At 46.4% G+C, this 70,991-nt stretch overlaps 6 protein-coding genes across 8 annotated transcripts in view; 3 read left to right on the forward strand and 3 right to left on the reverse strand.

Annotated features, from left to right (window-relative positions):
* The first annotated feature begins 15,081 nt into the window (after positions 1-15,081).
* On the forward strand, positions 15,082-21,779 carry LOC115533930 (visual system homeobox 2). Its single transcript, XM_030344446.1, has 5 exons — positions 15,082-15,552; positions 15,778-15,868; positions 16,460-16,583; positions 19,741-19,921; positions 20,976-21,779. Exons 1-5 carry the CDS (start codon positions 15,129-15,131, stop codon positions 21,332-21,334), a joined length of 1,179 nt encoding a protein of 392 aa, XP_030200306.1. The 5' UTR covers positions 15,082-15,128; the 3' UTR covers positions 21,335-21,779.
* Positions 21,780-25,439: 3,660 nt separating this feature from the next.
* Positions 25,440-36,623, reverse strand: abcd4 (ATP-binding cassette, sub-family D (ALD), member 4). The gene is made up of 19 exons (XM_030345080.1): positions 36,327-36,623; positions 35,966-36,084; positions 35,294-35,421; positions 34,316-34,455; positions 33,716-33,832; positions 33,104-33,229; positions 32,334-32,384; positions 31,961-32,055; positions 31,350-31,471; positions 30,107-30,198; positions 29,898-29,987; positions 29,245-29,450; positions 28,562-28,653; positions 28,297-28,333; positions 28,136-28,185; positions 27,977-28,029; positions 27,549-27,625; positions 27,027-27,142; positions 25,440-25,972 (listed from the first exon to the last, which is right to left on the reverse strand). The coding sequence occupies exons 1-19, from the start codon at positions 36,365-36,367 to the stop codon at positions 25,865-25,867; spliced, it is 1,860 nt and encodes a 619-aa protein (XP_030200940.1). The 5' UTR covers positions 36,368-36,623; the 3' UTR covers positions 25,440-25,864.
* A 110-nt stretch (positions 36,624-36,733) lies between these two features.
* sgpp1a (sphingosine-1-phosphate phosphatase 1a) lies at positions 36,734-40,723 on the reverse strand. Its single transcript, XM_030345081.1, has 3 exons — positions 39,553-40,723; positions 38,999-39,088; positions 36,734-38,526 (listed from the first exon to the last, which is right to left on the reverse strand). The coding sequence occupies exons 1-3, from the start codon at positions 40,237-40,239 to the stop codon at positions 37,975-37,977; spliced, it is 1,329 nt and encodes a 442-aa protein (XP_030200941.1). The 5' UTR covers positions 40,240-40,723; the 3' UTR covers positions 36,734-37,974.
* A 501-nt stretch (positions 40,724-41,224) lies between these two features.
* On the forward strand, positions 41,225-59,247 carry LOC115534005 (potassium voltage-gated channel subfamily H member 5-like). The gene is made up of 13 exons (XM_030344564.1): positions 41,225-41,464; positions 42,556-42,679; positions 43,152-43,258; positions 43,614-43,745; positions 44,980-45,092; positions 45,301-45,699; positions 46,268-46,348; positions 47,488-47,917; positions 52,030-52,229; positions 52,957-53,209; positions 55,078-55,274; positions 56,067-56,387; positions 56,524-59,247. The coding sequence occupies exons 1-13, from the start codon at positions 41,392-41,394 to the stop codon at positions 57,277-57,279; spliced, it is 3,186 nt and encodes a 1,061-aa protein (XP_030200424.1). The 5' UTR covers positions 41,225-41,391; the 3' UTR covers positions 57,280-59,247.
* A 1,773-nt stretch (positions 59,248-61,020) lies between these two features.
* l3hypdh (trans-L-3-hydroxyproline dehydratase) lies at positions 61,021-65,181 on the forward strand. Its single transcript, XM_030344563.1, has 5 exons — positions 61,021-61,626; positions 61,780-61,949; positions 62,405-62,527; positions 62,848-62,985; positions 63,673-65,181. Exons 1-5 carry the CDS (start codon positions 61,143-61,145, stop codon positions 63,796-63,798), a joined length of 1,041 nt encoding a protein of 346 aa, XP_030200423.1. The 5' UTR covers positions 61,021-61,142; the 3' UTR covers positions 63,799-65,181.
* The window catches only part of daam1b (dishevelled associated activator of morphogenesis 1b), a 57,195-nt gene continuing 50,210 nt past the window's right edge, over positions 64,007-70,991 (reverse strand). For all 3 annotated transcript variants that reach the window (XM_030344561.1, XM_030344560.1, XM_030344562.1), the window contains 7 exons: positions 70,959-70,991; positions 70,271-70,439; positions 68,718-68,825; positions 68,338-68,398; positions 67,877-68,008; positions 66,250-66,420; positions 64,007-65,645 (listed from right to left, as the gene is read on the reverse strand). The exon at positions 70,959-70,991 is cut by the window's right edge and continues 56 nt beyond it. In XM_030344561.1, the coding sequence (XP_030200421.1) occupies positions 65,433-65,645; positions 66,250-66,420; positions 67,877-68,008; positions 68,338-68,398; positions 68,718-68,825; positions 70,271-70,439; positions 70,959-70,991 (887 nt within the window). In that variant the 3' untranslated portion in view covers positions 64,007-65,432. The remainder of the gene's footprint in view (positions 65,646-66,249; positions 66,421-67,876; positions 68,009-68,337; positions 68,399-68,717; positions 68,826-70,270; positions 70,440-70,958) is intronic.

The following is a 70,991-nucleotide window of genomic DNA, read 5'->3' on the forward strand; positions in this document are numbered from 1 at the left end:
AGAACCCCTGAGCTCAAACGATCCGCCAGCCTCAGCCTCCCAGTAGCTTGGGTTACAGGCACACGCCACTGCGCCCGGCGAAAGAGAATAGCGCCAGTAGGAGATATGGCTCGTTCGCGTGTGACGTCATACAGGTGTGGTATGGGGAGAGGTTGGATCAATGCCTCTAGGTTTTCAGATCTCGAGTTAGGGTTAGGGGTTCCGATGGGATGCGGGTTTTCCCAAGAGTGTCACAATGCACAGACACTCTTGCGCACATTACCAAATGGGATAAGGATTTGAAAACAAGACACTATCCACCACGGATTATTGTGGTCATAACCAAAGAGACCACCATTCTCACAGCCTACATATTTTCGAAAAGAAGAATTTGAAACGTGCTAAAAAGACTGAGTCCCGCTGTATTATTCAGGATGAACTACAGCGTCTATTCACGGGCGCGAACCCACTACTGAGCGGCACGGGGGCTTTGACCTGCTCCGTTTCCGACCTGGGCCGATTCACCCCTCCTTAGACGGCCTGGTAGTCCCGGGCTCCCCCAGGAGCACCATATCGATACCGAACTTAGCGCGGACACCCGATCGACATAGCCCACTGCAGCCCAGAACCCCTGAGCTCAAACGATCCGCCAGCCTCAGCCTCCAGGTAGCTTGGGTTACAGGCGCACGCCACTGCGCCCGGGGAACGAGAGCAGCGCCAGTAGAAGAAATGGCTCGTTCGCGTGTGACGTCATGCAGGTGTGGTACCTTGAGAGGTTTGGATCAATGCCTCTAGGTTTTCAGATCTCGAGTTAGGGTTAGGGGTTCCGATGGGATGGGTTTTAGGGTTTCTTTTTTCGTTGTAAGGATTGAAATTAGGGTTTGGGTTTCCCCCTATTAACCCTTAAACAAACCCACGAACCGAAAAAAAACGCGTTGTGCTTGGTGTGATAGCGCCATCTAAAGGAGTATAGATTATATAACACCAGTGGTAGTAGACCTAATTCAGAAGACTCCCTCTCAATTTCATAACTTTCTATCAAAGGACCGTTTAATAAGAATGCTTTAATTGAATTGGACGAATTGTTTATCCTTTAAATTGGCTTAGTACTTTTAATGCTACAACCAATTGTCTTTTATCATCTTGTTTCCAGTCGGAGTCAATGGAGACCAGTTAGGCCTACCTTTCAAATAAAAATGCAAAAGTAATTTCCTAATAACTGCCGGATATGAAGCAACATGTGTGAATTCGTTGTTTAATATGACTATTTTTGGAACAGGCTTAAAGAAGCCTACTTGCAAACGGAAAGAGTGAATAAAACAGAACGTAGACTACTGCAATGTTTGAGGCCGCAATGAGGTAAAATGTTGGAAAGTAAATGCAAAAGCCAATGGCATTCGTCCTACAATGCACAATAGTATTTTCTCATAGTTAATGATCGTTTTTGTTTCAAGTGTCAGTTATACTAGTAGCCCTATAAACATGTTTCATTCCTTATTTTAGTCTCGACCATATAGCTACTATAATAAGTGTGGACCCGCTGTTTAACAAAACAAACAAAAAAACCTTAACATCAACGACCTTATGGGAGACACTCTTGTGCACGTTACCAAATGGGATACGGATTTTAAAATGAAAACAAGATATCCGCCATGGATTATTGTGATCATGGATGAACCAAGGAGACCACCATTCTCACGTAGCCAACATATTTTCGAAAAGAAGGATTTGAAATGTGCTAAGAAAGACTGAGTCCCGCTGTATTATTCAGGCTGAACTACAGCGTCTATTCACGGGCGCGAACCCACTACTGAGCGGCACGGGGGATTTGACCTGCTCCGTTTCCGACCTGGGCCGATTCACCCCTCCTTAGACGACCTGGTAGTCCCGGGCTCCCCCAGGAGCACCATATCGATACCGAACTTAGCGCGGACACCCGATCGACATAGCCCACTGCAGCCCAGAACCCCTGAGCTCAAACGATCCGCCAGCCTCAGCCTCCCAGTAGCTTGGGTTACAGGCGCACGCCACTGCGCCCGGCGAAGAAGAACAGCGCCAGTAGGAGAAATGGCTCGTTCGCGTGTGACGTCATACAGATGTGGTATGGGGAGAGGTTGGATCAATGCCTCTAGGTTTTCAGATCTCGAGTTAGGGTTAGGGGTTCCGATGGGATGGGTTTTAGGGTTTCTTTTTTCGTTGTAAGGATTGGAATTAGGGTTTGAGTTTCCCCCTATTAACCCTTAAACAAACCCACGAACCGAAAAAAAACGCGTTGTGCTTGGTGTGATAGCGCCATCTAAAGGAGTATAGATTATATAACACATGTGGCAGTAGACCTAATTCAGAAGACTCCCTCTCAATTTCATAGCTTTCTGTCAACGGACTGTTTAATAAGAATGCTTTAATTGAATTGGACGAATTGTTTATCCTTTAAATTGGCTTAGTACTTTTACTGCTACAACCAATTGTCTTTTATCATCTTGTTTCCAGTCGGAGTCAATGGAGACCAGTTAGGCCTACCTTTCAAATAAAAATGCAAAAGTAATTTCCTAATAACTGCCGGATATGAAGCAACATGTGTGAATTCGTTGTTTAATATGACCATTTTTGGAACAGGCTTAAAGAAGGCTACTTGCAAACGGAAAGAGTGAATAAAACAGAACGTAGACTACTGCAATGTTTGAGGCCGCAATGAGGTAAAATGTTGGAAAGTAAATGGAAAAGCCAATTGCATTCGTCCTACAATGCACAATAGTATTTTCTCATAGTTAATGATCGTTTTTGTTTCAAGTGTCAGTTATACTAGTAGCCCTATAAACATGTTTCATTCCTTATTTTAGTCTCGACCATATAGCTACTATAATAAGTGTGGACCCGCTGTTTAAAAAAACAAACAAAAAAACCTTAACATCAACGACCTTATGGGAGACACTCTTGTGCACGTTACCAAATGGGATCCGGATTTTAAAATGAAAACAATACACTATCCACCACGGATTATTGTGATCATGGATGAACCAAGGCGACCACCATTCTCACGTAGCCAACATATTTTCGAAAAGAAGGATTTGAAATGTGCTAAAAAAGACTGAGTCCCGCTGTATTATTCAGGCTGAACTACAGCGTCTATTCACGGGCGCGAACCCACTACTGAGCGGCACGGGGGCTTTGACCTGCTCCGTTTCCGACCTGGGCCGATTCACCCCTCCTTAGACGACCTGGTAGTCCCGGGCTCCCCCAGGAGCACCATATCGATACCGAACTTAGCGCGGACACCCGATCGACATAGCCCACTGCAGCCCAGAACCCCTGAGCTCAAACGATCCGCCAGCCTCAGCCTCCCAGTAGCTTGGGTTACAGGCGCACGCCACTGCGCCCGGCAAAGGAGAACAGCGCCAGTAGGAAAAATGGCTCGTTCGCGTGTGACGTCATACAGGTGTGGTATGGGGAGAGGTTGGATCAATGCCTCTAGGTTTTAAGATCTCGAGTTAGGGTTAGGGGTTCCGATGGGATGGGTTTTAGGGTTTCTTTTTTTATTTGAAAGATTGGAATTAGGGTCTGGGTTTCCCCCTATTAACCCTAAAACAAACCCTGGAACCGAGAAAGAACGTGTTGTTCTTGGTGTGATTGCGCCATCTAAAGGAGTTTAGATGGTATAACACCAGTGGCAGTAGACCCAATTCAGAACACTCCCTCTCAATTACGTAGCTTCCTGTTAACGGGCCGTTTAATAAGAATGTTTTTATTGAATTGGACGAATTGTTTATCCCTTAAATGAGCGAAGTACTTTTACTGCTACAACCAATTGTCTTTTATTATCTTGTTTCCAGTCAGAGTGGAGTCAATGGAGACCAGACAGTTACCTATTAAATGAAAATGCAAAGGCAATTTCCTAATAACTGCCGGATATGAAGCAACATGTGTCAATTCGGTGTTTAGTATTAGTGATTTTGGAACAGGCTTAAAGAAGTCTATTGCAAACGGAAAAAGTGAATAAAGCACATAAGGCCGCAATGCGGTTAGATGTTTGAAAGCAATGGAAAAGCCAACGGCATTCGTCCTACAATGCACAATAGTATTTTAGCGACAGTTATACTAGTAGCAGCCCTATAAACTTGTTTAATTCCTTATTTCAGTCTCGACCATATCCTACTACATTTAATCAGTGTGGACCCGCTGTTTAAAAAAACAAACAAAAAACATTAACACCAACGACCTTATGGGAGACACTCTTTCGTGCGTTACCAAATGGGATAAGGATTAGAAAACAAGACACTATCCACCACGGTTTATTGTGGTCATAACCAAAGAGACCACCATTTTCACAGCCTACATATTTTCGAAAAGAAGAATTTGAAACGTGCTAAAAAGACTGAGTCCCGCTGTATTATTCAGGCTGAACTACAGCGTCTATTCACGGGCGCGAACCCACTACTGAGCGGCACGGGGGCTTTGACCTGCTCCGTTTCCGACCTGGGCCGATTCACCCCTCCTTAGACGACCTGGTAGTCCCGGGCTCCCCCAGGAGCACCATATCGATACCGAACTTAGCGCGGACACCCGATCGACATAGCCCACTGCAGCTCAGAACTCCTGAGCTCAAACGATCCGCCAGCCTCAGCCTCCCAGTAGCATGGATTACAGGCGCACGCCACTGCGCCCGGCGAGAGAAGACAGGGCCAGTAGGAGATATGTCTTTGAGAAAACATGACGTAATTCAATCCAGTTACCGTTTGTGATGCCATCTAGGGGAGATAGGTGGAAGTTACGAGCCTTTAAAATCTTTCACGACAATGCAATCTGTTGTAATTTCTGTTTCTAACACATGGTGTCTCTCTCGGACAGGATACATGGTGAACTAACTGGATAAATTACATATTTTCTATTAAAACGTTTGAAGTTCCTGTAATTTCACGTAGATATATTTGTATATGTTTCTGATTGCAACTGATTGTAGCCCTTATATCATGAATAATACTACATAGGTATAATATACATTACTTTCAGGCGTAACATAAATAACTGGTCAAATATAAAAGGATTCCTATCAGCGTTTGATACGTTGTATTTTTTCGGTTCCAGTGTTTGTTTTAGGGTTATGAGTAGGAAACTCCAAACCCTAATTCCTCCAAACTCCAAACCCTAAACCATAATAAAAATGGAAAACCAAACCTAAGAACCAATCCCATTCGAACCCCTTACACTAACCCTAACCTTTACCGTAACCCTAGCCCTAATACCAAACCGTAGAACCAAAAACCAAACCCCAAACCTGAAACAATAGGAAACCCTAACGCTACTGTCAAACCCTAAACCTGACCTAATATCCTAACCCTAATATCAAACCCTAAACCTGACCTATTACCAAACCATAATACCAAACCCTAAAACTGACCTATAACCTAACCCTAATACCAAACCCTAAACCTGACCTTATAGGGAACCTTAACTCTAATACCAAACCCCAGAACCATAAACAAAACCATAACCCTAATACCAAACCCTAAACCTGACCTAGCAAGAAACCTTAACCCTGATACCAAACCCTAACCCTAATACCAAACCCTAGAACCACAAAACAAACCCAAAACCTGACCTAATGGTAAGCCATAACCCTAATACCAAACCCTAGAGCCACAAACCAAAACCAAAACCTGACCTAATGGTAAACCATAACCCTAATACCAAACCCTAAACCTGACCTAGCAAGAAACCTTAACCCTGATACCAAACCCTAACCCTAATACCAAACCCTAGAACCACAAAACAAACCCAAAACCTGACCTAATGGTAAACCATAACCCTAATACCAAACCCTAGAACCACAAAACACACCCTAAACCTGACCTAATTGTAAACCATAACCCTAATACCAAACCCTAGAACCACAAAACACACCCTAAACCTGACCTAATTGTAAACCATAACCCTAATACCAAACCCTAGAACCAAAAACCAAACCCTCCATCTGATCAAAGCTAATCCATATACCAAACCCTAAGCCTGACCTAGTAAGATTCAATTAACCCTTTTACTAACCCTTTACCTTAACCTTAATACCTAACCTTTGCCCTGACCTTACCTAAAGGCATCGTTATAGGCTACGGCAAGTTGTAGTTTGAACATCACACACGATTGAAACATTTGATATTCGTCTTGGAAATTTGACATTCGGTTTGCTGTGTTTGTAATATAAAATGGATAACAAGTTGCCATAGAGAGTTGAGGGATCACTGTTGTACTTCACAGCTTTTCTTAAGCTGAGTTCCTTCAGTCAATCAAGTCAAATGGATCTGTTAAGCAGCAGTTAAAGGAGCAGCAATCGTGAGCTGCATGTGTCTGACATGCAGCTCACTTACACACACAAATGCACCAACACACACACACAAACACGCACACGCACACACAGACGCACACACTAACAAGTGGGAGTGAGACACACACACACGCACACATACACACACGCAGGCAAACAAGTGCGAGTGAGGGCAAGTACACACGAACAAACACACACACACACACACACATTAACACACATGCACACAACATACAAGTGCGAGTGAGTGCAAACACACACACACACACACACACACACACACACACACACACACACACACACACACACAAACCTCCTTATCTTATGGCTCCCCTTGGGGATTGGCGTGTGGCGGGCCCTGGGGCCTCAGCTGTTGTCTCGTGATGCGAGCCACAAACCCGGGGGGGGGGGGGGGGTCAAAACGGTAGAGTCCCCCAAGGGAGGGGAGATGAGTGGAGTAATGAGTCGGGGACAACGCCAGCATAGCTGAAGTAGCGTCGCTCCCAGGGGCCCTCAGAGACACGTGGCTCACCTGTAGGGCCCCTATCTGTGGTTGGAAGCTGTTACACTGAGAAGCCCCCCCCATGGAAACACATATCTATTTAAGATTGTCGAAGAGTAAAGCTTAGAGAGGTCAGTTGAACCAAACGCAGTCGCTTGGTCAAATGAGAACTGATGAACTGCTGTCAGCAAATCGATTTTCATTCATTTGTTTTATGTGACGGTAAACTGTTTCACTGTCTCTGAGGTGAAGCCAAAAGCACATTCCGTGCAGGACAATCAAGTCCTATTCTGTTCTCTATCCGTCCGACGTTTTAACCGTTAAAGTTAATCACAATTGTATAATTTGCGGTATCCTGTGTTCTGTTTCTGTATCTGGTGGTTCTGGGGGGGCGTAGTGAACATGGATTTGGCAACACCATGGAAAGCATTTATCTTGGGTGGAGCTATCGCGTCACACAACATCCCCCCCCACCCCGCCCCCCGGGATTAATTATATTTTATAAATCTGAAACAAATGAATCAAAGTATTTCACACACCCTTTAACCTTAATGCCTAACACACGTAAAATATTTTCATCAGTTTTTAACGGTGTTTGTAGTCCTAAGGAAAACACAAATTAAACCAAAGAAGTCTTGGCGAGGGAAACAAAAACCACGCCATGCTTAAACAAACAACAGTAGTACCTCACTATACGCCGAAAACAAAAAAGTGAAATCATTCTCGGTGACAATAAGTGAACGTGTAATAACCGTGGGGATTTTGTGTGCATGACCGCACGCGTCTCTGCCTCTGGGTGCGTCGGCGAGGCCCCCGTGACGCCGGGATGTGTAACCCGGTGATGATGACAAGCAGAGATCCAGCTGGAGATGTGCGGCGCGGAGAGCAAGCGGCCTCCTGGGAAATCACCGGAGCCCCAGCCCAGCCGCGCGTCCACTCGTTTAGCACCCTGACGACGTATCAATAATGTGGGTAATTGAATTTTTAGCACAAACACACACAGGCGTCAGGTTTGGGTGGTGGGGATTGGTGCACGCGTGTGTCTGTGTGTTTGTGTGTGCATGTGTGCGTGTGTGCGTGTGTGTGTGTGTGTGTGTTTGTGTGTGACAATGTGTGTGAGCCTGACGATATATGTGTGTGCGTGTGTGCGTTTGACGATATATTTGTGTGTGTGAAAGAGTGTGAGAGAGAGAGAGAGAGAGAGAGAGAGAGAGAGAGAGAGAGAGAGAGAGAGAGAGAGAGAGAGAGAGAGAGAGAGAGAGAGTTTGTGTGTGTGTGTGTGTGTGTGTGTGTGTGTGTGTGTGTGTGTGTGTGTGTGTGTGTGTGTGTGTGTGTGTGTGTGTGTGTGTGTGTGTGTTTGTGTGCGTGCGCGAGAACTGTTGTGTTTTGTGTTTAGCTGTGCAAATACCCTGCTTCCCTCAGGGGAGTTGGTCAGGAAGGATGATCCATTAAATAACAATTATAATCTTGGAAGACAAAGTGGCCGAGGCAGAGGAGGGGAGGGGTGTGGGGGGGAGGTAGGGGAGGGGGAAACCATATAATGCGGGGAAGACCTCCTGACCACCAGTATATGTGTTGCTTCTAGACGACACATCGTGATCTATGTAGCCAGATGTGACGGACCATCACAACCAGATGGTGAACATAGAATCAATAACATAGAGTCTTCACCCTAATATGGGGAGTTTCGTTTTATTTGGGATGGGGGGGGGGGGGGGGGGGGGGGGGGGGGGGGGGGGGGGGGGGGGGGGGGGGGGGGGGGTTGGACCTATATGCGTCTGACGATGCATGTAGATCCTCCACAGGAAAAAATAACTTGAAGAGCAACACCAGGCCTGGAACCGGATTGTTAACACTTATTCCTCTGTAACATCTTTTGGACATCCCATGTTAATGTTTGATTATTATATATATTTTTTTGATGTGCAAGATAAAACGTTCATTATACATTTCCACGTGCATGGAAGTTAATTGAACATCGGAATAATCCATTCTCTACAACACCTCTATTGGAAAATAGAGGCCTTAACAACGACCGGACTTCATTTCAATTTCCCTATGTGTGCGTGTGTGTGAGTGTGTTTGTGCGTGCAAGTTTGTGTTTGTATGTGTGTATGTGAGAATGTCTTCTTGTGTTTGTGGGTTTGTGCGTAGGTATGTGTGCATGCGTTTAATCAGTGTGTATGTATATACAAGAGTGCATGTGTGTGTGTGTGTGTGTGTGTGTGTGTGTGTGTCTTTGTGTGTGTGTGTGAGTGTATTTGCATGTGCTTCCAATAACGAAACAAAGATAACTGTCAATAACCGAGCCGTTGACTTCACATGTCCGAGGGGCAGTTTCTCAGGTCTCAATGGGTGCTGCTTATCCTCCCGTTGACGGAGCCCATCCAGACAATCCAATTAGGGCCAGGGTGTATTGACTCATAAAGCCCGCGCCTCAGGGGGGAAATGCTGTCTCATGCCCTCTCTCTACCCTGTCGCCATTAAGACGCTAAGCATGTTTCCTCTTTGAGCGTCTGACCGTAGCTACGTTCAGGAAGACTACGTTGTTCGTACAGGAAGTAGCGACGATGCAACAGCCAACAGTCTGCCAGAAAACTGAGCCCCCCCCCAAAAATCAGTCAATATTTTTTTACTAACTGACTGCTTACTAGATAGCAGGAAACAAGATTTTTTTGTTGGCTTTCTTTGAATGAAATATTTTGGCATATATTTTTTTATTGCCGTTATCATTTTGTTCTAAGCTCTTGTTTGTGTTGTGTGGTTTTGTGTAAAACAACATTCACAGCCAAACATAAAGAGCACGTCACGTATCAACAAGATTTGGATCGATTGATCATCTCAATACAGTAATGAAATGGCTCCATCTGAAAGGGTTTTGGGGAGGGTGAGTTGATGAAGGGTACATTATATTTAATGAATGTATTGCATACAATAAATATCCAATCCGATACAATGTTGTCTCTTTCAGGGTTTCCAGTAGTATCAATGCATTTAATGTTTTTCTTCTCTACCATGCAAAACTGTCTTTGCATAAACACTTGAGTGTTTAGTCTGTGTGTCTTTGAGTTCATGAATGCATGCACTGGTGCGTTTGGGGGATGTCACGGTCACCATCAATATCTCCAACTTAAAAACTGCATAATATGTCAGTGGTGAAAAACGCGTTGATTTAAATGTGTAAACAGTTGGTGTATTAAAACTTTGAAATACGTTCAAACTTCTGACCATTAGTTATGGTCATTGTCTACTAAAGCTGTTTCCGAAGCATGCAGACAGACTCATACATAGACACACACTAACAGTGTCACACATACACACACACACACACACACACACACACACACACACACACACACACACACACACACACACACAGACACACACACATACCATTACACGCATCGACAGTGCGATCGGTGAGTTGCACTTGTGATCCAAATTGAGTTTGCTAGCTGGGGTTTTCTCATGCTGCTCACACAATGGCATGTATATAAGAGCTGCCTGGTGGCATTGCTTAATTAGGCGAACAGTTGATTCATTTGCACTAATTGACAGCTAATTAAAGGACCAGGGGCACATCAAATTGATGTTCCCTAAGCCGCGAGGCCTTGACCGCAGGGGGTTGCTTGTTGCCGAAGTGTGTTTGCGCGTCTGTGTGTGTGTGCGTGTGTGTGTCTGTGTGTGTGTGTGTGTCTGTGTTTGTGTGTCTGTGTTTGTGTGTGTTGGTGTCTGTACATGTGCATGTGTCAATGTGTTTGTGTGTGTCTGTCTGTGTGCATGTGTCAATGTATTCGTGTATGTGTGCATATATCAATGTGTGTGTGTGTTTGTGTGTGTGTGTATGTGTCTGCATGTGTGCGTTTGTGTGTGTCTGTGTGCGTGCGCGCGCCTGTGTGTGTGTGTTATGCAAACTGTCGAGGTGGCTGCAGGGGGTAGCACCTGTCTCTGCGAGTGACCCGGAACATATGCAAAATGTCTGGAGCTAGAGCCTGCTAGCGCTTCAGCCTACAGTGCTGCAATGTGGAACCGGCAGAGTTGAGTAGACACTTGTAGCACTAGCCTTCTCCCCGTGCAGACACTTGTAGCATTAGCCTTCTTCCCCTGCTGACACTTGTAGCACTAGCCTTCTCCCCGTGCAGACACTTGTAGCACTAGCCTTCTCCCCCTGCCGACACTTGTAGCACTAGCCTTCTCCCCGTGAAGACACTTGTAGCACTAGCCTCCTCCCCGTGCAGACACTTGTAGCACTAGCCTTCTCCCTGTGAAGACACTTGTAGCACTAGCCTTCTCCCCGTGCCGACACTTATAGCACTAGCCTTCTCCACGTGAAGACACTTGTAGCACTAGCCTTCTCCCCGTGCCGACACTTGTAGCACTAGCCTTCTCCACGTGAAGACACTTGTAGCACTAGCCTTCTCCGAGTGAAGACACTTGTAGCACTAGCCTTCTCTCCACGGCCAGCATACACTGATGACAGAGGTCACCAGTGTGTAAAAACGTTGTTAAAAACCTTGTTTATTTCTATCCCAGCTGCAGACTCTTAAAAGATAGATGATAGAAAAAAACATCTTATTCAGCCTTATTTTCCCCTCATCTTTTTGAATCATTATTCAGAAAAAGTTATCTCCACTAACCAAACGCCTGTTATAACGTCACCACCGTTGACATCTCAACTAACCAAACGCCTGTTATAACGTCACCACCGTTGACATCTCCACTAACTAAACGCCTGTTATAATGTCACCACCGTTGACAGGGTGACGCAGTAGAATAGTATTATATTCTAACACCCTAACTAACATGGAACATTACTAAACCACGCAACGAGCAGGTCATCATCCACCCTGATCCGGCACCGGGGCCAAATCCCAGCATGCTCCACTTCCGAGGAGAGGGAGTCCCAGCAGCTTACTGGGGGCCAGCCTGCAGCTCCAGAGGCTCCCAGTTCTCTGCATTGCTGCACGCAGGGGCCGCGGCTGCTCGGCAGGGGATCGGGGCCAGACCGACATGCTGTCTGCTGGACGGGCCCGCTGATAACCCAGGGGACAATGATTGGGGGGGAGACGGGGGAGATGAGGGGAGATGGGGGGAGGGACAGGCCTTGGGAGATGAGTGGCTGGCCGCTGGAGCAACTATTCACCCGCTCAGCCCCTGACCTTCAGTCACTCCGCCACAGAAACAGTCGGGGCCATTGTCTCACCTAATTACTCTGAGAACAGGGGCCCCCGTTTTCTTTCCCCTCTCTCTCTCTCTCTCTCTCTCTCTCTCTCTCTCTCTCTCTCTCTCTCTCTCTCTCTCCCTCACTCTCTCTTCCCCCTCTCTCTCTCTCTCTCTCTCTCTCTCTCTCTCTCTCTCTCTCTCTCTCTCTCTCTCTCTCTCTCTCTCTATCTCTCTGACACTCTCCCTCCCACTCTCTCCTCCCTCTCTCTCTCTCTCTCTCTCTCTCTCTCTCTCTCTCTCTCTCTCTCTCACACTCTCCCTCCCTCTCTCTCCCCCCCCCCCCTCTCTCTCTCTCCCCCCACACTCTCTCTCTCTCGCTCTCCCCCCCCCCCCCCCTCTCTCCCTCTTTTTGTGTGGCTGTTGCCATGCCTGTCCGATCCCCTTCTTCTGCCCAACTGCTAGCCCTCGTCCACTCTGGAAGTGTGCTAATTAGAGGAGAAATGTGCCCGAGTAATTATGTCAATGATGATTACTGGGAGAAGCCCGACGTGAGGGAGATTTTTTTTGTCAAGGATTGTTTGGCGAGAGGGGCCCCGCTCTCTCTCCCTCTCCCTCCCCCCCTCTCTCTCTCTCTCTCTCTCTCTCTCTCTCTCTCTCTCTCTCTCTCTCTCTCTCTCTCTCTCCCTCCCTCCCTCTCGCTCTCTCTCCCATGATTTTCTTTCCCCAAACTTGTTGTATTTCTCTCCCTTCTCCTCATTGTGTGGATATTACGTCCGCACATGTGACGGCATGTGGTCTAGTTGGCCTGTTAGTACACACGCACATGCGCACACACACGCACATGTGCAGACACAGACACACACTCCATAATGCGTCTTCTATGCATTCACATAAGGATCACACCAATGGACCGTCAGCAGCATGACATTATTGCCCTAATTATTACGTGGTGCGTGTATCGCCATTGTGAAACTCATAAAGCCTGTGTTTTGTATCCCCTGCAGGGCTATAGAAATACGTTTTGATCAACAAGTTGAGTTTCGTCACCAAACTCTTAATGGTGAAAGTCCAGCACTGAACAAAACAATTAGCCGCTTTAATGGCCGTTTTGACGTCACCTTAAATCAACGATCCACAAAAAGGGGAACATTGCAATATATCACTAAAAAAAGTTTTTTGCTCAAAATAATAAATGCTATGACCAAATGTGTATCCCACAATAAAAGAACTATAAATAATCACAACGATGCTATAACATATTGAGGCTACTCAGAAAAATCTAAAGGAAGGCTATATACCCTCATTAATATAAGGTTTCCTGTGCGAGATAAATACAAAACTGCTTACATTTATACTGATCCTATTTGAAGAATAATGCAAAGCACTATAATAAAATAAAATCTTTGTGCGTGCGTGCGTGCGTGCGTGCACGCACGCACGCACGCACGCACGCACGCACAAAGATTGCGTCGCGGTAATTGGGCGGCGGTTTCCACGCGCAGAACGTGACAACCTGACGCACGGCCGCCGGTCCGCGCGCTCCCCAGAGGATCATTCACGTTTACTTATTCATCAGCGCCGCCACATGTCGTGCGGATGAGCGCCTCGTGCACGCGCTATCGTGTCATCTCCGCTTCCATTGAAGGCATCTTCCCATTGATGCGAGGGGCCCGTCTCCGCACCTAATTTTCCCTCCAGATGTCCGAAAATGTTGGGCGAATTATTTCTAATCGAATATGGAATGTTATCTAATTTCATGCGGACCGTTTCGGGTAAAAAAGAAACAAAAACGTTTATTCAGCTAAACGAGGCCCCTTGAAACACAGGAGACCCTAACCTCTTGGGCTCTTTTACTGAGCTTCATTTCCAATTCACTTCCAAAACAGGCTCTATCTCATAAATAAATCTCTTTAAATTGACATAAATTAGGCCTTGATGGTATTAACAGATTTAAGTTGGCGGGAGCAGTTTCTGTTTTTATATTGTTTGCCACGGCGTTGTGTTTCCTCAATATCAGACATAGGTTACTCCTCTCCATGTGATATGGTCGAATAAAAGTCAGACACACACACTCGCACCCCCCCCCCCCCCCCCCCCCCCCCCCTTCCGCACGCACACACACACACACACACACACACACACACACACACACACACACACACACACACACACACACACACACACACACACACACACACACACACACACACACACACACACACAATAGCCTATCAACAGATGCGCAGACTGCAAAGACAAAACACTGTGTGAGCAAATAATTTGAATATGCAAATCATGCACACGATATTTGGGCCATAATGGATGATATTAGGGTCTGTCCGTTATTTTTTTTACTCAACAAATTAACCTAATTTAGCGGCCTAGACGCCTATAGGCTACAAGGCTACGGTTAGAAGCTTAATAAGTAACCCAATTATTGGGTAAGACTCGCATAATAGGCTGTAATGTTTGTAAAAAAACAAAACGTATTTTTCTATCTTGGCATTTTTTAATAGCCCTTGGAAGTCTTAACATTGCAATTATTTAATAAAAAGCTTTGAGACAAATAAACTCTATTCAACCAACTCTTCTTTTGATGTACCATTTCTGAGAGCAACATGCTGGTCGTCATATATAGGCCTAACGTTAGGCTACAATTGGAGGGAGGTTTTGTGAATCAGAATCTTTTTAATTTAAATATCCATGGTCAAATTATGAGACCTAAAGGCTATTTTAAGAAGGCATAAAATAAAAAAAAATAAAACTATTAATTTGACAAGAAATAATTCACATTATTTTGGAGAAATGCACAAATTGGATCAATTTGTTTGCAGGATTAAAATAATCAACCGCAATCTGTGAGGGCAATGAGCGATAGGCCTAATAAATAGCGTGAACAACCGATTACATTATTATTATTAAATATACAGGTTGTCTAGTTAAACTAAGGTTGCACTATGTCTCATCCCACGGAACTAACCCTCACTTTCCTTAGTCTACTGTTGAACGTGAAACTCAACTCAGCCTCATCCTCTATGTGATTGGTCGACGCCAGACGACCGCCCCCTCCAGCCGCTGTAAAACCATTGGATAAAAGGTTCCTGGGAGCCAGACTGGTACACACCGTGGTCTGAGCACAGGGGGACTCTATACCCAGGACTTACTGCTATGACAGGTGCCAACGGGATGTTTTCGGACTCTAACATGAAGAGAACAGGGTCCCCGTTAAATCTTGGGATGACACATCCACCAGCCGCCAAGATGGGGGCCACAACCACCCCCACCCCCACCCCCACCCACAGGTGCACCGGGTTCGGGATCCAAGAGATCCTCGGGCTGAATAAAGACCCGCCCGCGGTAACCAGGCGTCCGCTGGAGTCTCTGCCGCCCAGGGCGCACCTGCTTGCGGGCAGAACGGCTCTGGGCCACGGGGGGTCCGGGGTCGGAATGGGCATCATGGGCCACGGAGGAATACACCCGTTTTACAGCCAGCCCGCGTTTCTCGAGGTTCTGTCCGAGGCGCAGAACGTGCACCTGCAGCCGCTGAGCAGGGGGGTCCCGGGGCCGATGGAGACCAACCACTCCAGCTCCGGTATGCAGATGCTTCACAGGCTGGGGGTGTTTGGTGTTAAAGTCCTCATGAGAGACACGCTCCCCTTCGGGGTTTTATAGAAGGGGCTTCGCCTGTAGATCTTCCCTAATGATCCCACACTCGGCCTAGGTTATTTTTCTCGGCCTATTTGTTCGTTACCGTTGGCCACTGTTTTATATCGGTGCTTATGGGGTTTGTGTTGATCTGTACTGTGTTTCTCTGCAGATTCGGATGATGTGAGTCTGTCTCCCGGGGATAATTCGTTTTCCAAATTGTCGTTGAGCCAGAACAAGAAGAGGAAAAAGAGACGTCACAGGTACAACCGTAATAGATCTCCTACAACTTATAACCCGATGATGATAATATGAGTTATAATAATAACAGTAATGATAGTAGCAATATGAAAAATACAAATAATTATAATAGTACATTAAGGTTCATTTTTAATTTGTAATGAAACCATTGACTTTTCGTTAAAACATTTGAAAATTGATTCATTGCATCTTCTGATATTATTATTAGGCTATATATAATACTATATTTATTATTGTCATTATAAATATTATAATTATTATTATTAAAGCCTTTTATTATTAGTCTTTCATCTTATAGTTATTATAATGAGATGCCTTACACTCCTGATAGACAAAGACAACTTGTTGTAAGGAGGTAAATAATTATACAATGATTTCAAATGTAAGATTTTGATAATCTTGATCTCCTGAAATTCGTAAAGGCCTATATTTGTAGTCCGTTGTCGTGATTTTACTTCAGTATACTGAACAGCAATAACGAGGAATGGCGTTGAATCGTATTAGGCCCGAACATCAAACGGAAAATGAAACAGATTTATCCTTTATATTTTTAATCCAAATAAAATAACGATTACCTTCCCAATCCTTCGCAGAACCATTTTCACGTCGTTCCAGCTGGAGGAACTGGAGAAGGCTTTCAACGAAGCCCACTACCCAGACGTGTACGCCAGAGAGATGCTCTCCATGAAAACCGACCTGCCAGAAGACAGAATACAGGTGTGTGTGTGTGTGTTCGTGTGTGTGTTTGTGTGTGTGTGTGTGTGTGTGTGTGTGTGTGTGTGTGTGTGTGTGTGTGTGTGTGTGTGTGTGTGTGTGTGTGTGTGTGTGTGTGTGTGTGTGTCAATTCAGGGTGTGAAAAAATACATTACATTTTTCATATTGATTTATTATTTAATTATCTTTTATTTTCTAACCTTTCTTTGATCCGAGAAGGCAGCTCGTTCAGTTGTATATGTCTAAAGCCACATTTTGTATTTGATCATTCTCTTAGACTAAATTAAGTAAAAATAACCACTATCAATTTTCCTGGTCAATATGTTACAATCTCCCGTTACAAGGAGAACCAAATCGAAAACGGTCACTTTCGATACAGTTCCACCACATGAAGTTAAACAAACAAACAAATGAATGCATATTATTTAACTGGGTCCAATTAAATCTCAGAAGGAACCATGAATACTTTCTGAATGCACCCAAGGAAAGAGAATTGTGACCATGCGAAAATGTATTTAAGATTTATAAGTTAGAGTTTCTACTCAAATATTCACCGATTAACAACAAGCATTAATTTAACCAGTTTCTAATAACAGCATGAACAGTGCAAAATGATCTATCAATTAGGGTACTATTTAGCCCATTTTCCCAGTCCATAACTGAAGTGAATATCAATTATAATGTAGCTGTGGTGTGGAACGTAAAGGGGCGGTGAGGATATGGGGGGGGGGGGGGGGGGGGGCTGGTTCCCCCTGGAGAGGAGTGACGCACAAAGAGAGGAAAACCTTCTAGAATCTGCTTCAAATGGACAGGTGCCCAATCAGCTGTCAATTACAGCTTTCACTGCACCCCCCCCCCCCCCCCCTCAAAACCGTCTTCCACCACTACAATCATTATCATCTGTTGTTATCACCAACACCCTCACCTCCACCACAACCATCGAAAACCATCACCATCAGCACCAGCACTACCTTCATCATCACGGTCATCACCGACACCATCGTCACGACACCATCATCATCATCATTACCACCACCCCCACTATCTTTCTCACCACCACCACCCCTTCCGTTATCACCGTCGCCATCACTATTTTAATCACCGACACCACGTCCATTAATACTGTCACCCCCACCTCCAATGTCTTCATCACTAACATCACCACGACAACCACCTGCGTCATCACCACCAATACCATCATCACCACCACTTCCAACAGCCTCAACACCACCGGCATCATTATCACCACCAATATCATCATCATCATCATTAGCATGACCAACACCTCTATCACCACCACCACCACCACCCTCCCCTTCATCACGATCCATCATAACCCTCCTCTTCACTACTCCTTCTGCTCCCACATTAACCACCACTTCGACCGCGCCGCCGATAATTAGTTAATTCAGGGGAAATTACCACTTTGTGGCCCCGAGGGGCCGACAACAGACTTGAAATGAAACGATAACTACATAGAAATTAATTAGCACAGGTCAGGGGGCCCTGGCCGGCCCGCTCCAAGCCCTCTAATTTCCCATGATATTTGAACGCCTGTCGCGCATCGATCGCGGGTGGAAATTACCTTATTTTTCAATCAGCCCCGACTCACCCCAGGGCTCGTCTTCTAGATCACTGGCTCCTCACGCACACACACACACACACAGACAAAGGCACGGGCAAACGCACACACAGGCAAACACGCACATAGACAAAGGCACGGGCAAACGCACACACAGGCAAACATGCACACACACAGTCCTACGCACACACACACACACACACTCAGGCAAACGCACGTGCACACAGAGATAAAAACACACACACGTACACACACACACAGGCAAATGCACACACACACACACACACACACACACACAAAGACAGATACAAGCACCCATTCAGACACACACACACACACATACAGACACACGCACACGTAAACATACGCACATCCAGACACTCATAAATCACATACACGCAAAACACACGGATATAAACCACTCACACAGATACTCAGACACACACAGACACACACCCAGATACACATGCACACACACATGCACAGATACCCACACACGCAGATAAATACACACACACACACACACACACACACACAAACACAGATAGACACACAGACACGCACACACAGATACACATGCACACACACAAACACAAGACAGAAATGCACAGATACCCACACACGCATATACATACACACACACAGACAGATACGCACACATAGATAAATATACACACACACACACACACACACGCACGCGCGCGCCAAACGCACACACGCACAGTTACTGTTCAAATCATGATTGCTCATCTGAGCAGGATCTTTTATGGGAGTGAGGCTAGCATCGTTCGATCTCACCGAACAGCTTTCAAGGCTTGGCGTTGGTGGTTTTTAATTCCCTCAGCGCCACACACACACACACACACACACACACACACACACACACACACACACACACACACACACACACACACACACACACACACACACACACACACACACACACACACACACACACAGCCATTTTAGTGCATTCATTTTTCCTGTTCTTCCTCATTCATATTCATGAGCTCCAGCCCGGCACGTTGGGAATCAATTTTGGCACTAGAGGAGCGAAGAGGGAGGGACACACACAGACACACACACACACACACACACACACACACACACACACACACACACACACACACACACACACACACACACACACACACACACACACACACACACACACAAATAGAAATAGGCTAATGGAAATATCATGGCTCTTGGTTATATTTTCACATCCAACAAAAAGAAAAAATCTTGGTTTTGCGTATTTTAGTGTTGCTTTGATGATCTCATCCTTTATCGTTTGGTCTATCTCAATGTTGCCTAATTTTGATGAGGATTATCTTTAGCTTCAATTGACCACAACGTATGAGACACATTTAGGTCCAAGGTACGGTACAGTGAATTCAGATACGCGTCCTGAATGAGCCGATAGGGAAGATCTTGGATCGATGACTACAGGTGCACTAGTGTTGACACGGGGAATCAAACCCAGAACCTTCTGCCAGCACACCATCCTACCCCTTCTCCAAAATCCCTCCAAATGCTCCACCGAGTCCTAATCAGCCAATCATGTCGTCCCTCCAGGTGTGGTTCCAGAACCGACGCGCCAAGTGGAGGAAGCGGGAGAAGTGCTGGGGCCGCAGCAGCGTCATGGCCGAGTACGGCCTGTACGGTGCCATGGTCCGCCACTCGATCCCGCTGCCCGAGTCCATCCTCAAGTCCGCCAAGGAAGGCGTCGTGGACTCCTGCGCCCCCTGGCTGCTTGGTAAGGCACTACAGGCTTCAGATAAAAAAAAAAATTGGATATAACCAAAGAAATACAAAAGCCAGTATTTACATTTTGTTTGTTTTGTAACCGTCCACTCATTTGGGCATGTGATTCAAATTTCACTATATGGACAAGATGTTGGGACATATAACTACCTTTGCAGTATGCTTCAACTGTTTCGAAAATGGGTTTTAAAAGAGAAAAACAGAATATGAAGCCTATAAATAGTATTGTAGCCTTCCAACAATCCAGAAATCACAAAATGTCTCTACGTTTACTGCTGGCACGTTTTCTACATCAGAACTTCTCAGAAGTCATTTAAAACGAGCCTACCTGCAGAAGTATTGTTGAAGTATAGGTGAAAAAGATTTGAAATAGGCTATGTATAGATAACTATTGTAATATCATACATTTAAAATGGGAAAGACAGGAATTCTGTGGCACTTTTCAGTCATTGTCATCAACAAAAAAAAAGAAACTGCTGACTAAATTAAATCTTGTTCATAGATTTCCTATTATCTGATGTAATCTACACCTTTCCTTTGTATGGACTATGGAGGTGCATGTGAGTAAATCAATGTCACATCTGAGGAGGGTTTAGGAGCCAATCGCTGCTCATGTTAACAGCCGATACAAGCTTGACCCGGCCAATAAGAGGAGACGGTCGATCTGGGGATAATCCCACTTTATCAGGACCGATTAACTCTGATTTTCTCTTTTGAGACTCGCAATTGATTCCCTTTAAATCAATGAAGTTACTCTAATTGAATGTTAGATTCTTGTTCCCCCTCAATAACGTCTTTACTCGCTTTGAACTTTGTGTAAGCCACAGGCTACTCTGCTTTTTATGTCAAACTGCAGTCTAATAAATAAACTAATAAATATATATCAATCACGTGAACAAGAGAAGCCATTATCAACTTCCAACATCCAAAGATATTTTGACCTTTTTAGATCTTCAATCTCAGACCAAAAAAAACATGTATTATTTTTTTATTTTTTTTGTCTCTATTGATATAATCTAACGGTCGGTACCGTTTCCTCTCTCCAGGCATGCACAAGAAGTCGATGGAGACGCCGTGCCACACCTCCCCGGAGAAACCCAAGAGCACGCAGACGCCTCTGCAGGATCCGGCGCCGGGGGAGCGAGGCGTGGAGTCCGAGGACCAGGAGAGGCCGAGGAAGGACCGCGTTGGACCGCCTCCCCCCGTCTCCATCTCCAAGGAGGAGCTCCGGGAGAACAGCATCGCGGCCCTGAGAGCCAAGGCCCAGGAGCACAGCGCCAAGATCCGGAGGTCCCCCGCGCCTTTCGCGTCGAGTCCCACCGAGACCGAGAGGCCGAGCGGGCAGACGAGGGAGGGGAGTCCCGAGGCGGAGGACAAACACACGGCAGAGCAGTTGACGCACTGAAACACGCGGTTACCGCGGCCTTCTGACGGGCAAAGACATTCTCGTTCTCCTCCTTCTCAAACTCCTTCTACAGCTACATAAATCGACAAATGCAGGGAGGTTTTTCCACAAGATGGCGGTTAGCTATTGAACTTTAAATCCTGTTCATGTGTCCAAGTTAGTTTGAGGATTTCCATTATGTTGAGCTCAAGTGTGTTGAAGCTAACATAGGCCTATTTGGGTTACGTTGAACTATGTTGATCTTCGCATGCAGTAGCACCATGATGATGACTCAAACCGCCATATCCCCAACCCTCATTTTGTATATACTGTATATTGTACATTTTGAAAATTAGCGTTAATACAGTTGACATGGTTAGGCCTATGTGTGATGAAAAATGACTTGTTTGTCTCTGTATAAGTGCAATTGTAGCTCAAATAAAATCTTCTAAATTGTTCTAATTAATGATTTTGTTATTTGTTTATTAAGTATTGTTCCAAATAGCTAAGGCTTTGTTGGTATCCAACCAAACCAATATCAGTTATTCTTATAGGCCTATAGACTGAGATAAAAAAATAATTATATATATATATATATATATATATATATATATATATGTCCAACGATTTGACGAGATGATTGTTCATCATTTCAAAAAGGGACATCCATTGTACATCCATTTAATCTAGCACGCAAAGACCAATACAATCAATACAAATGCATATGGGAATTGCATATATCTATTCTCAGAACAGAAAAGGGAACATCCAAAGTATTCCCCCAAATCAGAAGGCTATCCTTCTAACTGGGAATTCCAAAACGGTCAACTAAAATCCATAAACTTCTGTTTGCTCGACACACACACACACACACACACACACGCACGTTGTAGGCTACTTCTCATGCCCATCTCCCCTCTCCCCAATGGTTTTAACACCATCTACTGACCTCACAGCAACAGCCATTGTGATATTGCAGAATGCAGATGTGATGTGGCTGCCAAACGACATTTGCCTAAAAGAACGTGAACGTCCAGACTATAGCTCTGTCAATCTTTATGGCCCTCTCTTCCGCTATAGAGAGGGAGAGACTACTCATAAAATACACACCATACACCATACACACTGGGTGTAATTCACTGCGGTGGAAAGCCATACTTGGTGTATCATATAAGGCATCAGATTTGTCTTTTTGGATACTGATGGCAGGGATGACCCGATCAACATTAAGGGATAACATAGATATGTTATTAATTTTACAACTGAACATCCTAACCGGCACATGCCTCAATAAGAGGCAAATCAAATGCATGCCTTCTATTTAGTTGAAATGGCATGGTCATGAAAATGTCTAAAAGAAGCTATTCTAGATTTGTGACATGAGTGATAACATAATTTATATTATAAGAGTATTAATTGCTGATTAACATTGAGTCCATGTTTTTGTTTTGGTTTGTAAATACATGATTGTTGCTTATATACTTTGTGATATCATTACAGGAAACTATGATAGATCAACAAGCTTTCGCTAGTGAAAGAGATTTTTTGAGGACAAGGGCAGGATGAGATGACCCTATATATGGATTCCCATCACAATCCCAATAAATTAGATTTATTGAAATAGAGCAAAGCTGTTGTAATTAACATACACGTGGTAAATAACTGTAATTAATTCACCTTAATTAAACATCGGAGCAGCATGAGCTTGTGAATTACAGACACAGATATGACCTAAATACCCTACTTCAGCAAAACGGATTATGTTGTTATGGTGGGTTAGCCTTTTCAATTATGAATAAATGGCATTATTATTGACTTTGGTTTGATGGGGGCAAATATAACCTGCATATAATGATAAACGTGTTTTTATGCATGTAACAGATTCAGGTCCTTCTTTATTTATCCTAGGGGAATTGTTTTAGCAAGAAATTGATAACAGATATTAATAATAGGCTTTATAAAAATATCTAAAGCTGGCAATTTACGATTAGAAATACAACTATAAACTAAACAAGCTAGGTAGATGAATCTCCTCATACTTAATCAAAGACACAAACACTCTAAATACAGATGCAAAACTATTACCATGAATTAGCATGCAATTATGGAATTATGAATGCCCTTTTATCCTTCTGTGCAGGAAGAGAACAACACCTTGAGTCCCTCAGGCTCTCATTCGGCTCTGAAAGTGAAGCGCGACACGACGCTCAACCTTAGATCCACAAGTGACGACCAGGACGACTCTATAGTCTAAACAGACACGGTTCACACAGAAACTCGGATGCGGCACAGCGTTTATTCGTTCGTTAATGCTATTAGCGGATTTATCTGGTGGCCCAGATAGTGCAGGTCGCTAGGACCACCGGACACATAGCTTACCCCTCTCTAAAACCTAATTGGTTTAATGTGCTTAACGTGGCTATAATTCGCAGAGCAACATCTGCACACATTGGAGAGTGGCTTAATACGCTAGGTAAGTTATATGGGTCCCAGGGGCATGCAGCCTCCCCTGGCCTTTATGACTGAACCCCACCCCCCCTCTGGTTTCGCACAGAACTTCAATGTCAAAGGGTATTGATTAATCTGGGTATCATGATGGTTCTGACGAGTCGTTCGTTTTTGGTCAGTACATTTAAAATGCAATACATTTGTGTTTTTGCGTCACCAAATGCGTGTGTGCCGGAAACTTATTAGATCATTGTTTTTCATGAGAGTTTTGTACATCATTTCATGAACCTTAGCGACACTTGGAGCTAAAACCGGTCAATACATCTCTTTTCCTACAGAAGAACTACAACTTCTAACAGTTCGTTTTTCTACCATCAGCACATGCCAACTAGTTGTTTATGCTTTGAAGCCTGTCTATCTATGTCTCTGGTTGATTTAAAAGGGTTCATTAGTCTGTGTTTCAGAGACAGGTGGTCCCTGCATTGCCCTGCGGACATCACAGGCCGGCATGGGAACGGCCATGGGAACCATCACACAAACGGTGGTCAGAGAGGAGGAGTCTTGGTCATCCTGTGTGTGTGTGTGTGTGTGTGTGTGTGTGTGTGTGTGTGTGTGTGTGTGTGTGTGTGTGTGTGTGTGTGTGTGTGTGTGTGTGTGTGTGTGTACAGTATATATGGGAAATCGCCTGGGGTGTGTGTAGATTAGGATTAAAAAAAAAAAAAAAGAACCAGCTGTGTCACTTTTCACACGCACACACACACACACACACACACACCTGCCCTTGTGCATCTCAATCCCTCCCAGTCCCTGCCACATGCTCCATCTATTAGAAACGTGACATATTGCCCCCAGAGTGCACAGATTGGCCAGACAGTTGGGCTGGTGTGTGTGCGAGCCAATTTCTCAGCTTCAGACAGAGACAAAGTCTCTCCAACACACACACACACACACACACACACACACACACACACACACACACACACACACACACACACACACACACACACACACACACACACACACACACACACACACACACACACACACACACACACACACACGGGCTAGGGGAGCAGGCCCCAGGGGCTCACTTCTGGGGTCCGAGATGGTTATCACAGAATAGGGGTTGTCCAGCGTTTCGGACCCGTGACCTTATTTTTGGGTTAATAATTGCAACCCAGAATTCTTGCCCCCCCCCCCCCCCCCAACACCTGGTGTCTACAACACATCGTGTTAACCCCCCCGGCAACACACAAAGTTGGGGTCGGATTAGTTGGCTGGTGGTTAGGAATACGTTTTTTTGGGGGGTTTATGAGAAAGTGCACCGTTAAATAATTTTAGCTTGCAGCAATCTCCCGCGACCCCTTATTCATATCAGGCTAGCCCAAATTTGGTGCTCATTGGACTGTTGGTGAGAGACAAAGGGTGAGGAAGCGGAGTTTGGTTACATCTAAAACCTCAAGGTTCATACAAGGAAGCAGGGAATCCACGAGGAGCCACTTGTTTCCACTTTGAGGCCAAAGTTCACGGAAAGGCAAGATAATGGACGGCATGCTTTTCCACGTACGATTTTGCGGTCATATTCTTACCATTATATTGTTGATTAACCCATTTAGATGAAACTGATACGAGTTTTGAAAAACTGTATACCGTTCACAGGAGTCAAAAGTCAGAAGGGAACTATTTAGCTTTTTTTATTTAAAAATCTATTGATCAGTGCAATGATTGTAGACATGAGAGCATATTACAAGTACATTTTGCTCTAATAACAGGCACACAACAAAATGTAGACCAATCCAGTCTAAATTTCCATTTATATTTACAATAAATCATGTTTTACAAGAAAGGTTAGCCAGCCAAACATTGCCTTGTAAAACTCCCCTAAACATTTCTGCGTAACGACCAAATAACCAACTGTAAACGTTATCACACTGCCTTTAGCAAAATAGTAGTGAGTCAACTCCTCCCGATTCCATCAGTGCTCCACATCGGCCACTAAAGAACACCCTGCAAATGTGCGTCTTGCCTCGTCCTTCAGCATTTATTGTTCATCCCTCACACACCTGGTGCTGAGGCTGTTCAGGTGTTCACGGGCCGAGGGCCTCACAGGCCGGTGTCCTCTATGACATGGCCGTCGTCGGCCCCGTTCTCCTTCAGCGTGGTCAGCTCCCAGCGGCCTCCTCCACACAGCCTCAAGGAGACGTCGTGGTACTGCCAACCACAAACACAACAACAAACACAACAACATAGCGATTAAAGGTGACACATTATACCACCAGGTGTGAGTGTGATTAGCCGTCACAAGCCGCTTTGAAAATCTGCCTCTTCTGACATCACAAGTGGGCGTATCCGTCATACATCGCGGTGGGACGTGCCCACTTGTGAGGTCAGAAGAGGCGGATTTTCAAAGCGGCTTGTGACGGCTAATCACACTCACACCTGGTGGTATAATGTGTCACCTATAACAACAGAGGTTCATAAAACGTTTGATGTGTTCTGGTATTATCTCTGAACTGATTGCAGTCGCAACTTGAGACATCGTACTTGTAATAAGGAACATATCTCTAGTGAGCTCTTGTGATTGGACGAGGCTTGTCCACAAGCGTTTCTTATCTACATACATTTTTGCTTCGGGGGCTTTTCAAAGTAAAACACAGAACAAGAATTTGTGTGGCATCTCATTTCTGCTTACACCAGGAAAGAAGGCTACCTCTCTTATTTAGCAACATGGCACTCTTGGCATTATAGTAGGGCATTACACGTATAGTGTGAATACATGTTGATAAATCAAAGAAACCATGTTATATCTATACAGTATAACATGTATATACAGGTTTGTGAATACATTAGAATAAATAGAGACACCATGTTCCATCTAAACAGTATAACATGTAGATAAATACAGATGTTACATCTACAGTATAACATGCATATACATGTAGATGAATACAGATGTTACATCTACATATTATAACATGTATATGTAGATAAATACAGATGTTACATCTACAGTATAACATGTATATGTAGATAAATACAGATGCTACATCAACAGTATAACATGTATATGTAGATAATTACAGATGTTACATCCACAGTATAACATGTATGTGTAGATAAATACAGATGTTACATCTACATTATAACACGTTTATACATGTAGATAAATACAGATGTTACATCAACAGTATAACATGTATATGTAGATAAATACAGATGTTACATCCACAGTATAACATACAGGATGTGACCGTGATGGCCCTACCTTCTCCAGGCTGCTGCGGTGGCCAAGGCTGATCAGGGTCATGCCCAGCTGTTTGCACAGCCGGTACAGCTGTCCCTCGGCCTCCTCTGTGAGCGCACTGGTGGCCTCGTCCAACACTACCACAGACGCACAATCAGTTTGGTCCATTTTGAGAGACACACTCAACCACTGCGGCGGAAAAGGCTTGACCGCGTGTCAAGTCACGGCGACATCTACCGACAGCGCGTTTGATATGACTCGTATAAATGACCTTGGGTCGTATCAAACTCGCTGTTGGGTAAATGTTGCCCTGGCTAATAAATAGTTTCGACTTTTGTTTTGAAGGAGCCAACCAGTGCATTTGGGCTTGCTGGTGTGCTAGTCACGGTAACATTTACTGACAATTAATGTCAGTCATTTAATGTTGGTCAAGCCCAACATTAAATGACCTGAGGTCATTGTACGAGTCGCATCAAACTCGCTGTCGGGTAAATGTTGCCCTGACTAATATACGGTAAAGATTTTTATTTTGAAGGAGCCAACCTGCGTATTTGGGCTGCAGGTAGAAGAGGCGAGCGAAGCAGAGGCGCTGCATCTCGCCCGGCGACAGGACGTCATACCTGCAGCAAAGAGAGCCATTAGAGGAGCACACGGACGCACACGCACACACACACACACACACACACACACAGACAGACAGACAGACAGACAGACAGACAGACAGACAGACAGACAGACAGACAGACAGACAGACAGACAGACAGACAGACAGACAGACAGACAGAGAATGGAGGATGCACCCTGGGATGATTAAGTTGGTGTAGCAGCTAGGGGGCTCTCCTCCCCTCTAAGGGGTACTGGGTTGCATGCCCTCCTTAATGCTCTGATAATTTGAAATCACTCTTAGTCACTAATACCAAATAGTAATATCAAAGTAAAAGCCTGATTCATATATTTTTCTTTGTTTTTACCAGTTCCAGTCCACCTTCTCGTCCAGACCTCCGGTCCTCTTCAGTAGGTTGGACTGTTAAACAGGCGACAGGGAGAGAGGGAGTTCAGCACAGGATGGACTAGACCTCAGGCCTAATAAACTCCAATAGGACACAACGTGTTCTGCTCTGTTCCCTTACCACCCCAGCCAGTTCCAGAAACTGGATTATTCTTTCATCGTCCACCGACCCTGAATGAGTAAAAGCAAAACACTGCTTAAGCACCAATTCTGCAATATTTCTAATTCGTCACATATGCCAGATTTCTTTTCAAGATCATTTTCAAGCCTTTGAGATCCTACCTGAGGCAGGGTAAATATCCTTCAAGGGGTAGATCACCTGTGACCAGATTGTAAATAAATAGGATTTAAAACGCCATTAGGAGTGTTAACAACCTTATTAAGTTGAGAGAGGAAATGTTATGTTTGAAATGGATACTTGCGTTGTTATTCCCATGCTGTAGAGCGCCCCCTAAAGGCATGGGAATAACAATGCACCTATCCATTGCATACATAAACCATTCACTATTGACCTCATCATGGAACAGAACAATGTGTGGAGGTCTACCTGCTCACGCAGCGTTCCGTCTGTGAGGTACGGCTTCTGGGGCAGGAACAGAATTCCTCGGGGCCCGAAGCACGTGGTCATCTGAACAAAACCTAAAGAACATAAATAATACTCAAATCACATGGATCACGGGATCAAATCGGTAACTCATTACTGAGGATTCTAAAGTTGAATATATCCTAGAGACATATTAAAGACGTATCAACTTAAAAAAGCTACACTTACAAAAGCTACAATTTAAAAAAAGCTACGGCACACAGACTGAGGCTAACAGACAGTGAAGGAGGTTCTTCGACCGTACATGAGCTGCACATTACAAAGATCAACAGATGTCCCCAAATGAGTGATGTTTGGCATCTTGGGTCTCCTAGGAGAACGCTCAGCATCGCTGATACGCAGATAAACGCACAATCCGTCCTAGGCCACGAGGCCTAGAGACTCACGGCACACAGACTGTTGCTACCGCTAGCCCCTTTTCACAGAGGCGTCATCAGAGCCCGAACAAAGGCCTCAGCCCCTTTGATGACCCCAGGTGCGGCAAGTAGACCAAACCAGTGAGACGAGTCGGATTCCTGTGCACCGGAACACCAAAGCATCTCACCCATAGCAAGTGATGAGCGCCACCTTCCGATGATGCCTCAATGGAAAGGGGTATTATGACCGACGGACCGCGTCCCACTCACCGCTGTCGGCCTCCCAGAGACGGTTGAGCACGCGGAGCAGCGAGGTCTTGCCGGTGCCCGTGTTCCCCACCACCAGCAGGTGGCGCCCCTGGCTGATCTTCAGGCTCAGCTCCTCCACCAGGAGCTCGTCCGAGTCCGGGGAGCGGAAGGACAGCCGGTCCAGGACGAAGGCCGTGTCGGCCGGGCCCGCGTGGATGTTGAAGTCACTGGGAGGGGGGAGAGAGGAGGGGACAGGGGGAGGCGGAAGAAGGGAGGGGAGAGAGAGGAGAGGGAAGCGGGGGAGAGAGGGAGGGAACGGAGGAGGAAGAGAAAAATGGAGGAGAGGGAGGAGAGGGGAGGGAGGGGGGGAAGGGAGGAGGGAGAGAGGAAATAGAGAGGGAAGGGGGGGAGATCGGCGAGCAAAAGAGAGCGGGGAGAGGGAGGGGTGAGAAAGAGGGAGAGATGGGGGGAGGATGAGAGAGAGATGTGACATCCTGCGACAAGAAGATAACCACATCATTTTTTATTTAAACTTGACTTTATCAGGGTAAGCTCCTTTAGGTTGCGAGCCTCTTTTCAGAGATACCTGAGAAATGAGGACATATTTTAGAATTTGCCATTCATTTTATATAAGGTATTAGCTTTCATCCTTAGCCAACGCTATCCTGCCCTACCTGTCAAAGTCGTAGTTGTCCCCTGAAGCCGGGTCGTAATCACACTGTCTCCGCAAGATGTCCGCCATCGCCTCCCTGAGCTCTCCGATCCTGACACACACGCACACACGCGCACACACACACCCACATTTAATGTTGCACTTTCTAAACTCACACACACAAAAAAACATTCCAACACACACACACACCAATGGTGAGGAGTATGTTACCTGTGGGTGTACCCAGCCACGTCTGACAGAGTAGTGGACAGGTCTATTAGCTGGGAGAAGCCATTTATCAGGTAGATGCACACAAACGCATTCTGAACAGGGAAGAGAAACAAAACTCAGCGACCAGGTCGAACAGTAAGTGAGACAAAAAACAGGTTACAAAGAAGAGTGGCACAACTTGGAGGGAGGCTCACGTTTAAGTAATTCACAGTCATTAAAGAAAGAGAGATCTGGCCATCTTTGACATTTTATATATATTTTAGGAAACAGTGGTCTTTGCTGCCACCCAGTGGTCATTAAAAATAGTGATGATTTAACGTCCTCATAAGAGAGTGATCTACTAGTACTACCTAGCCTGGTTCTACCAGACTCTCGTACTTCACTTCATTTCATTTCATTTGTACAGAGAGTCTGGACCTAATCAATTGACAAACGTTAACTCACTTGAAGGCGGGTGTCTGTTGAAGTTTAAAATGATTGGATCTGCCCAGTGCCACTCTGGATCTGCCATAACCAATCGCTAACGTTTGGTTGTGACGCATGTCATGCGCCGGGAATCACGCGCAGGTTGTACACAAACCAAACACCTTGCGCGTCTGCACGAAAATGTCCGTCAACGAAAGCTGCAGGTTTTGTTCGTCGAATTTAATATATCAGGGAAAAATTGTACATTGTAAATCAATATTTTATAGTAAGGCCAGAGATGATGTATGCAGTCAACTTTCGAAGCTGGGTCTAATCGTTGACAACACGCCATCGTCATTGTTCTCAGACACGCCCTCTGTTCGCTGATTGGGCGCCGCTGTGGCGGCCCCAGAAAACCAAATTACATACAGCAGGTTCAGACCTTGTACTGAAGGGAAATTCAAATTGAGCGGAAGTACTTAGGCGGGCGGAGCCAGGCTAAGTACTACCAGGGCCGTAGCACCAAATTCTGGGCCCTGTATACAAGAGGTACTGATGCCCCCCCCCCCCCCCGAATTCCCCCTACCAGCCCCCTGTGCTGAATTGTTGACGGGGGACGGGACGGGACGGGGGGTGGAAAATTCAAACGAAATAAAAAACCTTTTATTTTATTTTTTCATTCCCATGGGCCCCCCCCTCTGCCTTGCCCCCCCCCCCCCCCCCCCCCCCCCACAACTGTCCACCCTTAGCCCCACAGTCCGACAGCCCTGAGTACTACTACTACTATACAATTATATGAACGGAATGAATAAAACCCGGTGAACCTTCGGAGACCCACCCGGCTGATGAGGGCGCTCAGTTCCCCGGGGCTGAGGTCGTCGTAGATGCCCGTGAAGATGGGGATGGCGATGATGATGTAGCTGAGAAAGCCGCCGAGGTAGTCAAAGGTGTTCACCCCGACTGAATAAGAAAGGAGCGTTTGTGAACGCGTTAGCTGTTAGTGCCACCATAGCGGGGGGGGCACCCAGTGTGCCCCTGTGTGAGCGGACATGCTCCGGCGTTTTTTTGTGATTGTTGAGGCCAAAGATCCTTCATTATGCGGCAAGTTTTCTTGATAAATGCGATGAAGTATCCGGTATATTTATGCAATTTTATGCGATTGCAATTGCGGGAACTTGCAAAAATGCAGCTTTTCGAAATGGCTGCTCTTAAACGCAATATTTTTAAACTTTCTGCTAAGATATATGTGATTTTTTTTGCAACGGAAATGCGGGGATTATGAAATCATGCAAGCCCCGCATATTTTGGCAATTTATGCGGTGAAAGTGCGGCATATTTGAAAACATGCATCCCCGCATGAATATGCGGACGTTGGCTGATTATGCATTGAATTATGCGATCGCATAATCGCGTTTTTCTCGAGGGACTGATGAAGGCAACGGTGCTTACTGTACAGCCAGAGCTCTTTGTTCATCAGCCTCTTCTGAGTCTGCAGCAGACTCTGCAGTCTTCGGTCGGTCCTCATGTGTTCCACTTTACCCGCTCTGCATGCAAAGAGAAAAACGAACATGTCAATTGTTTGGGGGATATTGTGGGCAGACTCTGTTTATTGGCATGGACACTGTTTATGTGGAGAGACAGCGTGTGAGGGCATCACAGCAGCCCTGGATGTCTGTGTGAAGAAACTACTAAAACGGCTCACACACACACACACACACACACACACACACACACACACACACACACACACACACACACACACACACACACACACACACACACACACACACACACACACACACACACACACACACACACACACCTGTAAAAGGCAGCAGACTCCGCGTTGACCCTGATCTGCATGTGCTTGAACCTGCAGACACAAACACAAAACAAACAGGGGATTTGACGTCTTCAATGAAAGATGATGGAGTTAAAGAGGGGAGATGAAATGTGTCTATTTTCTTTCACTCTGGTTACTGCTCGTCATGTGCAACCCTTGCGAGGTTGTTCAATATACATGATGTTCAACATGTGTGAGGAAATCTTGCCGACAGCTGACACACATCCTGTGATAAACAAACTCAGAACACTGACACAAACTTTAACTTCCTTATTCTCCGATTGCCAAAACAAATCGTTAGAAGTACGCCACACACAGGGGTTTTTACACAGTATGTAAATGTTCAAAGTATGAACATCTATTAACTCTTTTTACAGGAGAACATCTATTTACATATATCCATGAAGCAGGCCACGAGCCTCGATTATTGCAATATAATAAGCCTGCAACTAGCGATTGTTCTCATAGTTGGGTTAGGATAAGATAATTCCCCCCCCAACCCTCCCACTAATACAATTCCCCCCTTCCCCCATAAGAAAACTAAACGTTAAGTCAAAATAAATATCGTAAATAATAGCAAATAACATCACTAGTTACCAGAGTCTAAAGTGATGTCTTAAACATGCTTGCTTTAACTGACAAGCAGCCAAGAAAAACTAAACGATTCCTATTATATTGACCCATGAACCATATCTTTATATTGAAGAATCGATAAAGCGACGCATCGTTGAAATGTGATTGAAATGTACCTGAAGTCGCCCTCTAGTTTCTCCTGTTGGAACAGCGTGTGGACAATCGGACCCATGAGCATTTTGTTGGAGATGGTCCCCACCACAAAGTAGCCGAAGATACTCACTGGACCCATCCAGCCAGTACTAGAAGAGAGTAGAAAAACATTCACATCCGTTCACACAAATATTGGACAAGATTTACTTTTCCAATCCGAAGATAACACATCTCTACTGCTTTGCATCATGGGTGATTTGTGTTTATTTTGGGTGGTTAAACACTTTGGTCCCGTGACCATGTATGGCCACTACAGAAGCTCCGCCACATTAAATACGAAAATGCTTGCCTCTGATCCTCTCATTTCCGGTCTCTTGCTACCGTCAACAATCCCAAACACAGTCCGTTAATGGAGGCATTGGCTCCGTCACGTATTATACACAGTTATCCTCCAGTGTAAACCGAGCCGGCTGTTGTACCAGAATCATAGTCTTGGAAGTAAGAGTTTATTCACATTTAACAATATGTGTAACGATTGGGATCATTTGCATACAGGAGCTGCGATCGAAAGTCCTCGACATGCAACTTGGAAGGGCGGTACGACTGCTAGGCAACAGCGCTGTGCCGTGCATCACCTGTGGTAGCACTGGTAGGTGTAGTAGGCCAGCGTGAAGGGGGAGACGATGATCCGACTGGCCATGTTGCTCATCTGCTTGCACAGCCTCTCCGTGTCTTGGCTGATCCGCTGGTCTCTAGAGAGGCAAAACCACAAGGGAAAAAACTACAAATCACTGGTCGAAGGACTACAAATGGCTGATGCTACCTCATTACACCGTGGCAAACGACATGTTGGCTTTCCATGGTGTATGGTATGACTGTTTGGGATGCAAAGATCGCTTAGGCCTTTCAGTAAAGCTCATATGCATAATCAAAATGGATTAACTAAAGTTAAGTATAAAAAGCTAAAATTGGACTCACCGCTCAATGTAAAACCAGCTAACAAAAAGCATCAGTCATGCTTTCCTGACCAATCCGGTGACAGATACTGTACCTCTGTGACGCCCCCCTGTGGGGTCCGACAGTACACCCGAGCTCACCCTGATTATTCAAACACAACGCCTTCTGCTGACAGCCCCCACTACCCCACTACTGATGATGTGAATTACCTAGAGCTGCAGGCTGACTTTAGTCCCGCCCCCACACAGGTTAAAGTTCAGGGGTCACAGGTCACTCACGGGTTGTCTATGTCCTCCCGGAGGACGTTGAGGGTGTAGTACACCCTGCCCCGGAAGTAGTCTGCGTGGAGGTTCTCCGTGAGGGACTGCCGCCAGCCCACATACATCTGGCTGCAGATGTACTGGTCCAGGCTCTTCAGCTGGGGAGGCAAAAGGTAATGGCCCACGGACTGCATTCATATAGCGCTTTTATCCAAAGCGCTTTACAATATTGCCTGACATTCACCCATTCATGCACGCATTCACACACCGAAGCCTGGAGTCAACCATGCAGGGCGAACAGCCAGCTCCTCGGGAGCAGTTAGGGTTAGGTGCCTTGCTCAGGGCAACTCAGCTAGGAGGAGCCGGGGATTGAACTAGCAGCCTTGCGGTTACCAGCTACCCCGCTCTCCATCCTGAGCTAATGCCTGCCCCGGAGGCGGAGCCAAGAGGGAGACATATATATATATATATATATATATATATATATATATACACACACACACACACACACACATATATATATATATATATATATATATATATATATATATATATATATATATATATATATATATATATATATATATACACATATACAGAAGGCCACGGGCTGAACCAACTGTGGGCCATACCACAGCATACCGGGTTGATGTATGGTTGTACGTTGCACAGGTTAGAGCCAGGTTCGTCATTGTTCGTATTTTTGTTTTGTAACGTTATGTTAAAACAGCAGATCTTGTGTTATAACGCGATTAATATGGTTTTATTATATTATTATATTTTATTATATATTATGTATATATATATATATATTGGGTGTTTTGAGACTGTTTAGCAACTGCTGATTGCGTCTTAACATGTTTGGTGGGGGGATTTACATGGAATAGTCGATGTGTGATGAGCTGAGATTAAATTGATTCCTGATCAATAATGGGAGGCAGATAGGAGTCAGTTGTAGCAACCAAAACTAAAAAAGATAACTGAGGAATGACCTACGGTGGAGTTGAGCAGGATGAGCAGTATAGCAAGGGTGATCAGGTTGCGGAAGGCTGCGTAATCCTTGTCAGCCAACACCATGTAGAACTGGCTGGGAAGGATACCCACCTGGTAAATGATCAGCTGCTCTGAAACAGGAAGAAAGAACACAAGAGTAAGCAAATTGTGAAACAATGGGACACTTTCACAAGTGAACTTAAATGAGGTGGAACAGGTGGAGATGTGCACAGACTTGACTGAGCTAAAGGTCATCAGGAATAAAGTCTTCTGTGAAAGGACTGCACTCGAAATGACGAAGGGAAGGAATTGAAGACAACCTGGACAAAAGTCGTACAGTACAAATAAAATACAAAAATGTACACTTATCAGCTGTTTTTTTATATTCCATGTACCCTCACGTTTTTGTTAAGAGCGTGTTGAATATAGCATTATATGGGTTATAATGAAGCACTGTAAAGATAAGGCAAGGCAACTTTATTTATAAAGCACGTTTCATACACGAGGCAGACTCAAAGTGCTTCATATTGTAACATAGTCATACATTAAACAGAACACTAGTTGTACCCTTTAATTAATTCAGTTGCATGCGAAAGAAACACTAGATAGCTGAAATGCTAATATATCCCTATAACGTTAGATTTATATTGATCTGTCCCTGTTGGGTGAAGTTACCCGTCAAGGTGAGCACTAGAAGCGTTCCGAACATAAGCACGCTCTGGCTGGTCCAGGATGGAAACAGCACCTTCTGGATGCTGAGAAACCTCTGCACAAACCTCCAGTCAAGCTGTAGTCTGGGGAAGAAATCAGGACATCACAGACATAGAACGAGAGAGACAGAGACCAAGACAGACACGAAAAAAGACACCGTGAGAGCGAGAGAGAGACACACACACACACACACACACACACACACACACACACACACACACACACACACACACACACACACACACACACACGTTAAGTGACCTGGTGTAAATACCACGCATTGAAAGAGAAAATAGGGTGACAAAAATACCTAAATTCGCCTTACCTCTTTTTTTCTCGGACATTTTTCTTTGGTGAAGTCGGCATTGCTACAGCGCATGTGAAAGTTTAAACCTTGAAACTTAAAAAATAAAGTGCGGTAGAAAAATAGTTCCGGAGATTCACATTCACGTTGATTCCTTATTTCGGATCATCGATGACTATTGTTGGGAAACTGATAACGAAACTAAAACGTAGGAGACATTATAAAACACCGGAGAAGTCGACGTATGAAGAACTGGGTGATGACTACGAGGCGCAGAGAGTCACTGCAACACCCGCAGCCGCAGGTAAGCGAAACAAGTAAACAATTCCTCACACGCTCGTTTCCGGTCCAGGATATGCGACGTGTATTTTTTTCAGAGTAAAAGTTCCCCAGATCAACGGTCTCGTTATGAAAGAATGACGCCAGTGTCCGAAAGAAAGCATTTATTTTCTTCCAACAATGCATTCAATTGTCATCACCAGGAAAACAAATGGGTATAAAAATCACGTTATTCAGCTTAATGCCTGAAAAAAGTTTAGTTTATTCGGATTTCTGAATGTAAATTAAAAACATTAAAGTTCATTTTGATATACGTTGTACACGTTTTATATTGCAATTAATTAGTCATTAGTGCAGCATAGTTAAATAATATATATTAGCAAAACCAAACAAATTAAAACAAGCAAAGAAATAATACATGATCACAGCAAATAGGCTTTTAAAGCATTAAAGCAATGCTGACTCCAATAAAAACCACTAGGTAGTATATTTGTACGACTCAAAGAGCACTGTTAACGCAATAGGGGGGGGGCTGTATCTTTGTGAGGGGATGAATGTCAAATCGGTATCTCTTATCAGAGGAATACAAAGGTTAGACCTATTGATATAAATTGTCAGGTACATGAACCCAATGCTATTTAGGTTCAATGTGCCAAAAGATTATCTCTTACCTTTAACTTTGTGCATATCCAAAGTAACAAACCAGATTGCACTCGTTTCATTTGCTCATTCTCTGGACTTCAGGGGGATATTGTGGGATATACATTCTGGTGTGTTAAGATACTGTATAAACATGTCCCTCACTCGAGCATAACCACGGTACAACAATACAAAGCTTTTTCAGAGGCTTCCCTTATTCATGCTTGTTTGTCGAGAGGCAAGAGATTGGTCAGCCACGGGAAGAACTCTCCGTGACAAAGGCATCGGCCCGTTGGGGTCAAACAGGAACCAAACACTGTTATCTTGGTACAGAAACGTGTGTGTGTGTGTGCGTGTGGGTTCCCTTGACCCCAGCAGTGGTATCAATCCCCCCTCCACCCCCCTCCCAACCCCAACGTCCAGAGAGACCACTAGGGGTCTCACAGGTTTGGTTCGGCTTGACCCTCCCCCTCCCAATACCAGAAAGACCACTAGGGTCGCACAGGTTAGGTTGGGTTTGGCTGGACCCCTCCCCCACCCCCCAACGTCCAGAGTGACCACTAGGGGTCTCACAGGTTTGGTTCGGCTTGACCCTCCCCCTCCCAATACCAGAAAGACCACTAGGGTCGCACAGGTTAGGTTGGGTTTGGCTGGACCCCCCCCCACCCCTCCCCCACCCCCACCCCTCCCCCCACCAACGTCCAGAATGACCACTAGCGGTCGCGCGGTTTTGGTTTCGCTTACTGCCCGCTCAGGCCAGGTGCACCAGGCTGAAGACGAAGGGCACCACGCACACGCAGCAGAAGCCCACCACGCTGTACACGACGTAGCGGTACGGCAGCTCCACCCGCATGTGCTGCCGGGCGCGCCGCACGTCCCCCGTCGGCATGCCGAACACGCGGCACAGCGCCGGGATGGTCACGGCCTTCATCGCCATGCGGCACACCAGCAGCACCGCCACGCCCAGGACGAAGCGCGCCAGGGAGCGCCCCACGAGGCCCGCCCCCACGGAGGGCATGGCCAGGGGCAGGGCGGACAGCGGCACGTCCGTCAGGAGACCCAGCCGGTGGTTGACGTGGGTGCCCAGCGCGGTGCCCACGCCCGTGCCCAGGGCCTGGGCCGTGTCCCCGCGCGAGGTGCTCCAGGAGTCCAGGCTGAAGGCCAGCAGGCCCATGCCCACGTGGGAGAGCACGATGGCGAGCGGCGCCGACGGGCTGGCGGCGTAGAAGCCGTCGATGCTGTCCAGCATGGGCTGCATGGCCGCCAGGATGAGGAGGCTGTAGAGGAAGCCCGTGATCACTTCCTGCAGGGGAGGAAGGAAACTCGGGGGGGTTAGAGGAGGGGGCGGGGGGGGTGCATTGTTGTGTTGGCCTTGGTTTTGTTTAGGAATGTGATTCTGTGGCGTTTAGTCGTACTGACTCGATCGACTCCACGTCAAGCCCTGGCCGTTTCAAAAGCTTATCTAGAGAATGGGATTGATTAACTGCTCGAGGGAGAACTCACTGACCATATTTTCAGGGTTTTTTCGACATAAGGAGAGAGAAATTGGAAAGATAAGAAGGAGATATGAGCCCTCGGAATGTCTGTTATCGCGGGGTTCATATTCGAGCCGGCGGCGTTGGTCGTTGTGTCGAAAGGTGCAGCTAAACGATTTTAAACCACGTTCATAAATCAAATCCCCAATGATTGCGATTCCTCTTGGCGCCGCTAGAGGGCGGTGGTGACAGTTCAAGTGATTGGCATTCAGTCATCAGTGGGTTGATAGAAATGCTCACCAGTACAGAATGCATCCCCATGTAGACTCTGCTCACACAGACCAGCAGACTCCAGCTGAGGGCCGCCGTCAGACCAAAGCTGAAAGAATACTGAGAATCCAGAGACATACGATTAGTTGGTCTAATGCAACACAACGCTATACTGAGTAGCTAAAGCACAATAACATAACTAATAAATAGCTACAAATGTACAATAACAAAGCTTTTGAGTTGCTAATAAAAAGGCATCCAGAGTGAAAGACATGTCAAATTATATTCAGATGACCTGGGGAGAATTGGTGTGTAGAGCTATATTTAATACATGATTGACTAGAATTGCTCTGTAGATTTCCCTGTACAATCTGAGCTTGGCTCATGCACAGATGCTTCCCCTTCCTGTGCCAGATAGTTTTGGGATGCATTTCATGGTCATTCAAGACTCTTAATGCCAAAGACTTGGCAGTTGTGCTGCAGCCGCAGCAGCGTCTATACAAACATAATCTGACACCGACCAGCTCAATGAATAAGAATGAATGAGTCCAGTCCCCCATGGATGAAGCGATGAGTCTGCTTACCTCCCAACGTCCATACGAAAGCATGAACAGAGAGAACGACATAGCCGTCCCGGTCATGGCATGCGTGGACGGCATGCTGTACTCAGAGTTGTAAAACACCTCCACCTTCACCACAGGTGGGGAGGCTGGCCGCGACCAGCGAACCAAGTCTTTGGTTGACTGTCCGATGAAGAGGTTCCAGGCCCAAACAATAATAAGCCTCCGACTGACCAGGGGGTCGATGTTCCAGAACACGAAGGGGAAAAAGACGATGAAAAACATCTCGTTGCCCAGCTCGGTTCCAAACGTGAATAAATAAAACAGAAACTTGTTGTTGATGATGAACTCGTTGCCAACATCCCCTGTCAGAGAGTTCTTCCGGAGCGGCTTGGCTCTCGCGGTATCTGCTGAACCCCCGCAGCCGGCGGCCTGCATCTCATCCCCGGCTTCCCTTGACCGCAGCGCCGCTGACCCGTTACCCAAGTCCCTGGACCGGTTTTCCTCCGGGTCCGAGTGGTTTCTTTGCCTGGGATATTCCCGTGTTCCCCCATCATCGTTCGCACTCGCACCACTTGAAAGTTTGTCCCCCGAATCACTCGGTTTCTCCGAGAAGGTCCCCTGAACGCCGCACAGCTTCTGAAACCCTGCCACAAGGCTCGGGTCTTGGAGGTAGTTGCATAGCCGGATAAACATCGCTCCGAATGCCATGTCTAAAGGTTTAAAGCGGTGGGTGTATAGAAAACGTTTAAACCAGTCTACTTCGACATGCAGTTAGCCCCCATCGTCTCCGTAAAAGCCCGGCCGAATTAAAGTAGGCTGCACACGGGGATCAGTCACTGCCTATCAGGAGCTCAGTGCCAATACAACCGAGCATCATTCACAGATGCAATATCACACTAACATTAAGCCGATCACGAGATATTCGGGAAACCATCCAGGTGTTTCTATGCAGACCGCGCTGTGCGTTCGGCGATCGGTTATCGGACTTTTAAACGTAACGGAAAGGATGTCAGCAGGAAGTTGAACGCCGGAGTGTGTAGATCACCGGCTTCCAAAGTTCAGAGAAGTTAATCATTGCCGTGCGAATTAGCGTCAAACCCTAAACTGCACCACACAGCCGTCTTCGTGATGGTCTCCCTGCCGCTTCCCGTTTTTCCTTGCCACCTCTTCCTAATCGTCTTCTTCTGGCGCAGCCGCAGTCGGCGGTTTGATGACGCGGGCTTATCGCCCTCTAGAGGATAGAGGTGCAATAACACATGTGTTCATTAGGCTTTGATCAGATGTAAAACACATGCTTAATCAATGCATATTCCACTTGAGGCTGCTAACTCACCACGACGATGGCGCTCTTCTCCTGTTGGGCGTGCCACAGTTTTGGTTGTCGTTCGTGTCATTCTTGTAAAACAAAAGTAACACTTTATTTCAACTCAGGTTCACTGTCTGTCACCTCATTGTCATGTTGCATGCACCTACACATCATATACGTTTTGCGCACTTGCAAAAATAAATAAAAATAATCATACACATATACAAAACAAATAAGTGAACGTCCTCAGAGAACTGCATCAGTCGGTGCATTTGAGACAGCATTCACCAACAAATGTTGATTTATCACACACTACATTGGACAGCGGGGGGTGAACGCAGAGACGAGCGGTCCCATTCCTCAACGCTCTCTCTAAGCGTTGGCTGTGTTGTGCCGCTGGCTGGTGAGCGTAAATTGACCAATCGAAGCGTGTTGTGAGTGCACGCAGGTCCCAGTTCATCGCACACACAAAGATCGCGGAGGGAGATGTTACAGGCGACCACAGAGCAGACGAAAGAGGAGCAACAACGACAGCATCGTCCGAATAAATCAAAATGCATGGAGGAAAGCGAGGATTGGTTGCACCTCAGAACACTTTTTTGGAGAATATCGTCCGCCGCTCCAATGGTAAGTTGGTCTTATTGAGTAGGCTATGTGTGGAGCCTATAGTGCTGTATTTTAAAATAATTAGCCCTGCATCTTAGATTTTCTTCACTTGGAACTCAGTAACGCGCAAGTTCCACGGTCTATGCCGAGAAACACTTGCAGCCTTTAAACAACTTATTCAACTCATGCGGGAACACCAACTGTAGGTTGAATTATGGTTCACAAATCAATGTTTATCCCTCGTCTAACGGTTTGATTATCTCAGTAATTATTTTGTTTGTTCCAGTGGCAATGATTTAGTATTTATATGGACGCAATACAATCCTATGCGGTGAAGTGTCCTATATATAGAACGGGATGCGACAATATCTAAGGAGCGCTTGTGAAGACTGTAATAACATTGCGCTGTCTGCAAGATAAGGGAAATACTGGTATAAGGATGAGCCTGAAAGGAGACTGTGTTTTGCAAGTCAATATTTTTATGATATCAACACATGAAGCCTTTAAAGATGATGACTTATAAATATTAATGCGAGATCTGCAGAAATATTGTAGGCTACAACAAGCCATATCCGATCTGCCAAGTATAGGACTTACTAAGGAGGGGTGGAAATTAATAAGTAGGAACACACAGCGTTGGATAAGACCGTCCGGAAAGATTGGATTATTTGAGAACGTTTCACACTGTTTGAGCTATAGCTTCAATCCACATATGGCTCCAACATAACTATGTTATCAATAGATTCTTCAAATTATTTCCTCTTTTCCCCCCATTGTAAATTAGATTTCCTACTAATGCAGTGTTCAAGGAGGGATAAAACCTACATTATTTTAAAACCTTTGATGTGTATTCAAACTTGGGATCACGGATGAAGATTTATAAACGTCAAACTAAAAGTAAAGCCATGCAAATGAACACACACACAAAAAAACCTTATTTTTCTTTCCCCATTCCTTCTAATTGGAATAGGTCTACATCATTATCCGTTGTGTTGCTCAATATTCCCTTAGCAATGAGTCTGAGTTATCAACTCAAATGTGTTTTCTTTCAGAGAGTGGTGTGTTGGAACAATTCACTTCAGATCTTGCTCCCTGTTGGCTCTCTGTTTCAGAAACGAGTTTCCTGCTCGGGAACGCTCAGATCCTTGAGTGGCCGGTGGTGTACAGCAACGATGGCTTCTGCAAGCTGTCTGGCTACCACAGAGCAGAAGTCATGCACAAGAGCAGCACTTGCAAGTATGAGCGGACACACCGGCAATTAGTTAGAAGTATCTATACTGGATCAGAGAGAGAGTGAGACAGGGATCAGAAGCAGAGAGACATTGTGCATATATAGTGGATCGGGGAGTGAGAGCGAGAGACCATATATGAGAGACCATATATGAAAAAGCAAGAGAGAGAGAGCGAGAGTGAGAGAGATACTTGTTTCTGTTTCTTCTAATTTAAACCATTATGCCTTTTTTTTATTAAATGCTATTCCTCACAGCAATAAAAAGTATGAGGTATTTCATCTCAATAAAAACCTGCCAAGAGAACACACAGATGTAAATTCAGCTACAAAGCTCATACAAACTTAGGACTTTCATTGCCTTTTCATCGCCGTATTTGCTGACAACGCATCACACCACCACCATGGACTTCTTCATCCACTTGACTTGTGTATGTATGCACCATCTTATGTCTCCACCCTACTCTCATCCACGCATAGCTTCATGTATGGAGAGCTGACCGACAGAGGGACCATAGACAAAATCAGACAGACCTTCGACTGCTACGAGTCCAGCTTCGTCGAAGTCCTGCTGTATGCCAAGAACAGTGAGTATATCGCCGCTGAACCGCCCCCTATTTTACCACCGCGGTGCAATGCTGTTTGGATGTATGACTTAAAGATCGGTCTACAAGCTGAGCCTATCCAGTGGACTGTGGCAACTGGTTGTCTGATCAATCCATCAAAAATGGATTGATGGTTAAGACTACGAAAATACAAATATGAAAACATAATAGGAATTTGAAAGTGGCTTATAATAGCTGATCACCGACACAGCTGTTGGTTCAGAGCCCTCCCCTTTTATGTCATGAAATATCTCACCGCAACAATTGAACCATCATGGCTGACATCCATAAGAGGCATCCACTGCTCCATGGGTCTTGTGTTCCCCCCTCCCGCCAGGGACCCCGATATGGCTGTACATGCAGGTGGCTCCCATCAGGAACGAGAACGACAAGGTGGTCCTGTTCCTGTGCTCCTTCCGGGACATCACCCTGTTCAAGCAGCCCGTGGAGGAGGAGGAGTCCAACAAAGGTGTGTGGCGCCCGGCCATCCCTTCTTTACAGCGGCGATCCATCGTGTCCCAGACGCTTTAGAATGGACCATTCATTGTCTATTTTTACCCATTTTTCATGCCATTGTAGGTAGAGATTTTGTGTTTTTTTTTGGAGTTCTTTAAACATTCGTGATCTCTTTCCTCTTTGTTTTTACGTTGTGTATTGCCGCTTGCACACACTTTTTCGATCCGGGATTCACACAAATGATCATATCTTATAATATATGAAAAATATCTCCACCATGAAGGACATTCCATTTTCATAATGATTGTGAGATTATTAATTAATAAGTTATCGATTTACATCTTCACGCTGATAGCGCATTGAAGACATCCCATTACATCCATTCAGCGGACTCTTCTGTCCACAGCGAACCATAATAAGCCCCCATAGACCAGTAAACCCAGTAGTATTCCACAGGGACCCTGGTGGCCAGGGTCCTGCCATCGGACCAACCACTGACCAGGTGTTGTGTGTGTGGATGGCGGAACACTGTCCTCTGTGGGTCTACACTGTAGAGCGTTGGGTTGGTTCCCCTGGGGGGAGTTGTGTCACTCTGCCCACTCACGTCTTTCCATGTCCAGTGCCACACAACGCTCACCCATGTCAAACAAACTGGTGGGGGGGGGTCGATGAGAGCCATGGTGCTGTGTTGTCAATACGGTAGACATATTATATTTAGGGTGTTTAGAAGACCCTTAACAAACACTGACGGCGGAGCTGTCAGCTCGTCAGGAGCGGTTACGGTTGGGAATCTTGCTCAGGGACACCTCGACACTCAGCTAGGAGGAGCCGTGAGCTAGCAACCTTCTCGTTACAGAAGCTCTGCCTCCTGAGCCACTGCCATTAGTCATAGCACGGCTGGTAGGATGTGCAGCGCAGGATTAAGAGTTAACTGCTGGAGCACGGCCATGGACGGGTTAAGGCTGGTTGGGAAGAGCAGAATTTAAAGAGTTCATTTTCAAAAACACAAACATTGTGTTGTACAATGTGGCCCGTAAAGCCCTTTGAGAATATCTGTGATTAAGGGCGACACAAATACAATGTACTTGGCTCGCGTCTAATATATTTTTTTGTTTTTTTCCGAGAGGTATTTCATGACCAATTGTTTTGTTTGAAATATGAGGTTTGGAGCGGCCAAACAGAATAATCTACTGCTCGTGTATCATGTTATATAAAGCTGAGATATGGCTATCCTTTGCGTCTTCCAGCAGGATGGACCAAGATCGCCCGGTTGACTCGAGCCTTAACCAACAACCGCACAGTTGCCCAGCAGTTGACCCCACTGGGCAACCCCGAGATCAAGACCTCCAGACTGGCAGAGGTGAGCCGTCTCCAGGTGGAAGAATTGTCACTTGGTTCGAATGTGTTTGACCGATCATCCACCATAACTTGTCCGCATGCAACTCCCGCGCCAGGGCTTTGACTTTCATCCCCACCAATATTGAAAAAAAAATTTGGTACCGTATTAAAAAAAAGAAAAAAAAAAGTGCATTTCCGTTTCCCAACTTTCTTTTCCTTAACCCCGAAAGGCCCTCCAGCTTGGCTCGGACATCCTCCCTCCGTACAAACAAGAGGCCCCCAAGACCCCCCCGCACATCATCCTGCACTACTGCACCTTCAAGACCACCTGGGACTGGGTGATCCTCATCCTCACCTTCTACACGGCCATCATGGTGCCCTACAACGTGTCCTTCAAGCACAACAAGCCCAGCACCAACCTGGGCTGGCTGGTGGCCGACAGCGTGGTGGACATCATCTTCCTGGTGGACATCGTGCTCAACTTCCACACCACCTTCGTGGGGCCGTCCGGCGAGGTCATCTCCGACGCCCGGTCAATCCGCATGAACTACCTGAAGACCTGGTTCATGATCGACCTGCTGTCCTGCCTGCCCTACGACATCATCAACGCCTTCGAGCAAGGCGAGGAGGTATAGGAGGGGGGGTTGGGAGGAGGCGCGGGGCTAGAAGGATGAGGTTAAGTTAAGGCCAAGGTCAGATGGGGGGAGCTGGGTTAGGATAAGGAGGTTAACTTAAGGAAGGAGGTCAGTTTAATGATGATGAAGAGGTGAAGTTAGGGAAGGAGGTTGTTACGATGAAGATGAGGTGAACTATTTTTCTATACGTTCCTATAAGTATACATTTTTATTTTTGTTTTGTTTTCAATCCCAAGGATGCAAATGACCTCTAGTAGGGTCAAATAAATGCAAAAAAATATATACAAAAATCCTTCCAGGCTATTGCGAGTCGATAAATTTGAGATGTGCGAGGGTGCCTTAGAAAAAGTCAACGCTGCAGATAATAACTATTCTTGGGCCTACCTGGACGGTAAAATTTAGTTTCTGCAATCTTGCGAAATATCTCCCTCCCTGCCGGGCTGATGAGGTCTGCAGCGGGGGCGACGTTTTGGAAGTGGCTTCAATATTGTTGCATGTAGCGTCGTCGCCCCCTGGGTCAGAAATGCATGTGTATTCACTTTACCGTTTCGCCGTGTTTCAGCAGGAGTACATGAACGTCAACGCCTCGGCAACAAGCCCCTCCCCCAGGAACAGCACGAGGCCCGAGGACTCTATGCTACCCGTAAGAAATGAAGTGACACTCTAATGTGTTCCAGGGGTGACTCCCGGGCTGGTATGACAGTTGTCCTGGATGTACTTTGCTAACTCTCCCCTCGTCTCTTTACGCCTCTACATTTAGGAGCGTACGTATTGTTCTAAAGAGAGGCTCGTTCGAGGCGTAAATGTTAGAATTACTCAAGACAACATTTTTGGGCTGAAGGAAACTCATTTACACACTAGAAATTAATATTTTTTTGTATCTCTTTAAGTAAATTCAATCTTTCACTCCTATCCCCAACATCTTCCCCCCCCCACTTCCTCCTCCTCCTCCTCCTCCTCCACCACATCCAACACCCCCCTGGCCCTCACCACAACCATATCGTCCTCCTCCTGACCACCACCACCTCCACCACCACCACCACCACCTCCTCTAACCCTCTCTCCCCACCACCACCACCACCACCACCAACCCTCTCTCACCACCACCACCTCCACCACCACCACCACCACCACCTCCTCTAACCCTCTCTCCCCACCACCACCACCACCACCAACCCTCTCTCACCACCACCACCTCCACCACCACCACCACCTCCTCTAACCCTCTCTCCCCACCACCACCACCACCACCACCACCACCACCACCACCACCTCCAACCCTCTCTCACCACCACCACCTCCACCTCCACCACCACCTCCTCTAACCCTCTCTCCCCACCACCACCACCACCACCACCACCACCTCCAACCCTCTCTCACCACCACCACCTCCGCCTCCACCACCACCTCCTCCAACCCTCTCTCCTCTCCCCACCACCACCACAACCACCATCTCATCCAACCCTCCCTCCCCACCACCACCACCACCACCACCTAAACAACCACCACCTCCACCTCCCCTCTCTCCCCACCACCACCACCACCACCACCACCATCACCACCTAAACAACCACCACCTCCACCTCCTCTCTCTCCCCACCACCACCACCACCACCACCACCATCACCACCTAAACAACCACCACCTCCACCTCCCCTCTCTCCCCACCACCACCACCACCACCACCTAAACAACCAACCCACTCTTACCACCACCACCACTCTCCCCACCACCAATACCCCTAACACCACCACCTTCACTAACAACCAACCCTTACCCCAGGGCCTGAGCAGCCTCTTCAGCTCCCTGAAGGTGATCCGCCTCCTCCGGCTGGGCCGGGTGGCCCGCAAGCTGGACCACTACCTGGAGTACGGAGCGGCCGTGCTGGTGCTGCTGGTGTGCGTCTTCGGCCTGGTCGCCCACTGGCTGGCCTGCATCTGGTACAGCATCGGGGACCACGAGGTCATCGACCACGACACCCACGCCATCAAGACCGACAGCTGGCTGTACCAGCTGGCGCTGAGCATGGGCACGCCGTACCGCTACAACGTGACGGGCTCGGGCCGCTGGGAGGGCGGGCCCAACAAGGAGACGCTGTACATCAGCTCGCTGTACTTCACCATGACCAGCCTGACGACCATCGGCTTCGGGAACATCGCGCCCACCACCGACGGCGAGAAGATCTTCAGCGTGGCCATGATGATGGTGGGATGTGAGTAGACGCGGGTGGGAGACGGGGCGATGTGTGTTCATGCCCCACGAAACCCCCCAAAAAGTCGATGTTATCTGTAAATGGAGATTTTATAAATGTATACGGCGGCGGTTTCGTAAAAAGAAAAAAAGTGTTGGTCAAAGCTTTTCGGACAAAATAATTGGGCCGCAGTTTCCGAACTGTCAGCCCAATTATACGTTTCTATGTTTTTATTTACGATGTCTTTACCACCACCTCCATGGCTAGTGGTTTCTCATGGTCAAGTCATGCCTCATATTTACGTCAAATATCAATTCAAGTTTATTCTGTTCAATGGCTGTGTGGAGCTCGAGTCACATCGCTGGATCCTGACTTTTGGCTCTGTCTATTTTGGACGGGTTCACTTGTGAGGCTGATGCTGTCAGCTGGAGGGAACTTTATCAGCCCCTGTCGTAGTACCAGCCTGAGTGATGGGACAGGACGGAGACCGCTAATTCGAACAGGATGCCTGCGCAAACGCAAACGCAAACACCCACACCGACACCAACACACAGACACATTCTGTGCGCACAGAATACACATTCTGTGCATTTTAACAGAGCAACTCCAACCATCTTTTAACCTTGGCTTCCAAAACCACAACAACAACAACAACAACCACAGCTTGTAACAAACCAAATTAACAAACCCAAACACATTCTTGTGTGTGTGTGTGTGCAAGTCTATACATTCTGTGATGCACTTCAAACCAACCGTGCACCCTTGTATGCGCCGGGCGATCATCCATTGGTAATTCGTCGGCAGCCGACCCTCACAGGCAGGGAAGAGGGGGAGAGACAATCTGGGGGCATGATCATTGTGCATGAGGGACGCGATAATGCACTCCTCAACCCCGGGCCTTCTCTCTCACAGCGTGCACCAGGGGAACATATGTCTGAGGAAGGGTGCAGGGCTGAGAATTTGTGTGTTGATGTAGGACTGTAACAAGACGTTACCAATATGCGGTGCTCATACTGTATATTTCGCTGTAACTCAAACAAAACGTATACTATTGTAGAAACTAGGGAGTATGGCTTCTTTAAGTGAGTTGTTTGGTGGGGAGATATTAATTTGGGGCTTGAGAGCTGGAGCATCAACAGGTGCCTTGGAATGAGCAACGTGAATGATTTATGAAGAGCGCATTAGCTCCATTATCTCTACCGTATATGAACGGGCAAGACGAACAACATTGACTGAGTCATAAAGAATGGAGCAACGCATTCATGGGACATGAAGACTTTCCAAATATACACACGCAGGCACACACACACACACACACACACAGCTTTCTCACGAGCACACACTCATATGGATTTACGCACACGGCATGCACACGCACACTCAGCACAAATCCAGTGTAGTGCCACACTGACTGGGCTCCACACTCTAAAGTTTAGTTCAACCTGAATTGCTGAAGGGCACAATAAAGTCTCCCTCTCTCTTCACGTCATAAGATACGATTAGATATGGAGACTTATATTATGCTTTCCACATTTATCTTCTTTAAGCAGAATGTAGTCGTAGCGGCAAACTCCTGGGGGTCAGGAGATGGACAGCTCTGACAATGATGTATTTTTAGCTCTCTCTCTCTCTCTCTCTCTCTCTCTCTCTCTCTCTCTCTCTCTCTCTCTCTCTCTCTCTTCCCCCCCCCCCCCCCCCCCCCCCAGAGTGTTGTAATGACAGGCCGGATCACCTTGTCAAACGCCTCAACACAACTCTGACACAAATCCGCACGAGTCACAATGCGTCACTGGACCCCCGGTCTTGTCAGAAAGCATAAAGATCGTCGGGCTCATCTAGGGGTGGAACCCAACCACCCCGCACGATGAAACGAGAAATATTGAGCTCTTTTGATGATCGATACTCAGAAGATGTGCTGGGGTCGGCACATTATGAGAACGTGGCCTTAGCTACACAATGTGTATGAGAACTCTTTATGTGTATACCGCGTGAGAGACAGACATGCAATGGAGATGCAATGCTCGATTTAAGCAGATTATTTAGTTTAGTTAGCTGACAGAGCTGAATAATTCTATGACTTATATAGTGAACAGGTTGAGCTTGTTGTATCTACATCGTTTTTTTCCAATTAATTCCACATCTCTGATGATTGCAAAATACCAAAGCAAAAGCATTGTACACCAATAATACATTTACAAAACAATTTACCCCAAACCTATCGGTAACACAATTCCCTTGAAGCTGCTACATTGTCCCAAAATATAAAACATATTTTCAATGTAAAAACCTCAGCACCAGGACCTGCTAAAACCACTGCGCTGCGTGTTTCACTGTTTTCATAATTTGTCAATCTCCCCCTCCGAGCTCCCCCAGTTGCAACTCTGTCCACTTCCGACAATAATAGGGATGAGGAGAACACCAGCTGACAGCCTCGCCTCCAGCTCCACTCCCCTCCCCCCCCCCCCCCACCGCCCCAAAGTAAACATTATTTTCCCTGGTATCGCGTTCTCCAATCCGGGAGCGACCGCTGTGTATACGCTATCAATGCACGCTTCAGTTACAGCCCCACCGATCGCCCGATAAAGATACTGTAATTATGCGCGGCAAGAGAGCGAATGCGGAAGAGTGCGTCGTAATAAAAAGGGAGCGATAGTTTGGCCCCTGGGGTTTGAGCGTAGGAAAATGGCCCCTGATGACCCATCAAGTCGGATCCGTCGGGCTAACCTCGGCGCACCGTGGAGCGCGGGGACCGTGGAGAGGGCCTCCTTCCTCTTGAGTGGGTGCCGCGTCACGGAATAAGTGATACTAACTGACTCATTGGGGTCGTGGCAGCGCTGTATCCTGGCGCCCCGGCCTGAGAACATGGAGCCTACATGTTCAATTAGGGTATAGGGCCGCTGTGGCCACAGCCTTGGAGTGTGTGTGTCTGTTTGTGTACGAGTTAACACACACATGTATATGTGTGTGTGTGTGTGTGTGTGTGCGTGTGTGTGTGTGTGTGTGTGTGTGTGTGTGTGTGTACACACATGTATATGTGTGTGTGTGTTTGTACACACGTTTACATTTGTGTGAGTGTGTGTGTGTGTACATTTATGTATGTCTGACTATGTATGTGTGTGGGTTCTAGTACACACACGTGCACATTTGTGTATTTAAGCCACCTTGGGTACTATGAAAGGCGCTATATAAATCCAAGTTATTATTATTAACTATGTGTGAGCAAGTCAACACTAACGTGCGTGTTTAACTTTGTGTGTATGTAAGTTTATGTCCATGCGTTTGTTTTTAAGTTTATTTCAGTGTGTTTGGTGAAACGTGTGTGTGCATGTCTGTGCATGTACTGCAACCTCATGTTAACACATCTACATGCAAATTGTGATATTTAGTCATCCATATTGTGAAGAAAAGGTACTCTTTTCACTCATAGCGCCAAGATTCATTCAGGCTACTGCCGAACCCCATTCAGAGGGCATTGAGCAGGAGCACTCTGGATTTGGTTCAAATCAGAGACAATAATAGGCGGGGCTTTGTGAAAGTGTATAGAGCACTCATGCAATATTGACTCTGCTGTCTGCAGCTTTTAACATGAACGCGGCTATAAATAGGATGGTTTTATGTGGTTCAGGCTTTAAAGAACTGTTTGTTTGCATAATGTCGAACTGTAGAAATGTGCGTACAGCAAAACATGATTCAGTAGTACGCTTAGCTATGCAAAGTACTCATTATAACATCTTTGTGGCAGTCGTTTGCCCCACATGCATATGTAATAAGTAGCTATAAGTAAACGTACATGTTCGTATTCCACTGGTTCAAAGAACTTTTGCCAACTATAACTGTGTCATGTGAGCCTGCATTATTTTGTCTTAGCCGTTAGGTTTAAATGTAATCATGTTCTTGTTCCCTGGATTAATTTGTTTTGTATCTTCTCCTTGTCATTTTCTATTTAATTGTTGTATTGTTGCATTTTCTGTATACTGTTATGTACAGCTCATCCCCCTTGTATATAATCGTGTCTTTCGTCTTGCTTATTTACTTTAGTACCATCCATCTATCTACAACTTTTACCAGCCATATCCCCGTCCTGCCTTGTGCCTCATTCTAAAAACCCATTCACTCTTTCCCCTCCATTCCAGCCTTGCTCTACGCGACCATATTTGGAAACGTCACCACCATCTTCCAGCAGATGTACACTAACACCAACCGCTACCACGAGATGCTGAACAACGTGCGGGACTTCCTGAAGCTCTACCAGGTGCCCAGGGGCCTGAGTGAGAGGGTGATGGACTTCATCGTGTCCACATGGGCCATGTCCAAGGGCATTGACACAGATAAGGTGACTACAGATCCCAACTCAGCAGTGTGTGTGTGTGTGTGTGTGTGTGTGTGTGTGTGTGTGTGTGTGTGTGTGTGTGTGTGTGTGTGTGTGTGTGTGTGTGTGTGTGTGTGTGTGTACAACCAGAATCATGAGTCATGTATTTTATGATTTGTATTGTAACTGTATTTTACTACTACTACTAAATAATTCATATTAATATATTAGATATTAATTACAATTAAAATATGATTATTATTTTTGTGTTTTAATAATAATTCTAACTGATTATGCATACGTTAAATGCTGCTTATCCAGCATATGTTCAGCATAAGCATGACCCATCCGCGAACCCACAGCGGCACGTCATGTCACGTGTTGCCATGCAACGTCCAAAGGTGCACCTCAGAGCAAGTGACTTGGAGTAGCCTCTCACCTAGCGAACATAAAAAAAATGCTATCATCTCTAGAGATCGTAAAAGAATAGAAAGACAGAAAGAAAGAGGATGCTCAGATTGGCAGGCCGACGTGGAAAGATAAAAACCAACAGGCCTCAAAGGTTACAGATTGGACCATTTATCATTCAGGTTCACGGGAATCTCTCGTGAACCTGAATGCGTTGTCCTGCAGTAGCACTGCGTACTCTATACTCTATACTCAGTCCACTTGTTGTGTTGTAATAGTTCTGTGTCCTAATGAACCTCATCCTCGCGCTTAATCTGTTCTGTCTCCGTCGACTCCCTCTCAGGTTCTCTCCATTTGTCCCAAAGATATGCGGGCGGACATCTGCGTGCACCTGAACCGCCAGGTGTTCAACGATCACCCGGCCTTCCGGTTGGCCAGCGACGGCTGCCTGCGCTCGCTGGCCGTGGAGTTCCAGACCACCCACTGCGCTCCCGGCGACCTCATCTTCCACATCGGCGAGAGCGTGGACACCCTGTGCTTCGTTGTGTCGGGCTCGCTCGAGGTCATCCAGGACGACGAGGTGGTCGCCATCTTGGGTGAGCCGTGTACGCGGTCGGGTCGGTTGGTTGGGTCGGTCGGTACATTGGTACGAGTCTCGGCCTCTTCCGTTCATCTCAGGAGAAACTAGGAGGAGCCGGGGATTGAACGAGCAACCTTCCGGTCACCAGTAAACCCAATCTACCTCCTGAGCTAATGCCGCCCCCAATCAAGATGCTGCAGGGGTCAAGATGCTACGTTATACGATGTAATGCGCCACTAGCACACTGTTATTATCAGCTGCTTTTGGCTGGGTTGTCAATGCGGAGGGTCGCCTGTCAGCGGTGTTTCACAGATAGCCTGCTAAACTCATGAAAAGGATCTAGACCTGTAGCTCTGCAAGTCAATGGAGGCGGCTAACAGAAAGCAAATGCTAATCAAGCAAACGCGCCGTCTCGACTCACAATGATTCATTTGGAATTCAACAACTTATCAGAACCTAGGTAGGAAAGGCAAACGTAAATCTACAGGTAAAAGGGCTATATTTCAAGTATTGTTCGGCCAATGATTTTTTGTGATGCATATCAAATCGAGACATCTTCTGGACAAATAGGCTGTACTTAACACTCTGTATGGAAAATCTGGTGAGGTACTAGAAGGTCATCGACTGGTATCTGAATCTTCACGATGTACGCAATAGCTTATCCCAGTGCTAAGGGGGCAAAAAGGAGAACGCTCTGTGTGGGTTGAAGGGAAGTTATGTAATGTTCTGATTCATACACATACATGTGATGTGAGCACAGTGGGAAGGCGCATTGAAGGCTATGAGTTATGGTGACCTATAAGGGAGAAATGCTTTCATAGTCATTGAAATACCTAGACGGTTATTATCATAGCGCTTTGAGATTGGTCCCAATGAAAAGCTCATTAAATGTTTGATTTATTATTGTTAATATTATGAGTTACACTCAACTGGGAGAGGTCATGAACTATTGTTAGTGGTGCCCACTATATCGGCCTTCATCTATTATTCCGGCTGTCCATTAATTCTGATCTTGCGGTGCTCGCTGCATTGCTAATGTATTTGTTGCTAATGCATTACATAGGGTACTATTTCCAAAAGCACTTATAAGCAACTTCAGAAGGTAGAAACTAGGAAAATAATGAGGCTGGTCAAAAGGCTGAAAAGCATAACATTTAAAATTCAGTACCTCCAGGTGACATAATAACCAGGAGATTGCGTTGACATTTTGCTAACAAGCGCAGGATTCAATAGTTAAGATGACTCAAAGTATTGAGTCCAGACTATGGAGGAGTCAAAGGAACTGTTCTATAGTGCTGCATTCCTCGGATACCCCCGAGACAGAGAACATGGGGAGGGGGGGTCAATGGGTTTATAGTGCTCCCCCGAACGCAGTAGCAAACAGTGACTTTTAGTTTACTGTCTCCTTTCTTTAGTACTGCAAAAGTTACCTATGAAAATTCCAGCTCTAAAACAACATTAAGACGCTTTAAGTGTTTGTTGAGAATCAATAAAATAAAATGGGAATAACTGGAAGGGCCCCTAAATATTTTGAACATCAAAAATATTTGAATATCTTATGCCTCCTTCGATGGCCTAACATATTCTAGATTTGATTTAAAATAAAATTAGACATTTTATTAATTTTATTGTTTTAGATGCCTCTGCCTGACCTTGAACGTGATGTTTTTTGGAGCCTGGTTTCAGGTAAACAAAACATAATTATTTTTGGTACCTGGTTTCAGCTAAACATGATGTTTCTTGGCACCTGGTTTCAGGTAAACAATGTTTTTGGTCACCTGGTTTCAGCTAAAGGTTATGTTTCTTGGCGCCTGGTTTCAGGAAAACATGTTTCTTGTCGCCTGGTTTCAGGTAAACTTGATGTTTCTTGGTACCTGGTTTCAGGTAAAGGCGATGTGTTTGGGGACGTGTTCTGGAAGGAGACAAGCCCGGCGCGAGCGTCGGCCAACGTGCGCGCCCTCACCTACTGCGACCTCCACGTGATCCGGCGAGACGCGCTGCTGCGGGTGCTCGAGTTCTACACCGCATTCGCCAGCTCCTTCTCCCGCCACCTCATCCTCACCTGCAACCTACGCAAGCGGGTCAGAACTCATCCCTCATTGGCTATTCGATCTCCTGAGCGTTTGTTATTTGTCTTCCGCTTAAAAATCTCCCAGTTCTAGAAACGATCATCAAATGGACTTCATTCATTAAAATTTCTAAGCCATTGGGTAAAGAAGTTCCCACTTTATACATATTAATAGATTCAGTTTCGACCTAAATTTGGATACGCTGAGAAATGGGGCCTCTGAGATTGAGGGGGTGTTGCTTAAAAACAAACAGGGAACGGGAGAAAGGGTGCAGTCAGCAGTAAATTCACCACCTCTGCCAGACGTGTTCACTAGTACTTTAGAGGAAGAGGTTGTAAATGAGGTTGTAAATTATGCATGGGTAGTGAGGAAACAAGCATACAGCCAGTTTAGTTTTAGGCTCCACACGGTAGACTTAGATCAGGGTTAGCAGATGTTTTAGCTTCACCTGGTGTTTAACAGTTGGACATCTCCTTCCACAAGGTCAATGCGTATGGGCTCTGGCACTAGATGAATGATATCACAAAGATATAAAAAGGTCTGCATTATTGTCCACGCAAAGAAGCTCCATGTTAAAGATGGACCTTTATTATTCCCAGACGGGAATACAGCTTATATCGAAATGTGTACATTCCTTCCACATTGTGCTGCTTTGTAGGAATCAAAACACGTAACACAATTTACTCAGTAAAAGCAATCTGCAATCTGTGTAGAAGGGACCACACTGCAAAGGTAGCATTGTCTCAAAGTGATGGTTCACTTGATCCAACCAAAACAAACGGGATCTTTCTCCCGCTCCCACAGATCATCTTCAGGAAGATCTCCGACGTGAAGAAGGAGAAGGAGCACCAGAGGGACCAGGTCGCCCTCTCCATCCCCGACGACCATCCCGTCCGCAAGCTCTTCCAGAAGTTCCGGAATCAGCGGGACGTCCAAACCCCGGGAGACATCCACATGTACCCCCAACAAAACTGCAACGTACTCGAGCCCAACGCCGAGCCACAGAGTGACTCCGCCCTCTACCTGCAGAGCCCCGAGTCCTCCATGCAGGACGCCCCAGCCAACGGGAACGCTAGCGTCGACCCTAGTGCCATTACCCTCTCCTGCTCAAAGAATTCATTGCAGGTCCTACATCATCGTCTTGTTCATGTTGTATGTGTATGTTGTGGGTCACGCGTTCAAGCGACTGTGACTTTGAATTTCCCCTGGGGATCAATAAAGTATCAATGTATCATCTATCTATCTATCTATCTATCTACAGATTCACCCGGAGAAGTTGGACCGGGTTGGCATGCAAGAGGCGTTGGAGCTGAAACCAAAGGGCGGCGTGGAGGGTAAAGAGACCCTCAGCCCCAAGCGTCCCAGCGGCGGAGGAGGAGGCGGTGGTGTTGGCCGTGGCTGGGCCAAGTTCAGGAGCCCCGCGGCGGTGGCTCCTGCGCCCCCGCCGGTAAAGCAGAGAGAGGAGGAGAAGTGGGTTGAGGGATCCATGTCCATGGGCCAGCTGAGTACGACGGACGGCCAGGGCCTTCAACCGGCACGTGGGCACGCGGGCAGCAGAGGGTTCAGCGACGCCGGAGAAGGCGACGAAGAGAACAGCGCCCTGCACAAAACGGAGTCGTGCGACAGCGGCATCACAAAGAGCGACCTGCGCATCGACCGGGCCGGGGATTCGCGCAGCTCGTTTGAGCGCAGCCCGTTGGAGCGGAGCCCGTTCGGACAAGTCCCGGGGCTGGACGCTGAGGGCGCGCTCAGGCACTCCTTCACGCAGCCCGTGAGCGAGCAGGCGTTGTTCCACGCCACGCTTCACCAAACCAAGCTAGAGATAAAGGGGGACATTAAGATGCTCAGTTGCCAGCTCTCGGTGCTCGAGGTGCAAGTGAGCGAGATCCTCAGACTGCTGTCGGTGAAGAGACGGCTGTCCCTGCCACAGACGTCCACCCCCAAGAGGATCAAAAGCCCAGGGTTCGTCTGCGTGCCCGAGCCCATCTCGCCAGATATGGACGACGGGCCGTTTTGAACGAAGGGAAACATTTGTTTATATATTTGACAAAAAGAAAGGCGACTTTTGTTGGACCTCGATTTAAAGTGGTGTACATACCTATTTGCATGTCCAGCTGGATTCTGGCCTTGCCATGTAATTGCTTGCATTATGCAAATGACAGCATGCAGAGCTACGTTTCGTCCTCTTACCTCAGTTACAACAAACCTGGGTGGTTGATGTTAACACTTTATATAAGAGGCGGTGTGGTAGTCTCATCTTAGTTTTAGCAGCACTTTTGTGTCAAACGGTCTTCCTTGGTAAACGGAAACCTTAGTATTTATATACTGTATCTTTATGCTGGCCGAAATGGTATTAGGCAGCTCCTACACCATACAAGCAACTTGATCCCCTTGCATTTAGCGCTACATGCACGGAGCACATATATTCAGTATATTCAGGTCAGATGAGTGTTTCCCAAACTCGGGGAAGAGACCCCAATTGGGGTCGCCCTGATGTGCAGGTGGCGTTGATATGTGAGAACGGTTTGATGGTGCATTTTTGATAAAAAAAAATTAGCTTCAAATAGGCTTGAAAAGTCTTATAAAAGCACACTATCTACATACAAAGAGGCTAATGACGCATACTACACACAAGTGATCTAGCACTAGCACCTGACTAACGTGGTTTGGTGGTGATACGATGAAAACAAGGTGCAGATGCAAGTCTTGGTCACAATCATTTTCTGACCAGAAAATGGAATAGCAGGCCCAACACCCAACAGGGTTGTGTCCACCAAGTCAGACCATTCTATAGTTAGTGTCGTCATCAACCTTGGTGCTCTCATCTCCCAAAATGACAACAGTAATTGTACTGTCAACAATCTGATCCATCAAAACGTGTGCCTTATACTTTCAAAGGGAGTGAAAGGGGTCTTGATAGTCATTGTCAGCTGTCAGAGGTGTTGGCCTGGAAGAAAATGATTCCTCGTTTAATTGAAGTACTGATGATCCCGTGTGCCATCCCCTTCCCTATAGCATTACCATTGTCATTGATGAACGTGGCCTGACTAGACAGGAAGAGACTATGGCCCAATCCCATTTCTACCCCTTACCCCTTCAAAACAAGGGGGAAGGGTAAAGGGAAGGGGTAAGGGGTAGAAATGGGATTGGGCCTATGTACAATGTGTTCTTGATGACCGCTGTCTGCACAAGTTGTTACGAGAATTATTTGGTTGAACCTTCTGCATGAAAACGTTTTAGAATTTATTATTATTATGACTATGATCTATTTATTTCTGTTTATGCGTTATTTAATTGTAACTTATTCTCATTTTAGATTTGCTTGGTCAACAATTTTAATCTGCTACCTTAAAGCTAAAATAGATAGTATTATAGCTTAAATAGCTCCAATAGAAGTAGTTTCCCCACATGATAAACTTGAACTTGCACTTACATGAACAACTTTTTTCAATTTAATATAAATCATATGTAGGATATACGTAATAATTTAAGATCAGATTTTGGGGTGATCACATGCAATGTTTTAATAGATTACTGTACACCATATGCAAATCTGAACAGATGTATGGTACTGCTGCATTCACTGAAACAGGCTGAAAATGTCAAAGAAGTTGATCTTTTGTTCATGATGATGCCGAATTTCCTGCGGGCCTGTACCAGTATTCGTAAAAAATATAATTATCTCCTTCAGTATTTTTAGGTTTATGCTGCATGCATCCAGACAATCGGTTATGGAAATGAAAAGAAATAAGGAATAACGCCTACTTCTCAACACTTTGTTTGATCTCCTCAACTGAATGCAATACTAACCCACAATTTAAATCAAAAATAACATAGATAAACACTATAGCGAGTGGAAATCCTTGTGCTGTCTCTCAGCACAAAGCCTCAACCTTTCTCAAGACCCTCTATCATTGTATTTCCTTTGTCTTTTCATGCTCGGATTAATCGTGGCCGATCTCAAACATAAAGTTCTGCGACGTTGGCCGAAAATGTGTGTCTGCTCTCTTTGTAGTTCAACAGGGCTAATGTGTTATTCCCAATACCACCAACAATGTTATATACACCACACAAGGGACTCATTTGCTTAGTCCCTGGACATCTTCACCAGTTACCGGAGGACTAACCGGTTCAGTTCAGGCATTAAAAGGGAGAGTATTTGACAAACACTGATTGATTCTGTTTCACAAAAAGCATCCATTTTGGACGACACCTCAGTAACTTAAGCTTAAATACTGCATTGAACCAATTTATCCTTTAATGACACCCAAGCTGCCCACCCACTCTCTTTAAGCCCTATGTAGCCAGCTACAACCGCAGTGAAGCTAATCTACTGGACCGTTTCCTAACGACCACTGTCATTACAGAACCTCCCAGGGAACACTTTACTTCCTGCCTGATTGTCCGCACAGCCTGAGCTTTTGTGCCACCTGCTAAGATACTACCGTGCTCTTTGTTGCTCCTAGTTTATTGTCTCATTTCCGGTGAGTTCCATTGGGAGTGAAAAGGCACAGTCTGTTCATTATAGACGAGTGCTACATCATCCTTCCTCAATCCCTTCCCCTTAATTGCTAACCGCGAACATCTCCAAGTGAAAACACCGCATGGTACATATCACTCACAAACGATTAATCAACGGCAGCTATGAATTCTTCTATAGCCCTGTGTAGTGAATGACACTTCTACCAAACACGTCCCCAGGCTGGGCCTTATTCCACGAGCGGCCATGGTGGTTCTTAACACTAACGGGGCAGTTAGCGGGCCAGAAGTGGTAGACCCTAGGTGAATACCCCTAGGTGAATACAGCAATGGCTGTCATCACGGGCAGCAGAACCTCAGTGAGGTTACTCTGTTGTACATCATTATAGAGTCTTCTCAGAGAGTCCCTAGAAAGCTTACTGCTGATGGATGGTGCCACCGTACCCCATGATTTCCTGGGTATCAGTTGTTCCTATTTTAGTTATATGGCTGACACGTCGTCTTACTGCAAGTGAAAAAGCACAGGTTGTTCACTTCACAGGCTGTCAGGTCATTATAATTACCCCCGAAGACATGCTTTTTTAGGGGAACAGTTGCCATGGTGAGAGTGTGAAGTCCTCAGAGAGGTCCTTACTCTGACTCTGAAAAGTGCCAAACGTGTTAAAATAGAATAGGCCTTGTGGTGTGATTCCTGAGCGCTAGGCCTAGCTATGCTACAGATACAGTTGAGTTTGGTGAAGTTCATTAACCATATCTATTAAAATGTGCCATCCAAAGAATCAATAGCTAATATCTCAAGGGATAAGCGGGATATAATTCGGATATCATTCGGGATATCATTGGACACAATTGGAAATTGTTTCAAACACTGGAAAATTGGAAACATTTGAATTAGAAACTCTTTCATCTTTCAAAACAGGCTAGACTACCACATGTAGCCAAATGGAAAACTTAGAGGATCAGAAGCAATAATTTCCAATATTGTTATAAAAAAATGAAGTAGGCCTATAGCCTACATTATAGGTATAAACAAAGTTATACACACAGCATTTGTGGATACATAGGGCTGAGTTTGTTTATATCGGCATACCTTAAGTGTTCTACCATTTGGTTCATTGGAATATGGGACAGCTGCAAATGTAACCATCATCGTTAACTTAATACATTTTAACAATAAAAATAGTGAATAAACTTACGAGTCTGACATTCCTTTGCAGACATGGGGCGAGTTAAGCGCTCTTCAGCTGATGCGACCAAGAGCCAATGACAGCCCAGGGTCAACACCCGCCCTCTTCTCAACTTTACCTCCACGGAGCTCCGCTACACTGGACAGACGGACCAACAAATCCGGTAGAATTATAATATAGTATTTCATTTATCGGTTGTTTTATTTGTCTGGAGATGGAGTTGCAGGTTCCACCGAGTGACGGGGGCTACGAGCTGTCCGTGGTTGACATGCACACGGGCGGCGAGCCGCTGCGGGTCATCCTGAGCGGGTACCCCGCCGAGATCCCCGGCGACAACCTGCTGTCAAAGCGGCGTCACGTCAGGGAGAACCTCGACCACCTCCGGCGGGCGTTGATGTTCGAGCCCCGGGGCCACTACGACATGTACGGGGCGCTGCTGGTGCCAAGCGAGCTCCCGGAGGCGGACATAGGGGTGCTGTTCATGCACAACGAGGGCTACAGCACCATGTGTGGACACGCCGTCATCGCGCTGGGACGTTTCGCCCTGGACTACAAGCTGGTGAAAGAGCCACGTTCCCCGGAGACCCAAGTCAACATCCACTGTCCCTGCGGGCTCGTCAAGGCCTTCGTCGAGTACTCGAACGGGAAGACCGGTGGCGTGAGGTTCCACAGTGTGCCCGCGTTTGCCTTTGCAACAGGTTGGAGTTCACATAGTGTAGTTATTGAAAAAGAAAAGCAAATGAATATGGGTCCATTGTTTACTTCTATGAATGCACTCAATTGCAAGACACAGACTTACCGAGTTCAGCTTGTTGTTGTGGTGGTGGTTGTTGATGTTGTTTGTTTTCTAGATGTCTCAGTGACAGTGGAGGGGTTCGGGGAGGTTGTGGTGGACATCAGCTATGGAGGGGCTTTCTATGCCTTTGTGAGTGCCCAGAGGTTCGGCCTGGACGTGAGTCAATCCAGGACCCGGGATCTGGTCGATGCAGCTACCGCAGTTACAAAGGCTGTGAAGTCCCAGGTAATTCAGCTGTATGAATGGGGTTTGTTTGTTGTTTTACACTACACGGACATGAAACATAAAAAAAAGAGATAATCTCAGCCTCATTTAGTTGCCAATATTTTGGTAATGAATCTGCATTATGCCTTCATTAGTCTACTTGTTCAAGCAATATAAATGTGTATGATGTATTATTTCCATGAAGGTATAAATGATGAGCAAATTAGGTTGACCTATTGTTAATTTTTGTTCAACTCTAGTTGCTAGTTGAATCATAACCTTGCATTCCTGTAGTCAATTCTGCTTTGTTCCACTTTTGTTTAAAATTGACCATCCATCCATGGATCAATCAATCCAGGGGTGATAGCCAAGACGTTTTTAACACCGTATTTCCCGGAATACTCTGCCTACGTTCCTGCATGGCTCTCACTGTTCACGAGTTGTAGCCTCAGATACTATTGTACCTTTACTGTCAGGTGAAACTTCACCATCCGACCAGTGAAGACCTAGCATTCCTCTATGGCACCATCATCACCGACGGCAATGATGCGTACTCCTCCGAGCCCACAGCCAACATGTGTGTGTTTGCTGAAGCTCAGGTATGCAGAGGTTTAACTCCCAGCAGAAACGTTATGGGTTTGATTCCCCTTTCAATATCGCAGTTTACCCATCACCTTAGTGCATTCATGCACTAAGGTGATGGGATTTATGCAGAACACATTTCAACAAGGTGCCCACAAACTAAATAAAACACCAGAGGATGTCTTTAAAAGACACGAGAGAGATCACCATGAAAATTAAAGCTAGCTGCGATTTTCTTTTTTTGTGTTTGATTTGATTGAAAATATGTCTACCCTACCTTTTTAAGCAAACTAGTTGAGTTTTTGTGTTTTTTTAAATGTAAAACACACACATGTAGGTGGACCGGAGCCCGACTGGTTCTGGGGTCACGGCCCGCATCGCCATCCAGCACCACAGGGGTCAGATCGGTCTGAACCAGACCCGGGCCTTCAGGAGCGGAGCCACGGGGTCAGAGTTCACCGGGAAGGCCGTCCAGGTAATCCGGGGGGGGGGGGGCTGCGGTCATGTGACCGTTCTTCGTCGCCATGGAGATGAGCGTTAGTATTTCGATTGCGACACATAAGAGAATAGGGTGGTCAGGGTCAACCGTTTCTTGATGAGATCCCTGATATCTGCAGGCATCCTTGAGCAAGATACCCTAAAGGTTTAAGACCGACACCTGCACCTGAATGTCAGCGCGGAAAAAACGTGTTTACGTCGCTGAAGGTAAAAGCATTTGATCATGACTTAAATGGTAGAGCACGACCAATAACTGATTTAAGGGGCCGATGCCAACATTATGGTGTAAAAAATTACAGATATCGATGTCGATCATTATTCAAAATAAAGATACATCGGCCGTTATTCTACGTGGTATCCTGGGGCTTGAGCAGCTCTATGTTGCTTTGTCGTCAAACTAATCTTCCCACAGAACATGTAAAAGTGTTGGGATGGTTTAGGTGAATGTTGTCAGTTAAAGCAATTAAGGTTCAACCAGCACAGAAGAGGATTTACAGAACACCATTTCTAAAGATTTTTTTATATATCGTCAAACATTCAGCGATAGCGATATATCTGTGGTTGGCAAAATCGGCAAATGGTATATACCTGTCTGGCTCTATTAAATGGTCCAGGGTTGAACAGCTGACATAATTGAAGGTACCATTGTATAATTTCCATTCAGGAGACGACGTGTGGAGACTTCAAGGCGGTGGTAGTGGAGGTCGCAGGACGGGCGTTCTACACCGGCGTGTCGCGCTTCGTCCGGGAGAATGACGACGGGCTCTCCAACGCTTTCCTCCTCAAATAATTGTGCCTTTTTTAAATAAACATCAACGTCAAAACATCCTTTTGGACGAGCAGTAATATAAGGTCAAGCAGGTCTGCTGAGTTTTGTATAAATCTCTGCTTGCGTGTGGCCGAAATTAACTGGCAGCCGTTTGACCACAAGAGGGCGCCAAATGGCAAGTTTTCAGAATAGTCTGTTTCTAGTTTCAGAGGTTTGCGAAAAAAAAATCCACTGTTAACTCCCATTTATTAAGGTTGGGTCATAGTACAATGGAAGGCTGTTAAATTAAAAAAAATCCAATGGAGGTTTCTCACATCCGACATTTAGCCTTCAACCGATGATTTTGCTTCGTTCCTCCAACAATGAAAAACATCAGCTGCATTTGACATGTTTTAAAGGACATGGCTTTTCTGTTTTCCCACACTGTAAACCCTGCCAATATATTGATAACATACTTTTACTATCCAATAACAACTTAAAAGGGGTGAGGAAATCCAGTGAGGGGGAAGAGCTTGTGTATTGCATTGAATGGGTAGAGTTTAGCATAGTAAGTATGAATGTATGGATCTATGCATGAGAAACAAGCACGCAACCTTATATAAAGATATATGCATCGTCATCTAAGACACACATGAGTGTACACACTTGGTAGAGGAATTGCAGGTCAGGCCCAGGCCTTAAACGTACCCTTTTAAACAATTAATATCAATAGAGTTAAGGCCAGCTCTTAACACTAAAAGTTCAAACATACAGTGATGAAATCCATAAATGCGGCATGTCAACAATTTTTTGATAGAAAAACTTTCGTTGAGTCTCGTCGCTCTCAAAACTGAACCTCTGGGATTTCTCGTTGCAAAGCATGCGAGCGTCAGTTCGCCAGATCGCCAAGCCAACAGACGTTGTCCCGGGATACTTCGGAATCAGTCCTTCTCCGAAAAAAACTCCTCTCGCACCATTCCGTTGCGTAATAGCGTCCCCCTTCTCCTCTTTTTTTCTTTCTTTCAATCTATCAAATTTTCACATACAAAATGGTCCCCATATATATATATATTTATTGGGAAGCAGTCCATTATCTGCAAGCGATCCACCATAGATATAAAACCACACACACGTTAAGAATTCCATTATCGGAGGATGTACAATATCTGGAAGGTTTTTTTCCCCAGCATCCTCTCCGTGTAGGGGGTACACAACCAGGGCTCGCCCCCTAATCGGGGACCACATTCTCCTCCTCTTCCATCCCTCCTCTGTTCAGCACTGCTAGTATTCCTCGCAGTATTCCGCACAGGAACGCTGCATCGAGGGAATGTTCAGAGTGTCTCACCGCCGCCCCCCCTTGGTCCAGTTTGGTCATGACATCATTTGGCTTGAGCTCCGTTCAAATCGTGCTACAAAAAAAAAAAATTAACTGAAAAGTGAGCACGTGGAAAAGGGTGGTGGGGGGAGGGGGGGGGGGGGGGGGGGTCAAGGACATGTTTCATGGTTGTCATGACGATGATAAAGACAAGGCGGCCACAAAGGCTTCGGTGGAATGCGCCCCCCCCTCCTCCTCCTCCTCCTATGTGTTCGGAGGTCGGCCTAGCCTCCTCCAGGGGAGGGGGGACGTGGGGGGGACACGTGGTGTGGGGGGGGGGTGGAGACAGGCCTCCGTCCGCTCAGAAGTTGAGCTTGGTGACGGGTCGCTCGCGGCCGCCGTCGGTGGTGGTGCTGTTGATGCGCTTGCGGTTGCGCTTCATCTTGGACAGGTCCTTGTCGAACACCTCGCCGGAGCGGAGCGCCGACACAAGGTCGTCGAACTCGCCGCCGTCGTCCTCGCCGTTGGCCTTGGCCTTACGCGCCTTGCGCTCCTTCTCCCGCTGCTCCTTCAGCTGAGGGAGAGAGAGAGAGACAGACGGAGAGAGACAGGGTGAGAGAGAGAGAGAGAGAGACACAGAGACAGAGAGAGAGAGGGGGAGGGGGAGAGAGACAGAGACAGAGACAGAGAGAGAGAGAGAGCGGGACAGAGACAGAGGAGAGAGACAGAGAGGAGAGAGAGAGAACACATTTACTAAGGGGAGCGGTCGGCCTGCGGCCTTAGCTTACAGACAACGGGAGGCTGCCTCTGACTTAACTTAGTTTAACATGGCAACCTGAAGCAGCCTCTGAGTTGATTAGGACAACATTAAGCTGCTTCTGAGTTAAATAGGCTGGTGTTAAGCTGCTTCTTTGTTCAATAGGACAAAGAATAGGACAGCCTATTTAACTCAGCTTCCGAGTTTAATAAGATGATTTTAAGCTGCTTCTTAGTTCAATAGGACTACACCAAGTGGCTTCATGACCTTCCTGAGACATCATGAAGCCGCTTGATGAGACAATATGAAACTAGTTCAAAGTTAAATAGGACAGCAGGAAGTGGCGCGCACACACACACACACACACACACACACACACACACACACACACACACACACACACACACACACACACACACACCTGCGCCTCCATCTTGGCCCTCCGCTCCTCCTCCTCCTTGCGCTTGCGGATGTTCTCGTTCTCCTGCTGCGCCTCGGAGAACGACTGAAGGAACTGGTCGAAAATACCGAAGAACTCGTCGGGCTGCATCTTGGCCGGGTCCTCCCCGAAGTGCTTCACCGCCCGCACGAACTGAGGGGAGACCAGGAGGACCGAGGTCAGAGGGGTGGGGTAGGGGGGGGAGTCGAGTGGGGGTGGGGTAGGGAGGAGGGTGGGGTAGGGTGGAGGTCAGGATGGGGTAGGGAGGAGGTCATGCTGGGGTAGGGTGGAGGACAGGATGGGGTAGGGTGGAGGTCGGGGTGGTGTCGGGTGGGGTCCCGGGGTGGAGGCCCCGTGACATCCTGGGACCAGATTAACGACCCCTGGAACCCGGGCTGTGAAGCCCGCTCTACACCGGACCCTCGTTAGCGGTATCCCGCGGCTTTGAAGCCGGCGCCGCGCGGCTAACGACTGCAGCCGGGGCCCCGCGGGTTCAGGGCGGGGGCCCGCGGGTTTGTTGGTTACGGGGCGAAAGTTGGAGAAGGCAGAGGCAGACCAGATGTGGAACCAGGCTGAGATCATAGGGGATCAGACGATGTTTATGTCGGGGGCGGCTGGGCGTCGACGCTCGTCAGTACATAGATAAACACATGTTTACGTCGAGCCACGCACACGGTGAAATTAGTCCGGTGGACTCTCTGTGTGCTGGCTGGCGTCGTGGATACGGGAGGTGGGGGGTGAAACCCAACACCCGATGGTTATGTTGTGTCGTGTGGAATTCAAGGGACGATGGTCAAAACTCGTTGTGTGTCTCGTTAGGCTTTTATGAGAATAAACACACACAAGCCCGTACCGACACCCAAGCACAGGGGTGTGTGTGTGTGTGTGTGTGTGTGTGTGTGTGTGTGTGTGTGTGTTGTTGGTGTCTCGGTTGCACACTGACACATGCGTTGACTTATGCTCCACTACCCGTTGAGCCTGTGACAGGCGACACTGGGGGGCGTCAAGTCAAATGAATTGTTTCCAGGTGGGGTGCGAGGATGTTTACCCGGGGAGCGGAAAGCATCGTGAAGGTTTTTCATGCCTCGGAAACGGGGCAAGCTGCGTGGTTTCCACGAAAGGGTCGCCAATGCTAGCATAAACAGCGACCGCTGTCAGTACATCGTTTACCAATGCCTACATGAAACTTTATTGAACCAAGAGAGACCACTTCAGTACATTCTGCTTGCGAGGACAGCTCACAAACCGAACCGAAGAATCACATCATAATGTTTATCTGAATTCCCAAAGCTAATAGCATCGGGCTGATGTATATACTAGCTGCTGTGCCCAGATATAACCACCGCTAATAACCTTCTGGGGGGAGAGCTCTGTCCCCACACTGAGGGCCGCTCTGGAGCCGACTCTAGCCGAGCGGAAAGCAGTGGGCCTTCAGGGGCCGCATTAACGTTCGGGGTTCCTGGAAGTTCCTGGGGCTGCAGGGATCATTAAAAAGCCCTGTAAAAAAAAAGCCCCAGCTGGAAGTGACCCGTCGACCCCCAGGGTGATAACTGACTCTAACCCCAGAACCACCCCCCCCACCCCACACACACACCCAGGGCTGACTCACCAGCTCCTTGGCCTCCGCCAGGGAGTCCTCCACGTCGGAGAAGCTGAAGCTGGCCACCGCGATGAACTGGCTCACCACAGACACAAACTTGTCGCCGGCCTCCTGCGGTCGCTTCTTCTGGAACTCCAGCTCCTGAGGATGAGACACGCAAAAGGCACGCACACACACACACACACACGCACACACACACGGAAAGACGCACACACACAAAGATGTTGAAGATGAGGAACATTGGTGGGATTCAAGGAGAGAAGCACAGTGTGTCACTATCCTAACCGTCCCACACAATCTAGTGGCTCCCATTTGAAAGGTTGCGGGTTTGATCCCCAATGTAACCTAGCCATAACCTGTGGGCTACAACCTTAAAGAGGACTAATGTTTAGTGTACAGTAGGTAGTGCAGGGGGATAGTAGTGATGTAAGAGGCTGCGTTGTGTTAGCGGTCAGCAGCTATGGACTCACACTCTCCACGCTCTTCAGCCCGCTGCGCAGGTTGCTGATGTCCTTCTCCAGCTCGCTCATGCTGCAGGGGGAACAGAAAGCCGAGGACAAGGGGTTAGGGGGTTCGAGTCTCTGCCAAGAGATTCTGGGTTCGAAGACCGATGTCCCCGTTCTGCATGTAGGTATCTTTGAGCAAGAACACCCAGCCGCCAGTTAAAAAGTAATTTGGGATAAAAGTGTCCTCTAATCAACTCAAAATAAAACATAGATATGTATATGAAAGAAAACATTTTTCAATAAATACGAAGGTATTATCTATGACATTGATTTGAAAAGGGCCCCAATTACAAAAAAAGGAAAGACGGGGTAGGGGTTAGTGTCGGGTTGCCGTGGTAACGTACTTGACTTTGGCTGCATTGGGGACACACTGCAGCTCCTCCTGGAAGAGCAACACCTTGGGGTACTTAGTCTCCAGGATGGTGATCAGGTAATGGAGCAGCGTGATGTTCCTGCACACACACACACACACACACACACACACACACACACACACACACACACACACACACACACACACACACACACACACACACACACACACACACACACACACACACACACACACACACACACACACACACAGGTCAGGGGGCTTTGTTTTCCCATTCCCCTAACCCTTCCACATGAGACATTCTTACACTGAAGACATCGTTCTGTTGGCCCAGACCGGACCGCTGGGCCAACACATACGCTATACATCAGAACACCATCTGGTGACTTTGGCCCCCATAAAGAGGGCCCCCCTGGGGGTTACACTGGCCCTGGGGGGGTGGACGTGCTCGAGGACTTTAATGGCCGCGTGCAGCCGTCGGAAAGCTGGTCGGCGAGACTGGACGTTGAAGACCGACGTTTTGTATCCACGATGATCAAAGGCATGGTCATTCAGCCCGTCCCCCCGTCCGTCCGTCCTGCCTCCTTTTGCACTTTTTATTTTTATACGTTTGTTTTATTGCAAGATGTAAATCGTTCCAAGCGACGGGTGAAACTCGGACCCCGCTCGGGGGGGATTTTACGACTTAAAACCCAGCACCATGTTTTCAATTTCCCCAACAATGTAAACGAACGTGAAAGTACGAGATGTCAATCCTGAAAACACATCATCTTCTGCGTGGAGATGAGGAGGTGCTCCGACCCCCTAACGTACAAACCGTCTGTGGCGAAGCTAGAATCAAAACAAAGCTCTATATAGGGGTCGAGGTGTTTTCACAATTTATAGCGTTTCGGGTTATATATATTTCGGGGTGCATATTGGGGATATATATTACGGGCTGCACTTCAGGCATATATACATTTGGGTGCAATTCGGGTATATATATTTCAGGTAAATATAATACGAGGTGCCTTTTGGATATAAATGGCTCATTTTGGGTATATACAGTATATTTCAGGGTGTGTTTCGGGTAAATATCATTTGGGGTGCATTTCAGGTATATATATATATATATATATATATATATATATTTATATTTGTGCTGTCAGTTAAACGCGTTATTAACGGCGTTTACGCAAATCTTTGGCGCAAAACAAAGAAGCAGTTGCCTGACTGCTATGTTCAAGGCAGTATGTTTGTATGTTCATCGTTTACCGCACTATAGGCTTTTTTTTTTGTACCGTCCTGTTTTGATCAGTATATGCCAATGTTATCAATAAAAAAACATTTGCACGAGGCAAGCTGATGCACTTCTTCAGGTTGATAAGGGCATTAAAATGAGAACGATTAATGGGACAAAGAAATCAAGGGATATTTAGCATAAAAAAAAATCGTGAGTTAACTATGACATTAATGTGATTAATCGCGATTAATCGCGATTAAATATTTTAATCGCTTGACAGCACTAATATATATATATATTTGGGAGCATGCAGGTGACGGAGGAGGGCACAGTGTTCTCACTTGTCGATGCTGGACTTGGTGTCGGCGATCTTGTTGAGCGAGGACACCTTGAAGCCGTAGGCGTTGCCCCGCTGGCCCTTGTTCATGTAGTTCCCGAAGGCCAGCACCACCTCCAGCAGCTGCTTCAGGTTGCGGCTGTGCAGCACCTCCTTGGAGGCCTTGGTCAGGGCTGAGGGGCCGAGCCCAGGAGGGCGGAGAACACCGTCAGTGGGTCAGACAGACGACTCTTTCCACCGTTTCTCGTTTCGATTGGTGTTAAATGAAATGTTTATTTTTTTATGGACTTTCTGTGCTCTTAAGGAGAGGACTGTATGTCCAAGCATTTAAAAATAGTACTTAGCATTGCGTAACGTCCTATCCTAGATATCTTTGTTGTATACAGGGTGATGGGTTAACCTAACAATCCTAAGTGCATGGCAGCTGTTTCTATAAACATTCTTACTGTACCGAACACGATATATTGTTGTTTCTCAAAGTCACTTTGGATGAAGCGATGAAACCAGAGAGATGGGAGGGTTTGCAGAGAGAGAGAGTGACATGTGAACCGCCATGGGGGGGGGGGGGGGTCGCACTAGCGATCTGAGCCACTGACCGGATTATCCCTGGTGTGTATGATATCCAGGCCTCAGCCAGACAGGTAGGCAGCCCACCAAACATCTAATAGAAGCAGAGTTAGCGTTGGTCTCACCTTCAACTTTGGGCTTCATTTCAGCCACTCGCT

The sequence above is a fragment of the Gadus morhua genome, chromosome 21 (genome assembly GCF_902167405.1).
Source record: "Gadus morhua chromosome 21, gadMor3.0, whole genome shotgun sequence".
NCBI classification, from domain to species: domain Eukaryota; kingdom Metazoa; phylum Chordata; class Actinopteri; order Gadiformes; family Gadidae; genus Gadus; species Gadus morhua.

Coding starts and splice junctions, on each gene's coding strand:
- LOC115533930 (XM_030344446.1), top strand. CDS start 15,129: ATGACAGGTGCCAACGGGATGTTTTCGGACTCTAACATGAAGAGAACA. Junction 16,584..19,740: donor TGCCAGAAGACAGAATACAG/GTGTGTGTGTGT, acceptor TCGTCCCTCCAG/GTGTGGTTCCAGAACCGACG. Junction 19,922..20,975: donor CTGCGCCCCCTGGCTGCTTG/GTAAGGCACTAC, acceptor TCCTCTCTCCAG/GCATGCACAAGAAGTCGATG.
- sgpp1a (XM_030345081.1), bottom strand. CDS start 40,239: ATGGCATTCGGAGCGATGTTTATCCGGCTATGCAACTACCTCCAAGAC. Junction 39,089..39,552: donor TTTCGTATGGACGTTGGGAG/GTAAGCAGACTC, acceptor CTGGATTCTCAG/TATTCTTTCAGCTTTGGTCT. Junction 38,527..38,998: donor TGGGGATGCATTCTGTACTG/GTGAGCATTTCT, acceptor CCTCCCCTGCAG/GAAGTGATCACGGGCTTCCT.
- LOC115534005 (XM_030344564.1), top strand. CDS start 41,392: ATGCATGGAGGAAAGCGAGGATTGGTTGCACCTCAGAACACTTTTTTG. Junction 45,093..45,300: donor AGACCTCCAGACTGGCAGAG/GTGAGCCGTCTC, acceptor TAACCCCGAAAG/GCCCTCCAGCTTGGCTCGGA. Junction 45,700..46,267: donor CCTTCGAGCAAGGCGAGGAG/GTATAGGAGGGG, acceptor GCCGTGTTTCAG/CAGGAGTACATGAACGTCAA.
- l3hypdh (XM_030344563.1), top strand. CDS start 61,143: ATGGAGTTGCAGGTTCCACCGAGTGACGGGGGCTACGAGCTGTCCGTG. Junction 61,627..61,779: donor CGCGTTTGCCTTTGCAACAG/GTTGGAGTTCAC, acceptor TTTGTTTTCTAG/ATGTCTCAGTGACAGTGGAG. Junction 61,950..62,404: donor CAAAGGCTGTGAAGTCCCAG/GTAATTCAGCTG, acceptor CTTTACTGTCAG/GTGAAACTTCACCATCCGAC.
- abcd4 (XM_030345080.1), bottom strand. CDS start 36,367: ATGCCGACTTCACCAAAGAAAAATGTCCGAGAAAAAAAGAG. Junction 29,451..29,897: donor GACAACTACGACTTTGACAG/GTAGGGCAGGAT, acceptor CCCCCCTCCCAG/TGACTTCAACATCCACGCGG. Junction 28,030..28,135: donor TTCTGGAACTGGCTGGGGTG/GTAAGGGAACAG, acceptor CCTGTTTAACAG/TCCAACCTACTGAAGAGGAC.